This window comes from Strix uralensis, chromosome 9 (genome assembly GCF_047716275.1).
Source record: "Strix uralensis isolate ZFMK-TIS-50842 chromosome 9, bStrUra1, whole genome shotgun sequence".
In the NCBI taxonomy this organism is placed as follows: Eukaryota; Metazoa; Chordata; class Aves; order Strigiformes; family Strigidae; genus Strix; species Strix uralensis.
In genome coordinates this window covers 20739468-20794652 of record NC_133980.1, presented here as the reverse complement: position 1 = coordinate 20794652, position 55185 = coordinate 20739468, and the positions used below count along the sequence as shown (strand labels likewise).

Below are 55185 nucleotides of genomic sequence, written 5' to 3'. Positions count from 1 at the left end.
CTACTCTCTTCTTATTGCTGGCAAAAATTACTGCTTTGTATATGTGTATACACACAGTGGCTGAATATAAATACAAGCCCAACAAATAATGAGATCTGAGGCAAAATACACCACCTGGCAGTACATTAACTCAGATGAAATTTCGCTAAATTTACACTGGTGTAAATAAGAGGAATATTTGGCCCTAAATCTTTTAGGAGAGCTCTGGATTGAGGATTAAAAAGTTTGTACTCTGTTTCACCCGGCAAACACAGCAGATTGCTGGCTGCTTTTATTGGTGGCAGGAGTAGGGAAACCTTTCCAATCAACAATTCTTTTGTTTATATATCGGCTTTCACTGTGTTCATCTGAAGCGATTTAACTAGAAAGTATTGGTGACTTGGGTCATTGCAAGCCTGCAATGCAAACACCACAGCAGGTGTATCTTAGCACTGTGGGAGGAGCGACTCCGAAATGCTTTGCCTGTAATGAATAGACAACTGGAATCAACAGCATGTCCAGGTTTTATTTTATTTTTGGAATACCGCTAGATTCTTCTGTATTTTGTATAGTCAGTTGGGTATAAGACAATTCTTACTGAATGGTGGCTTCCTAAAGTATGTTGCAATCCACCAGTGGACCATGAAGAGCTCATACACCTTGGGTGACTAAACCTGCACTTTTGCTTTTGCCCACGGGTCCTGTACAATCAGGCTGGTGCGTGGCTCGCTGGGTGACCTGACTGGCCACTGCTGAGGCTGCCTGGGTACTTGGTGCTGTGCTCCAGCACACAGCCAGGAAGGGGGCAACACTCCATTCATCCCGTACCTCAGGAGTTAGGTGGTCTCTCAGAACATGGGGAGTGCAATTTTAAATCCACAAAAGGCAAGGAGAGTTGCTGGTGTTCCCAGGAAAGGTCTCTAGCCACCCTGTCTGAGGCTTTTCTGGAGCAAGGGAGAGCTCTTCAACTCTTGTGTTGGTGCCTTCCTACTTTGCATTAAAGAATTAAAAATGCATTTGATCAGGCAGAAGGAGGGAAGAGCATGGCACCATGGCTTCATATTTAAGTCATCCTTTGGGAGGGTGGAGACTGTAGTTCCACTCCCTGCTTGCAAGGAAGAATGCTTTTGTATTTTGCATTAATCAGCCAGTGGATAAAATACATGAACAACCCTTAGGCTGGGCAGAAAAATTAACAGCCTTGTCCTCAGCATCTCCTCTGCTCCTTTGCATTGCGGTACCTCAGTCGCTTCTTAGAACTGGGCTTTAACCTGTGCCCCATAGCTCTGCACAGGTAAAAGCAGAACCACTACACTAAACTGTCTGGCAGTTTTCAATATGCAGATTATAGAACCTTTAGATCATAAACTTTCTCTAACAAGGCACGTATACAGCTCACAGCTCCTTCAGCCCCCATCTCAGCTGAAGCTGTCTGACAATAATATTAAAGAGAAGGCAGTGAGCTGCTTTCAGATTACCTTGGATTTGTGTGGATTTGGGGCTAAGCCCCACCAGCGAAGATGCTGCTTAAGCTTTTGCACACTGTGTTTAAGTTGTAGGACCCGAGTGACCAGAGCTGGCAAAGTTGTATTGTTGGTTCAACTATTTCTGCTCACTTGGACAGCTGTAAAAAGAGCAGGCAGCAGAACAGCTCCAGACCTGAAAGAAGGCAGCAAAGGAGACTTGGCAGAGGGAAAAAAGCATGGGCATGTCGGCTGGCTTGTGAGAGGCAAGTCAGAGGAAAGAGCCCAAAGCACAAACAAAGCAAATGGCAGCCTTGAGGCTGGCCTGGGCCCTGGTGGGGCAGAGCCGAGCCACTGGCCAAGGCATGGCCTGGTTCTCAAGGCTGAGAGATATATGTTGGCAACGGGGTCAGCAGAGGGGAATGATGTGAATGAGTGCCACTCTTCTTTTTTGGCTAAAATTTGTCTGTTACTCCAGGCTGGGAACGCTACCATTTGCTGTTGTAAATACCCAATTCTAAAACATGGGCTCTCGTCACTCAGCTGAAGGATGAAAGCTCTCATCTGCAACTCCCCAGCTCTAGGAAAAGCCAGTACTTCCATGTCAAACCTAAATTACCTTCCCTCAGTGTGGGCAGGATGCAGCGCTTAAACTTCTTTGACATGCCTTTCCTAGAGATGAATGGCAATTCCCTCCGTGGCCCATCATTTACTATCTACATAAAAGCAGGAGATGATTAGAGTGGGGAACTGCCCTGCTCTTGCTATATATAGTGCCCTGTCTGCTCAGCCTATAACATTTTGCTATTCAGTTGTAAATAACACTCTAAGGAGAGGAATAAAATGAAAATCGAACTCAGAGAAGCTGGTGTAGAAAAGCAGACAGAAAAAACGACCACAGGTCCAGAAGACATAGGAATAAGCCTTCTACTTGGGCTTAAAAGCAGAAGGCGGTATTAGTGGAGTGCATCCCACCACCCGCCCCGCCATTTGGAGTAATGCGGGGCTGCAGCCTTTGGGGTCTGCCAGCAGAAAGCCGAATAAATCAGTCCTTCTGGCTGGCTCCTTCTGCCTGGCACCTGCCAATATGGTCTGACGTGAAGGCTTCCAGCGTTATACCTAAAGGAATTCTCACATTTATATTTCAAAGAGTGCTGGGAGGCCACACATATTTCTTTTACATGTACATATTTAAATCTATTCAAATTTGTTCCTCTTATGAATCATCGTATCATCATGAATCTTTGTCAGGCCTTATTAGCTTATACTCTACACAGTACACACTTGTAAAGAAAAATACAAAATATATATGCCTTGAATATTCCAGTGGTAGCTGAGCATCTTGGAGCAATAAACGGATTTTCTAGCAACAGCCTTGTGAGGAAAAGTGGAATTTATTCCCATTTTACAGAATAGTAGTAGAGGTAAAGTGGTCAGTCCATGGCTATTCAGGAAGTCTGTGGAAGCAACCCCAGATCTCTAGTATTTCAAGATAATTGCTAACCCATGGGACTTTTTCTAAAACCAGATGGAAAAGCAACGCATAAAGGAAAAAGAACAAAGAAAGGGGTTTGGTTTGTTGCCAATTAAGAGTAAAAGAAGCAAGCCATTAGCAAAACATTTTCCCGTGTGATTCAAATTAGGGCAGCCATAATGGCTGAAGACAATTGTGCTTTTATTCTTTTTCAGTGATATTTTCAAATTTGGGAAAGTTTTGTTGTTGTTTTGCCATTCAACATAAATAAGTTGAATTTGGTTCCACCACCAGAATGACTCACTGCCCTAAAGAAATTCAGAACAACCCCAGTAGAGGAAATACATTACTAAATTTTAACTCTTAGCCACATCAGTACAGATTTTTCTATGCTGGGAAACAATTTCTCTACAGTCTGGAGGAAGTGCTCTCTAACAAATCAAAAATGAATTCTGTATTGCAAACCCCATTACGTTCACTGTTTTTTTTTTTCATGAGTAAGGAATGAGTAAAAACAAACAAAAAAATCCTTTTGGATATGAACCAAAAAGAGGCATAAAACATTAGCTGGGCTTTTAGCCATAACCTACTGGGAGATCTATGGTCTCAGTGAGCTTTTGGTCATGCTCTTCAGGAAATACACAATACATAGTTTATTCAAGATAACCTAATGATAACAACTCAAGGCATTTTGGTTACAAGCTGTAGGTTTCTTTCTTACTGACACATTCTTCTGGAAACCTGGCATTGGCTCTGCATTCTGCCCAAGACAGGTTTTTTTAGATCTTAGTTTCTTTGGTTCTTTCAAACTGAAAAAGAAGAAAAGAGGTTATAGGGAATATTAAAACCAAAAATGAAATCAATCCACAGGAATTTCAAACTTGAAGTTTCTATTCAGTATTTTAGGGCTTTTATCTGAAAATTCACAAAATTCTATTTTTAAAATAAACATTTATAAAACAAGCGTTTGCAAAATGTGCTTTCCTGTCAGCTCCAATGAATGCTTTCTGATTTTTCCAAGACTACCTGGGTGTTTTCATACTCTCAGCTCATAATACAACACAGTGCACTGCCTTCTCCGAGAGCGGTCAGCTCACACTCTGAAGTAGTATCATATGAAGGCACCTTGCATTTGGTTGGACAGAGTTTGGATCTGTTCTGTTCCATATGCCGAATTCTGGGATATATTTGCATAATCTATTTGCAGGCGTAAACCAAAGAACCTAGGAAGGGACATTTCTTGTGATAAATAACAGGAAGTTGTAGAGGTAGGGCAGTTAGGACTATTTCCTGCGTTTTATTGATAGGGAAACAATAAAAAGCCAATATTCTCCCCAGAGATTTACAGATTAAGACTTTAGATCTTGGAGTTTTTTGTTGTTGTTGTTTTTTTCCACCCACTTAAGTGACTTAAGGCTAGCAAGTACTTCGTATCCTCTGAGGATAAGGTCTAAAGAGAAATTCTATATTCAGCCCAAGAATATTAAATCAGTTTAGATTACTATTCTCTTTCAGAGGCCTGTAGAGACGAACAAGGTTCAGGGTTTTGTTTTCAACCTGCATGGATGAAACAGGCTGCTGCTAAGCCTGTCCAAGAGAGCATGCTGTTGGCTTGCTCAGCCAGTAGGAAACATCTAAAGTACAAAGTTAAGAGTCCAGAAGAGAAATGCTATGGCTTTGATCCCCCAAAGGTTCAAACCACTGTCTGAAGTAATTAGCAGCTGCAGCCTGTAACCACTTGCCATTCGGGCAGGAAGGAAACCCAGCAGCAGGCAGACAAGATACAATGCAAATGTACTGTGCTGCTGCCTGCCTGAGCTAACCTGGCTTTTCCTTTGTGTGTCAGGGTAAGCACAACAGCTAGCCCCCAAAAGTGAGCCTTCCAGCTTTCTACTGGAACATACTTCCCTCATCACAAGTCAGCGAGACCCGACACCACAGCTACACCTCAGCATCTCAAGTTAGCTTGCCTTTTCCCAAAACAAAGGGTAACTTTGGAGTTCACAAGCTGGAGTAATACTCACAGGAAATCTTTCTTTGCTCATTTAGCTAAAATGATGTAGAACATGGCACATAGGCAGTCTTTGGCTAAAAGTAAAGGTTTCTTGATTTTCAACCAGTTAACACACTCCAGGTCTTGCTTTGAAAACCCTGTTATTTCTTAGCCAGATATTCATATTTTCCTTCTAGTCTCTTTATTTGTCTGCCTGCATTTAAGCTCTGATCATGCTAATGATCTTCAGCTTCTGTTGCTTCTGTCATGTTTTTCATGACCTCTCCGGGTCTCTAGGGCTTAGCAATTAAATACTCAGCTCTGGTTAAGGTGAAATTTTACACACATATATATATAATTTCTATATATATTATTTCTTTTTAGATATGTAAAGTGCCTATGACCATATTGATAAACATTCTTTTTCTATTTTCTCAATTTATTTCTCCACCCACCACTTCTCTTTAGCATGTCTGATGCCTCAGTGTCTTGGGTTTGCCCACCCACTTCTGCATTCCAGCACCAGGTTCTTTCAGGACTGATGTCCTCTCTGCTTGGTAGGAGAGATTTGGTTTAACTTCTCTTGCCTATAGTTTAGTCCAGACATCCCCTTGAGTCAGTTTGTGCTGCAACAACAATAAAGACAGTATTAACTGGTTCAAAGCTTTAAGAATTAAGGCATATCATGATAATTTGAGATGATGGGAAAGGTCCTTTCCCCTGTCCACTTCTCAGAGCTGGAGTTCAGACTAACAATTTCTTAAATCATAGTTTCTGAAGTTTTAGCTTCTGAAGGCAGAAGTAGGCTGAATGGTTCACAGTTCAAACCCATTCTTTCAGAAAAGGGTGGGTTTGTTTTTAATAACGCCAGGCTAATTTGTGAATTAATTTCTCAATTTTCTGAGGTACAAGAGCAGTCTACTTTGGAGGACTGGCTGACAGGATGCAACAAAAACAAACAAAAAAAGAGAATGAATCTAATTCTTTAGATTTAGTTGCTACTGTGCATTAGGACTAAAATGTCAGCTACCCACTATCAGTCTATAGGATATGTTTCATATATTTTTGATACATGGTGAAAAAATATAAAAGCATATATTACTTTGTTTTTAAATTAAAAGGCAAAAACCAGTAGCACTGTGGGAGACAGATACTCTGTTTAAAAAAAAAAAAAAAAGCAGAAACAATAAGGTTTAGGAAACAATTTTTACAACTACCAATAACAGAACAAGCACCTTTAATCATGAAAGCCATTGCCTTTTAGTACACACAGCTAGGTAAACTTTCTGAGCAGAAACTACTCTGTCCTTATTCATGTAGAGGTGTCCAAGAAAGCTCTAGAAGTCTCCTTGTACAACAAAACAGCTGCCAATGAACAAAAACACATTTGCCCTCAATTCATTCTTACGCAACTGCAGCCAGTGACCTAAGTGGGGGGTTTTTGGCTGAAACCTTGGGCTGCACATCCATTAACGGCGACACCAAGGGAAGGCACTGAAGCCTTGCCTCTGGCCAGTGTGGTGTGTACTTCCCCATGCAGTGCCTCTGCCTCAAGCCTACAGGGGTCTTTCGCATTGTACTGCTGCTAGTAAGTAAAAATGTAAGTTTGTAGACTAAGAGGAGGGTGAAAATAATGGTCAAAACCCTTTCTGAGACAAGTGGTTTAGATACTGCTGTAGCCAAACTTAAGTAAGCACTGACTGCAGCTTAAATATGCTACATCTGCTCAGGACAGTGCTCACAGGAAATGATACCACAAGGAAAAATACAGGGAAGCAAGGGACAGACAGGATGCCGAACCGCTTTCCAGGCGTCAGCGGGGCCATTCCCCTGGTACGTGGGCGTTGCGGACAGATGCAGACCATGCTCTTGCCCTGTGGTTAGCCTCCACCACAACTTCCCATCCGCTTCATTTATTTCTGGCCCCTTTTGGTGGCAGTGCCAGGTCAAGCCCTGGCCAGACAGCCAAGGCCAGCCCCTGCTGTGTGCAGGCCTGCCTCTGCCATGAATCCTAGCATCACTAGGAAAGCTAAGGAAGCTGTTCAGACTGTCCCAGGCTGGGAACCTTTCATCATGCCAGAAGTTAGGAGGCTGTATGGTTATACTGGCTGATGGCTCCCTCTAGAAGCAATTAAGCACACTGAAGTCATCTTGTGTGTCCAAGCAGCTCTGGTGGAGCACATTTCCCTCCTAGGTCTGGACTTCTGGCTGGCGCCTGAGCACCATGAGTGCCCCTTCCTCAACAGAGGATTTTGCCACAGCAATCTGTCTTGCTGTAGCTCTGCAGACATTTCCACAGCTATCATAACAGTGCTTGGGTATATGCTTCTATCTCCAAGCTGTGTCCACTGTCTGCATTTTGAAACCACATGTAAGCTGGTGGGCTCATGGGCTAGCCTAAGAAAACCTCAGCTCTGCACCAAAGTCTCTCTCTCAGGGTCTTCCTTGGGTCAGCACCTTTTCACCTCAAACACACATAGCCCAGCAGACCAGAGATCAAAGCTACTCCTTAACCAAGACAGGAAACAATGAACCCGAGGTTGTCTCACATCACCTCCTTCTAAAGCAAAGACAAATATGACTTTTTCTTTTTTTATGCTGGGCAGACAGCTCTGCCTTCCTCACCACATTCAGTGTCAGGGCCATAAATCAATGTCCAAGCCTGCTCTGTGCCCATCGCTGCATAGACTTCCCCTGGCCACACAGGAGTCATCTTTTATTTTTTTTAAAAAGTGGGCTGAGATGATCTATATTTTGTTTGCAGCTTTTGTTTTGTTCTAGTCCTGGCTTGCCTCCATCCACTTTTGTCAGCTAGGGTTTTGCTGCTTTGTTTTCCACTCGCACCATTGGGGCCCAGTGGATAAGCTTTTAAGTCAGAAAGCTAGCATGCAGGCAGCAGCCTCCCCAGCTCAGGCTTAGCACTGCCCCATTGGGCTTCAGAAGACTTCAGAAATGATTGATGCTGTAGCCCCAGTGCTTTCCCATGAGATCACAGTACTCAGGAAAGCTGTCAGTGCTCAAGGAGAAAGGATCACATCAGAAATGCTGACTTGTTTCAGCTTATCTCCAGAGTTAGTTACTCAAAGGTCATAAATACATGGATTAGGGTTTCTAACTTCACAGTTCCTGGACAGTTGACACCAAGAGCTGTATTTCTGTAGTGAAATGTGGATGTACCTCCCTCTAGTCACAATGCCTTGTAGCAGCCAATATCTATAATTCATCTGGTGTACTATGTGGTTCAAAAGTCGTGGTGGACCATGTAAAACATCCACCCAGCTTAAAATGACTGCAGTTAAGAACCCTCATGGAGGATTCTTCTAATTACGCTCTGGGAGGGAAGGGACAAAGTGTGTGTGAAGCAACAGGAGGCGTGCACATTAGCACTGGTGTTAAGTTAACAGTCCTTGGTTCTTGTGTCCTGTGGTATCAGAGGAAGCCATTTTTGGCAATTCACCTGTTATCAAGAAATTCCAAGAGGGTAATCCAAATGTCAATGAGCTGCATAAAGAAACTTCACCTTTTCTTAGGAACTTCCCACTTGGTTCATACACTAGTCCAAAGGTAACGATCTTGCCTGGTGCCTTTATGCCCTCTGTTACTGGTATTTGTTCAGGTTGAACAATCATTTATATTGAATAGATGGCATATATCAAACCATGATTTTTAGTAACTTGTAAGAGAAAGGCCAGAAATTAGGCTCAAAGTAGCTTCGAGACAGCTCAAAGAACCAGCCTCTCATATCCATCCATTTCTTCTAAGAGCACTTCAAATTCCCTTTGCTTCCAGAGAAACCATTTCTCACTGTCACTTCTGGCCAATTCAGTCCTCAGAGGTGCTCTGGGCTCTGCTTTCTTAGGGTGGTTATTTCTCTCACAGAAGAGTTCCTGATAGCTTGCCACAGTTTATCTCAATAAATCTTCACATACCCAATTTTTATAAGCTTTTTTTCATGTCAAGTGTTAAGCAATCTAATATTACATCATTTGTACTGAGTGTTCACTGTCATTAAGAGCAGAGAACTGCCTACTGGATATGATTTCCTTTCAGAGACAAAACAAAGACATTTTTACTAAGCCTGAGTGTTTCATTCAAATACAGTGAGTCTGACCCCAGCCTTTCACACACACGTAGAGCCAGTGCCAGGCAGCCACCAACCACCACAGAGCTAGCTCCCTTGCCTTTCAGAAGTGGCTTGTTCACAACTAGCAGAGCAACTGAATTCCAGTTCAGAAGCATCTAGAGTCCAGTTTGTGTAGGAATAAATACTTACCCAAGGATCAAAGGCAGAGTATCGGAGTTTAGTATCCACATACTGTATTCAAAATGAACAGAACATGTGAGGACAAACTATTGCAGGTGTCTTTTTGTAATCATTAGGACGGACTCGTTCTAAAATGCTATTATTCAAGGTGAATACTTTCAAGATTAGATTTTCAAGTTATCTGTTTGCATATGTGCCTGCACAAATTGTGCGTGCCACATCTTTTGGCACTAGCATAACAACTGTATGCACAAAAGTGGCATCTGTCCACACATGTGGCCAGCTAGCCACCAGGCTGGACTTGGACTGAACACCCAGGTTGCACATACAGATCTCTTAGCGCAGTTGGCTCCTACTTTTATTAAGTTACTGTCAAAACAGTGCAGATAATAGAGCAGCAGAAGCTAAAAGCCAATTCCAAGTAACGTAGACAAAACAAAGATCACATATCATTCAAGCAGTGCCAGCAGCTCCTTCCATTTTGCATCCATCTTTCCTAAACACACTGCATTCAGCAATTCACACCTCATACCTCAGGTGTGATCACACCTCCGGTTAAAACATTTCTTCTTTTGTACAACCCTCTTGACAATCATCTTTTTATATTTTATTACCGATGCTTATTATTTGGATTAAGTTACTTCCTTTGTATGACTGGCTACCTCCCAGCTGCCTCTGAAACCAGCAGTGATGAAGTGGGGGGGAACAAAAGCAGCAGATGCTCTTCCTTCAGTCCCCACCACCCACACTGCAGTGCAGCACTCAGCACTCCTTCCCCAGACCTCGGTCCTCTCTCCAGCCCTTGATTTCTGGAGCTAGCGAGGAGGAGAGCTGACACTGATGGGGAGTGGGATGGTGATAAAATGTCATTTTCTTCTTACCTCTTTATAATAATCTCTGTCAGAATGTTTAAAAAAAAAAAAAAAAAAAAAACCAACAAAAAAACCCAACCACAAATGCAACAACCCAAATTCCATTTCCCTCGACAAATTCCCCTGTACTCAGGCTCTGCACATTTTACCTTTTGGTACCTATTTAACAGACTCCCTCAACACTGGCAATTTTGCTGTGTCTAACTGGAAATCTCTAAGCAGTCATTCCAATATCAGGCACTGTAAGATACATCATGACAGCACCATCTCTATTCACACTTCTCCAATATGCCCTTGATAAATCATCTACTATATTTTCAACTCCTTTTCTGGATTGGCATTCAAACCTTCACTTGGTATTTCTGGAGTGTTAACAGCTGTCTCCCTATTCCTGGTGAATACTTAGCAAAGGTTCTTGAAAATAATCTCAAACACCTAGTGATCTGTTCCTAGGACTGCTCAAGTTTTCCATAGATGCACTAGTGGAGATCATTAGGAACACTACTGATGCAGTCACCCCTTGTGACATTGGTATCGCAGTTTGCTAAACACTGCTTGAGATTAGAGATACACTTATAAAAGACAATGCAGAGGTGGGACAAGGAGATAAGTTGCAATATAAAAAGAGCAGATGAGGAACCAAGGCACACTTGGCTTTCAACCAAATATGCAGTGCATGCTCCATATAAACACACGAGAGAACAAGGAGGTGGCACATGAAAGCCCTTAAATCTGTCAAAGGAGAAAAGAATAACAATTGTGGATTATTAACGATGACCTGTTTCACAATTCAGAAAAAAAATTCCAGTGGCTAAAGATTTAGTTAGTTCTTTGGAGACTTGGGCTCAGTCCCTGACCTACCAACAAACTCTCAGTGCAACCTTTAGAAAATTACTTTGTTTGTCTTGATCTACCTCCCTGTCTGTAAAATGGGAATAGAGGCATTCCCACACTGCAGTGCCAGAAAGCAGAAGTTTGGAGTACGGAGGTGCTCAGATGCCACAGAGTCTACTATTGCTCCTCAAAAATTGAATATTCCCCATCTTATGGAGTGATTTTTGATGTGCATGTAACAGAAGGTAGCTAGCAAAATGAAGCAATTAGTTCTGTGACATTTTCAGCTGCCTAACAAGTTTCTCTTCTGCTTGTCACACAAGAATTTCAGAATTGGAGCTCGTGTTACCAGTTCTCAATATTTTACGCTTTTTCAGGCTGCAATTCAACAGCTGTCTCAATATTGCAGTTGGAGCCAACATATTCCATATAGATTTCCTCAATATGTTGCCATTTTTTAAAAATCTTTGCTATTCATGGCTTGATCTGGCTACCTTTTCATTAGAAATCTGGCACTTGAGTCTTTCTCCTACAAATGTGTGAAATTAGGTTGTTTTAATGTCAGTGAGATTAATTTCTCTGAAAGCTCAGGTTTCTGTCCCAGCACTTTCCCCCCACTCTTCCAAGCTGCACATCATGTGCTTGTTAGTCAGTTCTCCACAAAAATGCCACAAATCTCATACAGAATACTACTCTTTCCAGCCTTTCTATTTTGCTTTCTAGGTTCAAGAAGGTATTATATTTATCACCCATGTTATTGCAGGGCTTTTTTGGTCCGGTCCCTGTTCCTTAGAGTTGGTCCACAAAAATTTGTCCTTATGACAGCTCTATATGCTATCATTGTTAGTATTATTCTCCACAAAATACTGTACTGTATTGAGTTTTACTCCTCCTGACCAAGTAAAAATCCTTCTGGTGGAGAACTACACTGTGAAACTCTGGCCCTTCTCTCCTTTCCTTGGGCATGGTTAGAACTGTACCAATCTCCCACTTAAGTTCTCTGTCTTAACTTCACCAGCCCCAATGCCAAAGGATGTAAGAGTCTTGCTTCATGCAATTAGGAATCATTACAAGTGCCTGTTTTGATTTTAAAATTAGATTGACAGTATCTTTGCCACCTATGTTAGATTGATATTCTTTGAAGCTCTGCATTCCTGCTGTTTTGCACATCCCACAGGAAGGAACCCCTTTCCATGTGGGAAGGACTCTCAGTGGCAAATCCATCACTGTCCAGGGGTGGAACATGCCTTCAGATTATTATCTCTGAAAAGTTTTCAGTCATATACTTTGGATTACTTGAACCACAGACTTTCTAAAAAATACATTATTTAGGAAAAAGGAAAATATACCTTTGTATTTGATATTACTTTAAAGTACTATTGTAGTATTCTATATATTTCTGGAATCAGACTTCCTATAGGAAAAAAAGTTTATTTTGTTTATTACTAGGACAAGAGGTATATTATCTTTTTATCCACTATTCTTTTGATGCAATCTGGAAGTATACAGAGAACATCCAAGACCTCGGGACACCTATATTCTTCCATTTCAGTCACACCATTATATTCTTTTGCCTTCTGAAAATAGCTTATGCAACTTGTCAAAATCTGCAAGTTCAGAACTATTTCTGAACTTCAGAACTATTTTTAGATCAATAATCAAGTATCATCTTTGTTTTTGTAGTTTAGGCAACCTTCTTCCTTAATTCACCATATGTTACCAAAATCCATGAGCAGTCTTTTCTCCCAAGTATCACACCCATCAATGCTGTAAGGATTTTGCATGTCCTATGAGGAGTAATCTCATCAGGCTGTTCTCTGAGTATTTCCCTAGTTCCTAGCGCCACTCAGCTAAAATCATTGTGTCCATTCCTCACCCTCTTTCAAGCTCAGTCTTCCCATGGTCCTTTTGGGTAAGCCTTACTCAGTCCATCCCTGCGGCATGGCTCCACTGCGGTGAAATCCTGAACTTATCTTTGGGATGGAGTGACTCACTGTCCCTCCATCTTGGTGTTCCCCGTGGGCAGTATCCCTGGGTACTAACTCTGCTTCAGCCCAGGCTTAGGGGAGCAGTGCAGGAGGACTCAAGCAGCGCTGCAGTGGTGATGGTGCTGCCAGGAGACCTCTGCCAGGTGGAGGAGAGAGTCAGGGCCACATCCCCTGTGTCCTGGGTAAATAGTCCAGCCTTTAAACTAAGGGGTGAAGGGAGCAACCTCAACAGCTACCGTGTGCTTTGAGTGCCTCCTCCCCACTCCTTCTAAATAACTAAGTGAAAGGTTTTGTTTCAACTAAACTGAAGGAGCTCCTGTGCGAACTCAAATGTAAAAAGGAAGCCTAAGAGGGTAGAAGCAAGGACAGATAGCCTGGGAGGAATACAGAGGAACTGTCTGAGTAGCCATGGATCAGGTTAGGAAGGCCAAAGCCCTGATAGAATTAAATTTGGCCAGGGACATCAAGGGCAACAAGAAATCTTCTATAGGTACATTGGTGATAAAAGGAAGACTAGGGAAAATGTGGGCCCTCTCAGGAAGGAAATGGGAGACTTGGTTACCTGGGATATGGAGAAGGCTGAGGCACTCAACTACTTTTTTGCCTCAGTCTTCAATGGCAAGTGCTTCAGCCACACCACCCAAGACGCAGAAGGCAAAGGCAGGGACTGGGAGAATGAAGAACTGCCCGCTGTAGGAGAAGATCAGCTTCAAGATCATCTAAAGAACCTGAAGTTGCACAAATCCATGGGACCTGATGAAATGCAGCCGCAGGTCTTGAGGGTACTGTCAAATGAAGTGGCTAAGCCACTATCTATCATATCTGAGAAGTCATGGCAGTCCGGTGAAGTTCTCACTGACTGGAAAAGGGGAAACATAACCCCTATTTTTAAAAAGGGAAAAAAAGGAAGACCCAGGGGAACTACAGGCCAGTCAGTCTCACCTCTGTGCCTGGCAAGATCATGGAGTGGATCATCCTAGAAAATATGCTGGGGCACATGGAAAATAAGGAGGTGATTAGCTGATGTGGCTTTACTGAGGGCAAATCATGCCTATCAAATTTGGTGGCCTATGATGGGGTTACAGTGTTAGTGAATGAGGGAGGAGCAACTGACATCATCTACCTGGACTTGTGTAAAGCATTTGACGTTCTCCCGCACGACATCCTTGTCTCTAAATTGGAGAGATGTGGATTTGACAGATGGATCACTCAGTGGGTAAGGAATTGGCTGGTTGGTCGCACTCCAAGAGTTGTGGTCAACGGCTCAATGTCCACGTGGAAAGCAGTGACAAGTGGCATTCCTCAGGGGTTGCTGTTGGGACCAGTGATATTTAACTTCTTTGCTGGCGACATGAACAGTAGGATTGAGTGCGCCCTCAACAAGTGACACCAAGCTGTGTGGTGCAGGCGACACGCTGGAGGGAAGGGATGTGCCATCCAGAGGGACCTGGACAGGCTGGAGAGGTGGGCCCGTGCAAACCTCATGAAGTTCAACAAGGGCAAGGTCCTGCACATGGGTTGAAGCAATCCCAAGCACAAATCCAGCCTGGGCAATGAGTGGATTGAGAGCAGCCCTGAGGAGAACCACTTGGGGGTGTTGGTGGGTGGAAAGCTGACTATGAGCCAGCAATGTGCACTCACAGCCCAGAAAGCCAACTGTGTCCTGGGCTGCATCCAGAGAAGTGTGGCCAGCAGGTTGAGGGAGGGGATTCTCCCCCTCTACTCTGCTCTCATGAGACCCCACCTGCAGTTCTGTGTCCAGCTCTGGGGCCCCCAACATCAGAAGGACATGGATGTGCTCGAGTGGGTCCAGAGGAGGCCATGAAGATGATCAGGGGCTGGAGCACCTCCCCTGTGAGGACAGGCTGAGAGAGTTGGGGTTGTTCAGCCTGGAGAAGAGAAGGCTCTGGGGAGACCTTATAGCGGCCTTCCAGTACTTAAAGGGGGCTACAGGAAAGATGGGGAGGGACTCTTTATCAGGGGGTGTAGGGATAGGACAAGGGGTAACAGTTTTAAACTGAAAGAGGGTAGATTCAGATTAGATATAAGGAAGAAATTCTTCCCTGTGAGGGTGATGAGACACTGGCACAGGTTGCCCAGAGAAGCTGTGGCTGCCCCCTCCCTGGCAGTGTTCAAGGCCAGGTTGGACGGGGCTTTGAGCAACCTGGTCTAGTGGAAGGTGTCCCTGCCCATGGCAGGGGGTTGGAACGAGAGGATCTTTAAGGTCCCTTCCAACGCAAACCATTCTATGATTCTAATTTCTTTCCATTTTTGCTCTTGTGAGGAAAATGGAGAAAAGTACATCTTGCTTGAGCCAAGAATGCAGATCACTGCACATCCCCTACCCACAAGAATGGAACCATGCTTGGTGGTGTCAGAGAAAACAATTCTGGGTAAGCTATGGAAGGATAAATTGTCTCCTGCCACGTCAGTTCTCCTGAACAGCCCAAATCAGTGCAATACCTCTGAATGTCTAAACTTGGTGATCCCTTGCCAGCCCAGCTGACCCTGAAACATTCCTGTGCTGCATACAGCCCCTGGTCAGCTTGGTGATGGCACTGGCCATCCTTGGCAGGGTGATGTCCTGGCCGGAGCTCCTGGACACCTAACTGCACGCAGCTTAAGCTGCCTTTGGAGGTGTCACCACTCTTCACTAGCCAGGTTTTAAAACAGTTGTCATTTGGCAAGCCGGATCCCATCTGGGCCCCAACAGGCCCTATGCAGGCATGCCCGAGCGAGTTACAGCCATGCTGTGAGCCAGCCAGAAGCCATGTGCCTGTGTGAGCACCAGTGCAAGCCCTTGCAGGGCTCATGAGCTCAGGCTGGGGAGCTGGGGCAGCACAAGCAGCCAGCAGTGAGCTGGGACTGTGGACCATGCACACTGCAGCTGCCTACAGAGGACTGTGGAGCACTGCCTGAGAACATTGAGCAGTGAAACCAACGGCTGGGAAGAGCTTTGCAATACACACATTATTGTAAAGAAATCTGCCTGGATGGGGACATGAGACACAGACACTAAAAGGTCACCCACATCTAATGTACAGAGACAGCACTGGTTATTCATAGTCAACAGGACATGCTCTCACATAACTATTTTTCCTGCCTGCTGTCACTGCTATAAAATATTCCTCATCAGTCCAGTCTCCATCTTTTTCCCCTTCCACTTTTGGTTTTGTTCCAGTTCTGCCTATTCTTCTTATGCATGCCATAATAATAATACTGGTATAATCTCCCATACCCTCTGCTAATGGAAATCACTGTATGAAGTTTACCAGGGGTCAACACCTTTATTTCTGTTTCACAATAGCTAAACTGAGCCATGTGGAGCTGAAGTAATTTGCTGGAGGCCATCAAGCAGACCCTTGACAACTGTGGGACAAGAAGCCAGGTCCAATGAGACCTTGATTGTTGCCCTACCCACTTAGAAACTGTTCTTGCTTCCCAATGCACATGCATACAAACAATGCACCTATTTGGAATAGGAAATTAACCTTGTTCTTTCGGGATGAAGAAAGCTTTCACAGCTGTTGTCAAAACCTGGCAATTCTGTTGCCATGCCTGGGCTGGAGCAATAGCTGAGTATATTAACACCAAACACAAACGCCTGCTCGCAGAATGTCATGTACACAGCAGGGAGTCTCCACCCCGGCTTTCATCAGACATGGGCAGATCACAGACAGGGCCAGCAAGGTGCACATGGGCTTGGGGTTAACAGAGACCCCACACTTCCCTCCCAGCCGCAGTCTGCATCACCTGGACCTTAATGCTCCCCACCACTGGATGTCTCCTTTTTCCCCTCAGTTCCTCTTGCCTGCCCATCAGGAGAGGGCACCCACCTCTCCCACAACCCCTGCCTGGCGAGCCTTCTCCTGCTGTGCTGGGGCTCTGGGGAGCCACAGGGTCAGTCCACCAGTGGGGTGCTGCCGACAAAGTAAACTCACGGTGACTCACACAGCCTACAGCTTCCCAGGGCTCAGCCAGGTAGAGCAAAGGGTTAAAAAATCGTGAGGGATTTCTCTTCCAGCCATGGAAAGGACTAAGAAAACGGAAACTAGCCTGAATTTAAACTGAAGGACCCCATTCTTCTGCCAAGCCACTCGGTTCCTTAATCAACTGGGGCCTTGTTTCACAGTCAGTCATCAGAGGCTTTAGAAAGTTGTTCAGACAAATCTGTAACAGGAGAACCACAAAGGATGTCTTTGCTGTGGCACTCTCTACCTAGAATATGCAATGCTTGGGCACGGGTCTGCCCTCAGTGGTGCTTCTGTACCGCTAGAGCACAATGCACAATGATGCTATAGGATACTTTCACTACTGAGCTCCTGCTTATTTAAATATGCATTTAATTAAGGCAAGTCCTGTAGGAAATTGAGCGACGAGCCTTCCCAACGGTACTTCTCCTCCTTCCCAAAATAAAATCTTTGTTGAGCTTGGGAGTAGGTTTTGGAAGCACTGCAGTCTGCTCCAAGTCAGACTTCTCTTTCTCTCATTAGCCCTGCAGTCCTGTCGCTTCCTAGATTTCTAGCTTCTAAGGAAAGACTTAATTCTTTTTTTTTTTTAGCTCAATCTAGTAATGCTTTCAATGATTTCTGATAACTACACTTTTATTAATCGTTATTATAGAGTCAAGAGAAAAAAAAAAACACATAATAGCAGAAATCTGATTATTCTGGGAAACTTTGAAGTTCCCTTCTCCAGTGGTATTCTTTGATGTTCCTATTAAATAAATAATGATTTTTACATCTAAGGTTTATCTTACAGTGCAAAATACACCATTATCCTCAGTGTAAAAAATCTTTTCATTGTTAGCCACCATAAACATCAGCTGAAGCTGTGATTCAGGAGTGCTTGAAGCTGACCTGCCCAGATATGGGGCACTGTGTTTTTTTCACATTAACTACTTGTGAAGAAGAAACCGGCACTGCAGACAGAGGTACTGCAACATGGGGAGGAAAGGAAAAGGTTAGAACAAAATAGAAAAGGCATGCAGGCAAAAAGAAGCCAGCAGACGCTCTAAAGACAGAAATGCATCAGATTAGAAACATAATATGAGTCTTTTCATAAGATTTTTCAATCATGGCCTCAGGCACTTTGTAAGACAGTGGGAAATAGGGTGACATTTCTGGAATTTTCTGAATTAAAAATAATAATAAAAAAGGTCAGAATTTACTGTAGAAGGAACTCATTAAAAACTTCAGTGACAGTACATACAGTACGTTACTGTGTAAACCAGGCCACCTAAATTAATTTATTTTTATGTATTTACTTGCTGTGATAACGGTTTTGACTGTCAAGTTTGCACGGTCTGGAGTCCAGAACTGCTCAGTACCTGTGCAGCCCTCTTTTCAGGTCTGCCAGGGCTTGTGCTCTGTGCTGTTCGCTTGTTCCCCTCATTGTCCCTCTGCAAGGCTGGACACTGGAAATGAGGCTGGAAACTGCCTCATTTGCAGGTCCGGGATGGAGCTGTGCCACTGCGGGCAGGGATAGAGGCAGGGGCAGCCCCACCAGGCTGCGCATCCCTGAGCTGCGACAGAGAAGCTGCTGTAGAGCGCACAGGCTTAAATGGGAAGGTGTGTTGTCTGGGCAGCGGATGAGCCCCCAAATCCCTCTTCACCACCTGACTTTCACACACAATGCCCTGGCATGGGGAAACCCTGTTTCTGCTGCACACAAGCCTTGCAAATTCCCCCATGTACGTTGGTTTGGGTGCCTGGTGCTGGGCTGGTAGGCATGACACCACTTCTGGAAACGCAAGGGGCTTCCGGTCCACCTGCCTGAGGTGGGCACCCACCCAGGCAAAGCCTTTAGTTGTGTGTGTCAGAAAACACCCCCGCCAGCACCCACTCTGTGAGCCACGCGGGGAGGAGGACGGGTGGGATTCACAGCAATACTGCAGGCAAGAACGCAGAGCAGGAACACACCAATACTGAGCACAGAGAGACCAGAAGGAGCAGGACAGAGAAGCAGAAGCTGGAAGGAGGGCTCTCATATTTTTTCCTGCCTTTATCCCCACTTTTATGTCCTGATTGCTCTGAGATATTTTTTTTTTTTTTTTTGCATTACAGACAAAACCTAGAAATCTTCTTCATCCTTTCCACAGCTGCCAAATATTATTCACACTCCAGGAATGGTATCCCCTCCACTTCCCTCTTTATCCTTCACTTTCAGCTCCCACCTGCACCTCCCAAAACCTCCCTGAGCCCCTGCTCCTCTCAGCAGTCTTATTACACCCCTTCTTGTTAGCACTCTGCAACTACACTCACCTGACAAGACTGGAAGAAGTAATCACCACACGCTTCTCAACGCAGAGCTGCAATCTCCTGCTCAGGAGGCAAGCCCCCATGAGACAGACTGCTGGAAACTGGGAATTTAACCCGGCACTACACCACTCTTCCACTTGTTTCCTGAAACAAACGTCCATTTGCAGAAACCGGAGGTGATAATACTGGGAAGTGTTTACATCTGGAATGGAAAAACTGTGTTTAAAATCAAAGCGTAAGAAGTGCAGTGATGAAAGGGTGTTTATTTTGGATGCCAGTGGAGTGGGAGCAGGATGCCGTGGTTGTGTTCCCTTGCAGCACCATGTGAGCGCCGTGCAACCACCAGCCCTGTTCAAACCCTGCCACATCCCTGTCCCAAAACAGGAGCAAACAGTAGTAAAGTGAATGGGAGAGAGCTGTGACCAGTAGTAAAGTGAATGGGAGAGAGGGCATTTATCTAGAAACCAGAGCTCCTTCCTGGCCTCCAAACTGTTGACCTGTATAAATGTATCAGCAAGCCCCATAAAATCACCTTTGGCTGGCTGATTTCTTCCAAGTGATGTTTCCAAGAGAAACTGTCTGCAGTCCTGCTCATGGGAGCTTGGTGCAAGGCTCCAGGTTTTGTGTGGTAGCTAAGTAGCTAAGAAGTTTCCAGTGGTTTTCTGTTTTCTGTTTTTTAGTCTCCTGAGTTGCTGAAACAAGTTCAGCCCCAAGTATTATTCACATTGGTTTCCCTGTAGTCCAGTTTTCTTTTACTCAATCCAGTCTAAATGAAAGCTACCAAACAGAGTGGTATTTCTTTCCCTATCCTACCAGATGGGGCCTTCTAGGTCAGATTGTCGTATGCATAGTTATGGCCTGACACAAACCAAATCTACAATGCACAGAATGTCAGCTGCTTTGTGCTGGAGGAACATGATCCAAGTCAGCCTCCGGCTTGAGGATACCCAGAGGCAACAGAAGGGAGAGGACAGGAACACGCATGTGGGTTGTGGAGAGGCCACCTCTGTTGGAAGCAGCTTGCATGTAAATTGGATTAAGCATTTCATGAACCTACACCCTTAGTTACACTGGATTTAGCTTCCAGGCCACTCTTAGTCATCACAGTTTGCAGCATCCCTCACAGAGAGGCCACTCCACAAACTATGTGCCACAGCATACAATCATCTCCAGCACTTCTACTCAATTTGTGTGGCCCATAAGCTGGATGGAGGGGTTTCTGCACGTCAGCCCCACTAGCTCCTGACCAGCTGGGGCAGCCCAGAGCTGTACCTGCTGTGAAAGATCCTTTCAACGCTCCTTTCATGTACTCAGGGATGCAGTAGTCAAGGGAAGCCTTAGGCTTGAGGTCTGTCCATGTTACAGCATAGCATCTTGTGCCTGGTCGTGGGGAGGAGTAGCCAGACTGGGTGACACACTCCTGCTGCCCATCAGTCAGCAGTCAGCACAGTTTCAGACAAACATGTTTAGCATCTCATGAGCAAGCTGTGATTAAATCCTGAGCAGCACAAAAAACCACAGGCAGGTAAATTAACAGAGAACAAAAATTAGCTCCAGTCTATATGGCTTGCCAAACTGCAGTTGGTTTCATGTCCTCAGTTGAGTTCAAACACACTAGCAGTTCCTAATACAAAAAAGCCCTAAAAGCAACACTGTGAGGATGGCAACTTTTGCTGCTGAAGAGGATGAGCTAATCAAATTACACAAGAGGAAGGGGGTGGCAGTGTTCAACTTTCACCTTTTCTGAAATTCTGCAATTTTTCCAGGGAGGGTGTTGGTCCCTTCAAGAAACGTCACCTCCTGTAGATTCACATAGTGAAAGTGCTTACAGGCGCTTTCAGGAAGTAACCGTGGACCACATACGTGGTTCTCAGCCCAAAGTCAGCTAAACAGCCTTGCATCTCCTTTTTCTTTACATCTGAGGCAAGACCATCGAACAGGGCATGGTAACATTGTCCCAGTTCAGTAAAACTTGTGAGCATGCCTGTAGCTTTATCCAGCTGCTTAGGCTGCAGTTCCATCACTGGTTAAGTGAACCTAAAGTTGATGTTTCTCTGGTCCTCTCCTTTCCCTTGCACTGGCTGCATGTTCACATCTCCCTTCCTTGCATCAATGGTGGCATTTGTCTGACCCCTGGAGCTGAGTGGAGCTCCAGACTCCTATCTGGCAGAAAACTAACTCCACAAGAAAAATGAATATTTTTTTGCTAGTTTAAACCACCATGAAACCACACTCATAAAACCTTAACTGATCTGAACCCTCCATAAGACAATTTCAAAAGGCAAGTTACTGTAAATTTAGGCTCCTCTTGCATTTATCATTCTGCAAGATGTCAGATATATTTCAGAACCATAGACAATTAAATTTTGGAAAACACAAGTAACTAAAGACCTTCTTCCCCAGAAAGTCTTTCTTTCCTGACTCTTGGGGAAAAAAATGCAACTCTTGTTTCTAGCAATTTCTTCTTTAAAGCATTGCCAGAAAACAAAAAGCTTGCAAGATTATGGGGGGGGGAAGAAAAAAGGTAATTTTAGTTGAAGAAACAAAAATCTTGAGTAATTTCTCATAGTCTTTTACTGGAATCCAATAAACACATTACCAAATTACACTGTATATTTTACTAGGCTAAGTTATCTTTGTGTGTATTAGAGGCACAGCATGAAGAAAAACAATAAAAAATATTAACCTCCTTCGTATAACTCAGTAGAGTTATAAAATATCTAATTGAATAAACTACATTTGACATGAACAAATGGCGACATTTCCATGTAATGTTGTCTTTTTGGCTTCCTGACAAAGAAAAGCTTAAGAAACCATGATTTTTGTTTCCTAAGGGCAAGTTCTTCTATTTTTATAAACTCAGCAATCAATACTAAAGTATGAGCATAAGCACTTTTAATTTATGAACTGTATACTTTGAGCAAGTTTAATAGTTTAATCTTACCCATGTTGTTATAAGAGTGTTTATTTTGCTGTACTGCATAGGACTGCTTAATGGAAAATATTGCATTAAAGCATAAAAGCAGCCATATATGTAAAAAACCAGAAAAGGAATAATTAAGACACAGCAAAATTAATACTGTGTTGATTTCTTGTAAGCAAAAAAGCACCATTAACTCAAGGGAAAGCACAACCCCAAACAGGGAGCCTGCACTGATGTCACCCCTAGGCAGAAGACCATCTGCTGGTTTTGGCTGGGATAGAGTTAATTTTTTTCACGGTAGCTATTATGGGGCTATGGTTTGGATTTGTGCTGGAAATAGTGTTTGTAACACAGGAATGTTTTAGCTATTGCTGAGCAGGGCTTACACCGAGTCAAGGCCTTTTCTGCCTCTCACCCTGCCCCGCCAGCGAGGAGGCTGCGGGTGCACAAGAAGCTGAGAGGGGGCACAGCCAGGACAGCCGAGCCCAGGGGTATCCCAGACCATGTGGCGTCATGCTCAGCATGTAAAGCTGAGGGGAGGAGGAGAAAGGCGAGGATGTTTGGAGGAGGAAGGGGAGGATGTTTGGAGTGGTGGCATTTGTCTTCCCAAGTCACTGTTAGGTGTGATGGAGCCCTGCTGTCCTGGAGGTGGCTGAGCACCCGCCTGCCGATGGGGGGTGGGGAATGAATTCCTTGGTTTGCTTTGCTTGTGCACGCGGCTTTCGCTTTACCTGTTAAACTGTCTTTATCTCAACCCACCAGTTTTCTCACTTACATTCTTCCAGTTCTCTCCCCCATCCCACCGGGGGGGAGTGAACAGGGGCTGTGTGATGCTTAGTTGCCAGCTGGGGTTAAACCACGACACCATCAGAAGACGTGAAGATTCTCTCTGTGACTAGCACTCAGATGAACAGGCTTCTTCCTCCCTGGCAAGTACTTGACACTACTCTTTTTTCCTTAAAGAGCAGAGCTCAGCACTTCTGAGTTTCGATATGTGGCTTAGGTGCAGTTTGTACCCAATTCCCAACTCTGACAATGTGGCTTGTCCAGCATGTCCCCGCCAAAGCACCGCTCCAGCGCCTGTGTGTGAACTGACTAGTGGATCTGCCAGCTTGCATGAAGCTGGGAGTCGGCCAGGAGGGGTTACATATGTTGGTTTAAACTGACCTAGAAAGGACTTACCAACAACAACACTTGTCTATAAAAATAACACTCCTATTCATCTCAGAGAATAAGGAGTGGACTTTTATGAGACTAGCTGCAGAGTGAATCACTGCTGTCCATTATTCACGACTGAAATATGATGTGACCTGCTGTTAGTGTTAGGGAGAGGATGGTTCTTCCCACCGAGCCCACATTCAGATCTGATAAGGATTTTCACAGTGCGTATTTATCATGTAAAAGGCAGGCTCTTTCAGTTTGTAATATTGATGTTAGTCTCAGATGGGCTGCTGGTTGCCATGCAGATGATAATGGTCCAGGGAGTTTCAGTTAATATTAAATGGAAAGTAGCTCGATTTGCATGTCTCTCTAGAAATGGCACAAGAACCATCTTGAGAACCAATATTGATAATACTCTGAATGTGAAGCAAAAAATAAACACACACAGCAACAAGGAGCACATGTCACGTGGTGACTCCAACATCTGTTAGAAGACTGCAATATCATGCAACAGGAAAAGCAGGAAATTTAAAAGAAAGCAAAAATCAAATTTGGCCTCTGCAACTTTTCCAAAAATAACATCAGAGCCAATTCTTCATAACTGTTTTCTAATTAAGACCATGCATTAATTAGCAGATTGCAGAACGTCTACATACAGTCACAAACTTTACTTGCCAAAGCCATGTACCAGTGTAGGTGAGCACAACATACAAGAAAAGCACACATGAAGAGCAGACAGACCCAGGCTAGCTGAGCTGTAGCTCATGTCCTTGGAGTGTTCAGGGGCTGGGAAGAGACCTCTCACCACCCTTTGGCAAGGGAACACAGGGCTGAGGCGAGCCCACACTTGCATTATTGGATGTGGGGCTTTTTGTTCTTTTTGGCCTATGGTAATGTAATGAGACAAAGCAGCAGGTGAGGAGGTTTGTTTCATAATTCTAACTCTCAACCCACATCACACACAATGAAGAAAAGTGATATTCACTCACCCAGCTGCTTCAAGCTAGGATGAAGTGCCCATGGCCACATGTGGGATCAGATGGCTCACATGGCTCTTACCTTTCTTGAAGTCTAACTTCTCAACATGGTTATGCAGTCAGTAATTCATACAAAATCATAATCACCTGAAGAACAATTTCCACACCAGCCAAACCGACCTCTCTGAGAGCCTGCTGTGTTGTCTCAGTGCCAGCTTGCTTTCTTCTGTTTATGGAGGAAAGATAAGATTTTCAGGGAAGCACATTACAGTATTTTTCTTAGCTCATTTTATATTACCAGTAGCCTGAATTCTGCTACGTATTCAGCTAAATTAAATTAAAATAGATTTAATCAACTCATCAAAATAGAGGATCATTCAAATCAAGGCATGGCATCGAAGACCAGACAAGTGTGGAGTCCTGCACACCCTCTGTAGGTGAGTCTCATCATACAAGCAGGATTCTCATTTATTTAATTAAACATGAGTGTGTGTGCATGCATAAGAAAATAAAAAACTTTTACTACGTTCTAAAGAAATTTAAAGCAAGCAAAACCCACAGCAGACAGAACCAGGAAAGACACCCTGTGGCTGGTTTGGGATTTGAACCAAGGGAAAGGCCTTTTTTCCTTAGTTCCTCAATGACTGCATGCAGTGTTCAACCCAGCAGAGCCCACTTTATGTCCTAAACTTGCCCGTGAAGGATAACACTGAGATTTTGGACACAGGTGAAAGACAGAATGTTCAAAAACACTGAATAACTGGTGATGCTGGGGCAAATACTAATTCAGGGCTAGTGGTAAGCCACAGTGATTCCACGGACCTAGATGCGGCTTCTCTCCTTCGGCTCAGACTGGAGTCAGGCAGCCTACTCATTTCCTGATGAGCAGGGCAGCATCTTCCCATTACCCACATGTAAACAGAAGACAGGGATGTCAGAAACTAACCTGGAATGTAGAAACAATTTATGCATCACTTAGTAGAATGAAGGAGAACAGTACATGAGTAATTGGAGTCCTCAAGGAAGGGAAAACAGAGAACAACATTGGCAAAGCCTAAGTAAAATACAAATGAGAGTGCTTGCGTGTTCACTCATCCACAGTCTCAGCTCTATAGCCTGCTTACGCAGGCTTGCCCCTTAGTACGGCAGGCAACATTTCTGCAGTGAGAGGAGAAAAATCATATGCTCAGCTCAATATCTCATCATTTAATACCTGAGAAATTAACTTATTTTTTTTAATAGTTTGCTATTTCAGCTGGACCCAGCTCATTTTTTCAAAATGATCGTCACAGGTTTACCTTTTCTAATAACAGTGAAGTGATTATGGATGCAAATTATCACATTATAGTTGTTGCTACAGAAATAAACTGAAATATTATAAGCATAAAAATAAAGAGCCTGCTGCAAAGGAAGATGCAGCAGCCAGAGCTTTTAAGGAAGTGCTTTTTCGGTTATAAATGATGAACCAATTCCTCCAAACCTCCTGAACTACAGGAGGTAATACAGCAGCCCAGTTTTGCATTTTTATAGAACTGTGCATAATGTCTCAAATCACTTTAGAAACAGAGAGTGCCTCGCACTTGATGGCTTGAGGTTAAATGGTAGTTTTGTCATACTGGGAACTCAGGTGGGACCTTCTGAAGAGTCTTTGTATTACAGACTGCTTCTCTGATGCTGAAATACAATCCCAAGAGCACATAGTTGCCAAAAAAAATATAATCTCTTTTGTAGCAGTAATACTCATGCATGAGCATGACTAAGAAACTTATAGCAGACCCATCCTTTCAGAAACTTCCCTTAGGCAGGAGGATTTCTCCACTGGCCATAGCCTTTGAGCCTGTGATGCCACAGAAAGCTATAAGGGGGCCAAAGTCTGATGTGATCTAGGGACCCATTTTAAAGGGAGAAAAAGAAAAAAACAATTAGTATGGCTTTGTTATTCTTGCATAGTCAATGCAAAAAACACACTGTCAAAGAAACCTCACTTGCAATCAATTCAATACAGATTTTGAGAAAAGCCATCTCCTAGTCTTGCTCAGAGGATCCAATAGACCATTAGTAACAGCCCAACCCAAGTAGCTTGTACGAGCCCCAGCCTCACACATGCCGGGCTGCCCTACTGGAGGGGCTGCCCCACTGGAGACACTGCCTGTGGAGGTAGCAGCCATCGGGGAGCGACCCCTTTGGTATTCAGGTTAAAAACATGGGTCCTGTGTAAGTAAGGAAAACAATATTCACTGCAGAGAAGCCCTAACACCCATACCTGCTGGTTTGCATCTTGTGAAGTCCGACCCCAGGGCACGGGGGAGTAAGGAGCTGTGGGTGCAGCTACTGTTGTGTGCTATGTGCTTACAGTGAGAAATAGGTGCCTGGCCTTTCCAAAGACCATGTCTTTGCCAGGGAGGGGACATGAGGACAGTGGAGCAAAAGAGGACACAAGCCCACCACTCTCACCACAAACATGTTCCTTCAGTTAGCAGAGAAGAGACACAGACGAGGTTACAATAAAGCTCCTCAATTTTTTATTTTCTAATCTGCTTTTCCAGCCCTGCCAGGAGAATCAGAGGATCAGGCTTGCAGCAGCTCCTGTGCACGTCCCTGCCTCACTTGATCTTACTTGGGATTCTTCTGCCTCAGTTGGGCAAGGCTGCAAGACATCAGCCCTGGCAGCTGCCCCTGCCCTACCTGTGCGGGCTCCGGGCTGCCAGCCAGCCCCGCCGACCAGCCGCCTCCTGGGGAAAACAGCCTCCCTGGAAGGCGCACGGGCAGGCATGGTGGGGCAGAGCCAGCGGCCGGCCTGAACCCACCCTCTGTGCACGGCGGTGGTCACCGCTCCGCAGGAAAGGACCATCTCAAGGATGCAGTGGCAGGCTGTGGGCAGTGCCAGAGCCCACTCTCTGTCTGCTCGGCGGGTACATGCAAACTAACTTTGCTTTCGTAGTCTCAGGCCGACTCATGTCACAAACACTCAATTAGTTTTTTAAAAGTTAAATAAACAGAGCAGGAGATTATAACTGATTAACTGAAGGGCAGGAAACATGAGAAGCTGGTTTGCTAGAAAGAAAAGCTCTTGTGCTGAGATCTCCAGTAATTAGCAGCAACAAGACCTACAGAAATTTATGAGGGAAAAAAAAAAAATCAAACCCTTCCTGTTTAAATGTTCTCTTTTCACATGTTTTGCTTGGAAGACTAGCTTAAAATACAAACACAGACTGGGTCTCAAATACAGAATAGATTCATGTTCTGCCAAAATCATATACTCAGATTGCAAATCAAATGAACATGGATCAGTGTAAGCCTTTTTTTTCTCTCCCCCAAAATTGTGTATTTTGTCAACTACCCTCAGATTGACAGCTCGATACTTTCCCCCAAGCACCTGGAAGGTGAGTTGGTTACTGCTGGCAAATGCTGCAGGTCCTCCTTGTAACACAATTGTAGACGGAAGCTGCTAGACAATAAAATGAAGACTTCCTTCCCCGTTACTGGACTGTGTGATTCAGTAATAATTTAGCAATTTCAGCCCAGCAATGGCTTACGTGAGCTGTTTACTAGTCTGTAGTGGAGCTGCTGTTGATTGTGCAGAAGCCTACCTGGTTTCATTATACCAGTTCAGAAGTATTCTCCACCTGGCTCCTGGAGCAGCACAGATTCTCCCCGATTCACATAATGAGATCCCCAGGCAGAGCTGAAACCCTGACCTAGATTTCAATGGCTCTCCAAGCTGTGTTTATGCATCTTCATCATGGCTGTGTTTACTCTTTTAAATTGCAGATAAATTGCAAATTAAAGAGAACTCTGGGTCTTTTTTTTTTTTTTCTTTCTTCAGTTTAAGTGCATTCATCTCTGCTTCACTGTCCTGGCTTTGTCTTTCTTTGGCTTTGTTGGATATTTCAGAAGAAAACTTGAATTGAAATTAAGACTTGCTCAAATTGACAGCAAGTCCTAGTGTACAGTTCTGAAAACAGCCTAGCAGAGCAGCAGTAATTTCATTTGGAAGGAGGATGGCAGGTCTGGTCCTGACTGAACACATAGAGCTTGTTAGTGTTGTGTTATTGTTCTGCATTACGGCCTGGGAAGGTCCCAGGTGCAATTACAGCTCCAGGATGCAGGTCTCTGCGCATGGTTGGGGATGGTGCTTAAACTCCAATACAGAGGTGAAGGAGAGGAATATTATTCCATATTATTTCATGATAGCGAATTGCAAAAAAAAAGGAGGTAAATTTGCATATCGATACAAAGTAACGTAGAGAACCAGAGGTGGCTCTCAGGAGCTATTTGGCCTGGCCAAGTTAGGTCCAAATGCCCAGATGATACCCCCTGCATGGGAGAGGGGCTGCACACTTCAGCAGTGCTGCTGGTGGAACTTCCAGAAATCCTCAACAGTGGCTGGACTCTGCGCCAGCTGAGATCAGTGGCAGCAGGATTAGGCCACTGCAGAGGACTTCTGAAAAACCCTCACACACAGAGCAGCCCTCCTTCCCCTTCCAAAACCAATCAGGGAATAAAAAACCCAAAGCTTGACCTCCTTCCATTACAGCACGATTGCTGTTTCTCACCACAGAAGCTGATGAGGTTATTAGCACCCCTTAACATCTCATGGGAAATAAGCAGAGCAGGGGGTTCCCATTTGGATTCTTTTGCTAGCTTACCACTGTTGGAAAGCGTGGAGCCCTTTTTCCAGGCTACAGTCGTAGACACAGGAGGTGGCATTTGGGTCCTCGAGCAGTGATCTTGCCTTTGTTTAAAAACCTGCCTGTGGACATGCTGGAGGTCCCTGGCTGGGGCCACTCCAGAGCAGGGTGGGTGCAGGTAGCAGGCACGTGAGCCTTGGAGCCTGCTGAAGCCTTGTTCAAATTAAAAAGCAAATGAGTGGGTGACAATTAAAGTATTGCATGTATTTGCCTAAAAATAGCTCTCCCACAATCTCACCCCATTTATTTCAGCACAGCACTGAACTGCTGTTAGTTTACACTTACCGGAAAGGAGAAAGAATTATAACTTTTTACTTCTTTACATAAATATTTTCTATTTTCGTGCCTAACATTGTGGACTTCCTTTGCAGCCCAGCCCAGAGGCCCCAGTGAAGGTTGACGGTACTTGCAATGGTAAAAATATATTTTCAAACCCATTTTTAGAAATCCCTGTCAGCGTTTGGATATCTACAGAGCTGTGAAAGTCCAGTTGCCCCCGGAAGCCCAGCGGGCGCTTCCCAGCAGCCAGCCCTGCAACTACACAGGTTGGAGGCACAGGTCTCCACTGCGGCATAGGTGGGAGCCAGGGAGGAGCTCTGTCCTTCTCAGTCCATCGGTTTGCACTCTGATTAATCCTGATGAGAAAAAAACCCAAACAGGACTGAGAGGTGGAAAAGAGTGGCAGAATCAGGGCTTTCTGCACTTGGAGTTGGGCAGGGCTTGAAGAGCTTTTAAGACTGAGAACGGAACACAGGTCAGCATTGAATGCATGGAAAGCTGGAGATGAAGTCTGAACAGACTTCTTTAAATCAAGAACTTCCTTTTCACCTCTGCTTTTGCTTTGTATCAGGTACCACAGCCCTTCCCCCTTGCCTGCTCTTTGTGCACTGCAACGGAGACCTCACGGAGCTGAATTCTGCCCTGCCCTGCTCCCAGTGCCATAAGGAGCCATGCCTGTGCCTGCGTGGGGACTAATCCTGGAATAAAGCCCTGCTCTGCATGGTGTGAAGTGAGAGAATCAACGTTCAGGTGAGCAGGAGGTCCCACTGCCATCCTCGGTGTGGTCTGAGCCCTCCCAAGCAGTTGGGGATCTGGCAACCACACAGCCGCTCGGCATGTCAGACCCCTCTCTCATCTGGCTGAAAGCTACTCCACCACAAAACGCTTCGAGTGACACTGGCAGGGATAGGAGGCAAGGGGAGCCAGCCCACCCCCTCCCGTCACAATGCGCAGCTCTGCCAGACTAAGCAAATCCCCAAAGCACTCCCCACTGTGTGAAATGCTGTAAGCCTGTTGTGAAGCCACCTCCTCATGGGCATGGTACCCTACACCCAAGACAATGTCCACCACTCAAGCCAATAGCTGGCCAAAAGAATAGTAGCAAAGCTTTGTCCAGGAGGGTACATTAGCTTTTCTTTCAACTGTTCACTGAGAAAAGTTTGGAAACTGGTCCCCACAGTGAGGTGGGTATTACATTTCTGTTGTTCTGCAGAGGCTTGTGAAAGCCAGGCATGGCCTGGCACAGCACTGCCTGCAGCAGCAGATCCAGCAGGCAACTGAGGTCGTTTCTACTCCGACCATTTTCCCCACAGATACATTAATGAAACTACCTCTACTCAAAGCCCAATCCTGGCCCTGCTCATGCAGCCTGAACAGTGCCCTGCTGTTTTCAGTCGGGGCTTTCGATAACCCTTTTGCAGGATGAAGTCCTTGTCTCTCAATCACTTGCATCAGTAGCCTCTTCTGTTCATTGTTAATTTCCAAAACATGACTGTAAAAGGATACGGTCAGTTAAATGCAAAAATCTATTTTTTTCCAGCCTCCCTGGTGGCACTATCATGCTCTGTTGTGATGGCCATGACCATGTACATTACAGTGCCCATTAAATCTCCCCGTTTGGGATTATCTCCACTGAGCAACATGCCGGTGAGGCCGTTTGGTGCGTCACCCACCCTGTCTCACTCTCTCAGCTCCAGTCTGTTCCTTTGCTCCTCCATATGGCACAAATCAGGGCTGTGATGCTAATTAGAAGACCTTTAAAATTTATCTTGTTCGATTTACATCTTCAAAGGTCTCTGAAAAATGTATATCTATTTTTGAAAAATAAAAAGTACATTTTTGAAACAGCTTCTGTTTAAGCACATGCAACAAAAGTCAAGGAAACGGAAGGCCAGACTGACCAGCGAGGTGTGGGAACCCATTTTCCCTCCTTTGATGAGTGGCTGGTGGCTGGGGTAGTCACTGGTGGTGCAGCAGGCAGCACGCCAGGCTTGGCCCTACCTGGTGAGTACAGGCATGGTCCAAGTGAAGCACCAGGCTGTGAGAGGGGGACTGGGCAGCTCTGGCAGGAGTGGTGTCTCCTCAGGTGGTTCAAGAGAGGAACGAAAGGATGATAAGACGAAGTGCTGGGGTATGCCTAGGCAGCAGGATGAGCGCAGAGGCTGGGCAGCTGCAGCGAGGGGAGAGGCTGGAGCAGTCCCCTACCTGTTTGAGGCTGCTGTGGCTCCCTGGGGAATGCAAGTGCAATGTGGGCTTACTTAGTGCCTCCATTTTGTTATGTGCTCCTGGGAAGATAAGTGACCTGTACAAATATAGTCAAAAAGATTTGGATGTTTAAACTGGTAGCTTTTAGAACAAATAGCTGCTGCAGGACCACACTGCTTCAAAAAGAGGGAGGGCAGGGATGTGGGAAAGGAAAGGCCATTCCCTGCCCATGTGTTCCCATCAAACACACACAGTGCCTTTTATTTATTTATTTTGGAACAGCACTGGAGAACCACGAGACCAATAACAGACCATAATGAGCTAAAACTGCTGACCAGGACTTAGCTGTATTTAATTAAAACTCCAGTACACGCACAGCATTAGCAAGGCGTGCCCAGGGAGCAGCGCGCAGCATTCCGACAGCCTCCCCACGAAGGGCCTTCGCGCCCTCCACCACCTCTTCAGGAGGAGACCTCTGCGCAGGGAGCCTTCCCTCGGCCGGCAGCACCGGCCGGCGGCTGGTCCCCCGTCCCGGTGGGGCTGCACGCCCTCACCGGTCCTGGCAAGTCCACCAGAGGGGAACTCAGCCTTCAAATTAGAGGTGCCTGGGAAAAGTAATGGGAATAAACAACAAACTACCAACCGGCAGCATTTGCGTGTGCCCTAAAGGTGATACGGGATCTTTTATGTTCTTCTAAATTAGATTCACAGAAATTCATTTGGTGGTGCCAATACTGCAGGCCCAAGAGCACTAAATCATCCTTTATGGGCACATAAATACATGTTTCATTCTCTGTCACATTTAGTATCGGCAATGATTTCACACACAGCTGTAGATCAGCTCCCTTTTGATCACAATCTGCCATTCAAATTTATAGCAACATTAATAGTTCAAAAATAATAGTGTTTACCGTGTACTAGATTTTAATAAATTAGGAGGAAGCAACAGTTCCTAACAAAGACTCCAGAAAGCAAAGCTGGACTGAATGTAAGCTTTTTCACTCCGATTAGCACATCCTTGTCTATTGGCAGAAAGTTTCCATTGCAGCTGTGAGAAAATAATTCCATGGATTATGTCACATTGATTCAAAGTGAAATTCAAAGCCAAAGAGAAAGCAGAAAAGCATTCCCTATGTTCTTACAGAAAATATCACTGCTTCAATTAGGTGCTACAGATGCTTGGAGTAAACATATTTTCCACTGGTTTTCTTAGAACCATACCCACTTAAATCTTCAATATTCTTCTGGATGTTCATTTTTCATCCCAGTTTAATACCACGCCTCTGGGTGTTAGTGGTTAAGGGGATACTGCCAAGCAATGGAAGCCAAGAAAAGCTGGGATAAGAAGGGAAAATATGGCCTTTATATAGTAAATAAACTTTTCAGCCTTAATGTTATGGCTGCTGTCAGCATAACTCAGAGAGGAAAAAAAATAACCCAGTGCTAGTTGTACCTTTCATTTCTTGGACCATGTGAATGTCCAGTTCTCCAGTGTTCAATCTGCTCCCAATCCAATGGAAATAATGCACACAGCTGAGCATTCAAGCCTCTAATAAATCTCATCTTTGTGTGGAATCACTGGGATTCAGAGTGAAAACAAAACTAGATAAGACTTTTCAATATTTCAGTAAATACTGACTTTTTTCCCAATAAAAACTTGAGTTCTAGGGAATCTAAATACACAGTTGACATAACAAGTACATAGCAGTAAGGTCGGAATTGAGACCTCGAGCATCTGAACTGTACTTAAATACATGTAACACCTGTATGGATCTCTTCAAAACAATAATAAAGGTTGGCAGCCTTATTGCCAGAATGAACTGGGAGCATCCCAAATACGAACAGTCTAGAAGATAAAAACCTCCTCACATGCAGAAGTCCCTCCCAGGAGCGCTGATGGTTGGTGTAGCTCAGAGGCAGGAATGCCGATGGAGATGCACCTTCCTCCCTGGCTGCAGCTTCACCTTCCCGTGGCACCTGTGACGGGAAGCTGGAACCGTGGCTCTCCTGCTCACTGCTAGAGAGGATTCAACTTCTTAGTCCTCACAGCGTCATCTTGGTCCTGCTTATGAAGCCAAGCCCCCCAGAACGTGCTGCACTGCTCTCCACGTACACCCACAGAAAAATTTCACCATGAGTTATTATTGTGCCCATCCTTCCCTTGGAAAACCATGGGCAGGGGAGAAAGAGGGGAAGAAATCAGCAGGTTTGTAGGTGTTATAAACGCAGCTTACTTTAGAGCTAAAAAATCCTGGCAGATGGTACCCAACATCTGGGAGAATGTTAATGCCCAGATATAAAATTTGTTTTCTTTTTTTCTCTTTATTGGAACCCTATTTGGTTACAGTGTGTTATAATAAGATCTATTTCCTAGGCTTGTCTCTTAAATTTAAATCTCAAAGCAACATTTATAAACATTACAACCTATCAGTTATTACTGTAGTGTAGGGCTGAATTCAGATCAGCAATGGTACGCATAAATATGTCACATAGAAGTATATCTGCAACACATTACCAAACAAACCTCTAAGAATTTTTTTGAAAAAGAGATGGCTGAGAAGGAATAAAAAATAGATTACATTAGCATACCCCATGAAAACAAATGGTTTGACCTTGTAGCATAACGTAGGAACAGCTCCATTAATCATGTAAAAAACCCCCAAATTATAAAGGTTCCCTGTTTGGGGGGCAGGAACCATCTCTCTTTATTCCTCTTTGACAGCAGCAGGCACAGCGGGGAGCACGAGCCATGGCAAGCACTCCTAAGCCCTGCAATAACTCTGCATTACAGCCGTTCCCAAGACACAGGCTCTGCCCGTGGTCCCCGGGGAGCAGCATCAGTGGGCCTCAGCCTCTCCCAGCTGCTCACCAGGGACCTGCAAGCGAGCAGACCTGAGGGTGACACTGGGCCCCTGCCTGGAAAGCCTTGCCCACCCCAGCGCGTTGGGGCTTGCTGGGGCGCAGCAGCACTGCACGCTTCCCACCTGTACCTTGCCCTTTCCTGTAATTAGCTTTGTTTTCACAGTAAACGGGGAAATCTGCGTTTCCCTCTTCTGACTGCCGCCGAGGCTCCTCCCTAGCCCCCAGAGATGCCATGCAGATTTTGCTTTTCACCAACTGTGCAGGAAAGCCACAGGTCCTCTCTATTTAGGATAGCAGGTCAAGTCTGTTCCCAGCTGAAATACTGCAGGAGAAAACAACAATCAAAAGAAGGATAGCTTCTTGCCAGCCCCAGCGCTGCATCGAGAGCCCTGTGTGCCAGCTTTCCAGGGGCTGAGGGAAGTAAGCAGCTCTATTTAGCTCGCTGAATTAACATGTAGGGTAGCAAGGGCTATCTACAACAGCTGTACACCTGAGAAACCTAGAAAATATTCCTGTCAGAGGCATGGGAGTAAGAGACCTGGAGACACATGTCTTTTAAAGGCTGGATCTCTCCTTAACATCTCTCTCTCCTTCTGCCATAAACACAGGCGAGAGTAGTCAGGTGAGGGGAGGATGCTGGTAAACACAATCTGCCACAGAGCCTGCGAATGGCCCAGCCGTTACCAGAAACATAGATGGAATGGGAATATTTTCTTCAAACCAAGTAAATACTAATCATAACAGTTTGTTTTCACAGCTCAAGCCCCTTTGCAGCACATTAGCAGTTTTTGCTCCAACCTCTCCTCTCCTTTATCACTACATCCATCTCCCAAGGTCACTGCAGAGAGATGGATGGCATCACTCCTGTGCACAGGCTGCACAAGAAGGGGCTCGTCATGGAGAGGCTTCAGGTTTCTTCCCTTCTAGCACGGATCATGGTGTACCCTGCAGGCTCTTCCTCCCCTTCCCCAGCCTGGCTGCTGGGCTGGCTCAGCCACCTCTGCCTGCCTCATCCCACCACTCTGGCTAGTCTCCACATACAGCTTTTGGGGCTAGTCACACACAGAAAGGCTAATGAAAAATGGGGCTGACATTTATTCCAAAACAGTTAGAAATGAAGTTGCTGCACTGTATATGTCATTTTGGACACCTCTGTTTGAAAGGTTTAATTTACCAAGTTATTTCTTTATTCTACTGCTAATTCACCAATATTAAATAGTGTATTAACGCTTAAACTATACAAAAAATTCCCCCAAATCAAAGATACTGATTCACCTTGCATAAAATGCTAGCAGGTGAGCTGGGGTACAGACTCTGCCAGTAGAGCCCTGGTTCTGTTATCAGCATCTTGGTGAAGGACAAGCGTGGAACTCCTCAAAGCCGGGCACTGACAGCAGCACAGCATCCAACAGCCTTCACCCACTTATAAGACACCTTGTTGGTGTCTTACAAGAACAGGATTACAGAGAGGACATGTTTTCATTAACCAATGGCACCTTGGCTCAGGGGCATCTTTCCCTGTTACAAATTCCTCATGTTAAGGAAAACCAAACTCTGTGGAAGAGCATATCTTTTACAAGCACTCTATGAAGTAATACTGGAAAAAAAAGGATAGACTCATTCTTGGCCCCACCCTTACTTCCGTTCATCATGAAAAAGTACATTTCTGCCCTTGTGTTCTTGGCAGTAACTTGAGATTTCCTTCCTGTCACCTTGTAACAGAGCGGTTCTCTCCCCACAGTGGCATCTGTCTTGCTTATTGTCAACTCAGAAACTTTGATGGGGATTCCCAGCATCAGGACCTGATGACCCCACCAGCCAGGTCTGGAGGATGACCCAAGCTGCAATAACAAGATTTTTTACCTTCTGTACCCAGAATGGGACATTTATCTCCAGCAAAGCCAGGTGTTCCCAGAAACTTTCTGTTACCTTTGGCCAACTAAATAGTTGCATGTGAGGAGAACAGAAAAAAAAATAATCACTTTTGCAAACATTAGCATGGTCTGCAAGAAATGCATAGGCTGATGAGATAAAATGAGAGTGCTTTTAATAGCAAAAACATGTTTTCTTTGGCCTACATGCAACCTAGAGCTTTCCAGGTGCTCAAGCTTAAACTAGTCATATAGATCTGGAGAGGCATTAATTATTTAACAGGCACAAAGGAGGCCTGAGGAAATGATTCCTCCTTCCTCCTACTCAGTGTGCGGGTACAGCTAACCCTGGCTCTTGGATCACAGGGGAATTTCTCATCTGCCCTGAAAGCATGAGTTTTATTTTTCCCTTCATTTCCTTCCTGCTAAAGACCTCCTTGGTGCACAAAGCCTTGAAGTTTATCCATGCTCTCTTAGCAAGAGCGCAGCTTTGGGTGAGCCCAGTTTGAAGTCAGCTGCTCAGGCCCCGAAGACGGACACTCGCCCTCAGAGGTGCAGCTGGAGCTCACCAAAAACTAATGCCAGCAGCTTCAGGTTTCAGTTCTTTAGCTGGTTGTCAGAAGGGGTGCATGGGGTAGAACTGCTCATTTCTCAACACCAGGTAAATGCAGCCTGCCAAGAAGATGAGAAGGTGCCACAGGGACTAATGTACTAATGGTCTTGCCAAACTGCAGCATGTGTCTGTAAACAGCAAGATGATCTCCTTCCCAGACCCCAGGAGCCATGGGCTGGTCGTCCAAGTCATCCCTCTGGCCTTGCTGATTAGAAATACAAGCAATTAATCTCCTGCCTAAATTTACAGTGAATGCTTCCTGTCAGGGCAAACAAACTGCTCCGAGGGATTGTCCCGGGAAATTAACAGCTATAACGATTTCCAGAAGCTGGTGACAGCGCACATTGTTCCCGGGGCAGATGACTCAGTGGATTCATCTTCTCATGGTGTTTTGTTCTCAGCCTTGGACACCAGAGCCCCCAAAAGTACCTTTTGCCTTAGCTTTCTGTGCACAGTATCCTGGCTTTACAGCTGGCATGAGACAGACGCTGCTGGGAGGGAACAGGGCAGCTAATTCTTACTGCCTAGTGAAGTGAGAAGCACTCCCTCTACAAATACCAATAGTAAGTTGCTGTTGGCTTCTTCCAGGCTTTTACCATCACCACCATCAGCCTTGTAGCGGGTGTTTCCTGACTATCACATTTAATGCTGTCTGCCTTTTTTTCACAAGAGTTTGTACAAGTTGGAACTACTTTAACTCAGTTAATTAAAAAAGAAAAAAGAAAGAAAAAAAACAATCGATCAAAATGATCCAGATGAGTCTTTTCTTATGCTAATTTTTTTTAGGCTGTGTTGAGCAATATTTTCTTCACACTTAATTAGGGTAGAAACAATGTAGATTTGAGAAGGAGCCCTTACATCAAACCAAGACACACTGCAAAAGACAGGCTTTGCAAAAGAAAGGAGCTAAAGTAGGGCAGAAAAAAACAGGCAAAACAGACACATGTTCCTCATCTATCACATAATTTTATAAGATGCTGTAAGTGAAGTTAGTTTTAAGAGCTGGCTGCAACAGGTCTTCCTAAGGAATTTTCAAGAGAAAGTAGTAGGCCTTCATCTTTATGTTAACTCTCCATGCAGAAACTTAGTTTATTTGCCATGCAAAAGGGTATTTGTACTCAGCATTTCATTTCTATTCAAACCTCCAAGTGGGGTGCGAGCGGGGTGATGCTGGGAGCCTTCTGGTTGCCCAATGGATCACATCTGGTCTGTCTGTTATGTCCCCAGTATATGGTTCCTACTAAGGCAAAATAATCCAACTATATGCTGTTACACAGCTCCTCTGAGCTGTAGGGAACACCTTCCACAGTCGTTTCAGAATACCTCAGTGCTGCAAAGCCCCCAGTGAATCCTTGTAACACCCACAGCCAACAGAAAAACACCCAAGAAAAACTACAGAAAACCAATGAAGAGTCATTTCATACTTTTAGCACTGGTCAGAAAAGCTCAGTCTTTACTTACTGCCCAGCAGCAGCCCTGTAACATGGAGAAGAAGGTGGGATGCCAGTACTTGATCCCACACCTTTCCAGGCAAGCCAGTGATGTTCTGGTTCCTACACTATTCCAACCCAAAGTTTAGCACTTCCTTCTCACTTCCCGCACGCCCCTATGGCCTAACCACGCAGCCCGACAAGGCAGGGGAGATGTTTTCTACCTTGACTGGGGACTGCGGCCAGCTGAGAGTCCCAGGGAAGACCATTTTCATGGGGGCATGCACATGGATGGTGATTAAATACAGTTTATTGCTGTTACGCTCTGCAAGGTGGAAGCACTCTGCTCGAGGTGAAGTCAGAGCTATTGCTGTTATCCCTAGCCAACGTATTGAACTGCTATATCTTTCAAATGCATTTGTTCACTCTTCATTAAAATAACAGTGCCCTAAGGCAGTGCTGATGACAAAAGAAGAACAATCTGCCCTGTCCATTTCTACTGCAGTCCTTGCAAAATATTTTGGCTTAGCCTTCGGCTGTCTCTAGGGCCACTGTGTATCTGTACTACCAAGCCTGACTTCTTGGCTCAAATATTACTTGTGGGGAATCAGCCACACGAACCTGCTCAGATGAGCAGCTGTGAAACTGGATTCAGAGGCTCCACGCTCCTTACTGCATGTGTGTGACGAACTCCTGGCAGAGCACCTAACCCACAGTGAGTTACAGTCACAGGGCAGCGTTAAGCTACTGTGTTTTAGCCAGAATGCTGGCAAAGAGCCACCGTTGTAAAAGCAGACAAGTATCAATGTTTCGTCAACATTTCCCAGAGAAAATGTCTACTGATTTCCTTGATGGAGAACTGAATTCCCCTGCTCCCCCAAATCAAGTGCTGGATTTTTCTTTTTTTAAAAAAACCCAACACTACCTTTTACTGAAACTGTATATTTCTCTCAGGAAATAGTGAGAGTAGCCTCCCAACCAGCTCAACTTAGGCAATCTTCTGTACAGCATCTGCCACCAAGAGACATGGGCTTTCCATTCAAGAATTGTCTTCCCAGCCTGGTACACCACACCATGTTGCCTTATTATCATTAGAGCTTCAACTGAGAAAAAGCACAGGAAACCTTTTGTACAAGCACATGGGTATTTTGCTATAGCCAAGGAAGTTTCCTGACCACATTCAGAACATAAAGGGTACAGAAATTTATCATAATTTGTGCTAAAACTTGTTAACAAAAAAACCCCCAAACCCTGAGTTTTGCTGCTTATTCAGTTTGGTCACAAAAGACAAGACATTTTCAGGCTGCTAGATAGAAAGTTCAATGGCAAGTTCAGTTCAGTGTCAGCTATGAGTCTGAAATAGCACCGTAAGGACACAAGTGCTACGTACAAGAAGATCGCATTTTTCTAGATTAGGTGATGACTCGAACACAAATACCTGCCACAATTACGAGCAGATCTTTTGGAAGGATGGAAAGCAAAGGGAAGGAAATATGGTGCTTATTTAGATAGTACAGATGGCCCTTTTAATAAATTAACAGACTTGTAAGAAAGATCTAATTAAAAAGCTTTTTATACAACAGCAGTTGTAAGCTGGAAAAAACTTGAACGTTTGTATGATAATGTCTTCCAGAGACCAGTGATGGATGCTGAATCATGGGCATTTTGGCCAAAAAAGGGGTTCTTACTGCTAACTCCCCTGGGAAGCCAAGGCCTATATACATCTATAAATCTGTTCAATCTGCTACAGATCTTGTCCTGCCAAGCGCATGGGCAGGTAATTGCCAAACCTGTAACCACCCAGAACACAACATGTATTTTCAAAGAAAGATGATTTTAGAAGTAACAAGGGAGAACACAGTAAGTATCTCCTTTGGAGCAGCCTGCAGCAATGCTATAAAGCCTGGAAATTGAGCTTTGCATTAAGAGTGAGATCTTTGATACATAAAAGCATAACACAGCAGAAAGCAAAACCCTCACAGATATATACTCCCAGTAGTCATGTGTGGTGAAACCTGTGCGAGCTCAAGTGTAGCACACGGAGCCTGCTCAGCCCAACTCTCTAGGACATTTCCTCGACCTACCCCTAAAAACTGAATGTGCAGAACATTGGTTTTGCAATATGTTGTACTTATTAAAAAACTTTCCATAACACATACAGAAACCATCTTCTGTCATGGTCTAAAAACACTTTAAACAACAGTTTCCTCAAAAATCAAACAAAAATTTATATCGAGCTGAAAGATGATGACAGACTTCAGCGGGATTAAGCAATTTCTCTCAGCATTTTTGTGGGTTTAACTAAACCCAGAGATTACAGGCAGAAAGGAAAGAACCACCCCCAGATTTTCCATTAAAAAAAAAAAAAAAAAGGAGTGAAGAAACATTTTGAAAGAACTATAGAAGGTAAACAGGCTAGTTAGACATGATGTACCACAGCCTTGACCTCCCATCAACACTCTGTTATTCCCTTTCAAACCAATTGCTGATATGGTTTTCTTCTCACCCAGCAGCTCCAGCTGTTTCCGAATGTTTCTGCTTTCCAAGCTTGCAAAAGGAGAGCACACACAGGGAGGAAAGTAAAACACCGTAAAAAACCCAGTAAAACCTTGGGCTTTATGAGCACCAAGAGACTGACCGAAACCTCAGGACTTCTTCATCAAGTTGCTTCCAACAGCTTTTCAGTGCCGAGGCTGGCATAGGTCAATCCCATGGGGAGGGCACAGCTGCTCCACACCTTCGCCTGCCCTCTAAACCGGTCTTAGGTGAAGCTGTGCAGGTACTGGTCCATCAGTCACCCTGCAAGAGAAACAGAAGTGGTGTGAGTATCACAGATAAGCAGGCTGCTTCTCCACAGCAATTCAGGGAAGTTGCAATCAGTGAGTCATTCCTAGTCACAGAGAGGGAAAAAAAACCCGAATAGGTTTTAAGAAGTCAGATGGACTGATTGCATCAGCTTCGTAATGGGAATCTCAGATTAAAGCATCTCACCTGCTGCTTCAGGAACGCTGTACAGCCCTCCAGACAACAGAGGGGTTATTTCGAATGCACAACATGTACGATTGCTAAGAGAATAAACCTGAATCGTGCTGGATGCTTTTGTTAAAACAGTTAGGAAAAAAGTCATCATCTGACACAAAAAAACACATTGCAAAATTAGAGATGAAGCCTGCCAGGATGGATTTAGTTACATTTATGAAGTACCTGTCAGTGATGTGAGTACTGTCCAAAAAAATTAAACAATATACTTGATTGCTAGAGGAAGGACCAAAGATCAGCTGAAGTTCACAGAGGAGCTTGTGCATTTTCACACAGAAGACTAGGGCTAAGGTGTTAATGGTATACACACTCTGTATGGACGTTGGAATTTATAATGTGTTTTTATCCTATACATTATTATATATGTGTTTGTGCATAAAAATTATGTACCAAAATTCATATTGCTATTTGGGCCTTGAAATTCTCACAAGTGTTTTAGCTCTGACATAACCTCCATGCTCCAGGACCCCACTACCATTGCCCAGTGCTGCATGTGGTGGGCACGCTGCCGCAAGCCTGGGCAGCCCACTCGCCCCAGCCACACCGTGAATGCCCCAGCCATCTCCTCACTTGTTGTCAGACGTTAGCAGTAGAGATGTTAGGGCCACTTCTCAGTTTTTCTGTCACTCTTCCTTGCTGACACAAGTCTGTGGACCACTTTAATGTTGCAAACAGGAGATACTGCCACCTGAGATAAATCTCACCGCAAATGATGCTCATATACAACACGTGATTCAGCAAGTTAATACGGAAAGTCTCACTGAAAGTATGTCTGTGAAACAGTGTCTTGATAGATTAATCCTTGCTAGGACCTGAAAATTGGTAACTTTCTAATGACTCAACTAGTAAATCAATAGATTCTAGGATATTAAATCTGAAATAGAGTAAAAAGAGTGAAGTAAACAACAACGTCTCTTATGTAGACAAGAAAAGAAGGCTACAAAGATTTTCCAAACAAGGCTGGGAAGTGAGATTTAACTTCTCTCTTAAGTAAACAGTAAAAGAGGAAACAAATGTACTTTTAACCAAGTTATTACAGTTATCAGCTGCTTGTTACATGATCACCAAAGAGTTAAGTACCAAAGGCTGGCAGTTTTTCCAGGGTGTTTTGCATTTTTCAATACTTAGACTGAGAGCCACTGAGTACATTACCACATGCAAACACCTCGCACAAGCACCCTTCCTCCTTGCTGTAAATGGCTGGCTTCTGCTCCAGCTGAAAGCCGACCAGATGCCAGAGCTTGGGAGGCCTGGGGATTGCTGAGCCCTGCTCCCTCGAGCTGGGGCAGCAGCCAAGCCACACAGAAAAGGACAAGTCAGGTAACTTGTTACAGCAGCTATTTTTCTGCTTATGTGTTTTCTGACTCCAAATAAGCATATAAACCCAAACGGAACAGTGAAGCACATCTGAGTGTATGCGAGGTCAGGCACAGAGAGGGAGGGAGGCAGGAGCTGCTGCCCTGCAGAAGGGCCGAGTCACTGCCGTGGTGGGATGAGGGTCAGCAGTGATGCGGTGCGGGATGGGGATGCGGGCGAGGACAACATGCAGGGAGGGGAAGGAGACACCAAGAAGTGCCAGGGGAGAAAAGTGCCCCAGGCAACTCATGGTCCCACTCCATCAGTCACAGGTCTGGCCCCACAGCAGTAGGGATGTGTTTGGAGTTTCCCAGGATATGATGAACATCTGGTTCATTATTTTCAATTAAAAATAAGTGAGCCGTGCTAGCTTCTTCAAGGACACTGCTGTTCAGACTGCTTTTCTGCACAGCATACTGAACTGATTTAGAGGGCAAGAGAAACGAGAAACTGGGTTTGGCAACACGGATGTTTTGGGGTTTTGGCAATGTGACAAAACTTCCTGATGAAATGGACGCATGTAATGCCCTTTCCCTTGCTGTTCTCCACATCTGTAAGCACTTCCCTTTGGATCATCTGGAAGTGACATTTGGAATGAATTAGATTTTAAGTAGAGAACAACCTTTGCTGATAATAGGCACAAGATGGTTGGTTACCTGGATCGGAAGGGCCAGTTCTCTTTTAGTCCCCTGTGGAGGAATATTCAACAGATAAATTTTAATAGGTAACAAAAACATGTGGGATTCACCAGCTTGGACAGTAATTTACCCATCATTAACAATCATTACTTCATCCTCTGCTAATACAATTATACCAAGTAACTGAAGAGGGTAAATTGCTCTGTTGAAATACCTTGTACAAAACAGCTAACTAAAAGAACACAAAGACAAATATTCCATGTATCTTGCTTGTGGTAATATATTGATCATCCTGATTTTGCTTGGCTCTGATTTCTGATTATGCATAATAATAAATCAATTTGCACACAGAAAAAAAGAAAGGCACTCCCATGGGTTTCATGCCTGCCTCTGTTCTTTCTTTGAAATGGTGAACAGGCTCTGAGTGGTGACTGTTCAGAAAAAACAGGCAAACAGAGAGCAGTCCTCATCCAAACTGTGATCAGCACTCCACCACCATGCCTTGATCCCTCTTTAGAAGGAAACTAATAAATCTTTCCAAGGAGGCTAATCTGGCCAGCCCATGTTGCACGGAGCTGAGCCAGGCAGCGAGGCAGAGGACAGGTCTGCTTTCTAGGGCTGCCGTCCTCGCTGAGCACCACTGTGCTCCTGGTGCCTCCGTGACACTTGCCCTCACCTTTCTCAGCAAAACAACGTGCAAACGCTTCGAATCAGCAGAGGTCCGTGCTAGTCAGTGGAGCTGGGCTACACTACAGCTGACGAGGAGATGGAGAGTCACAGTTTTAAAGCTTAAAACAGAATTAAACCATAGTCCTGCACTCGACACATTACTGGTACACAGACCTGACCCTGTTGATTGCAGCAGAATTGCTTCTCTTTCCAGATAGGTATTCTCTGTATTCAAGCCATTTTCTCAATCTTCCCCAGGACAATCCTGTTCCATTATACAGGCAGAACCCACTGTGCCAGGATGCAAGAGTATGGAAAGCATCAGTTTAAAGTCACGTCATAGCAGTGATTTTGAAAGATGCCTTGAATGCACAGGCACAGCCATCTGCCGCCTGTATGTATAGGGATTGAAGACTCTCTGTGCACTGCCAGAGAGCTCCAGACCTGAGAGGGATTCCTGTGGCAGAGCCTTTGCAAGTCAGAGAATATTCCCATTCATTTACTTCTCCCCGTAAATTGCCCAAAGCCATCTCCTGCAGCTCAGGCCTCAGCAAAGCTCCTGGGCAGAGGTTTTATTTCTTCCTAGGATCCTACACACTGATAATGCTCAGTACTCTTTCTGTTAACAAGGTTGAAAAACCCAGTGCAAGCAAGGATGAAAATCTACTTGTAGCATGCACGTGATTTGGTATGCAGCCTTAGTCTCATGCCCATCACCATGTGCCTCTGTTCCAGTCCCAGGAGAAATTTGTTGTGTTTGCTCAGAAATGAATCCTTTATCAGACCTTGGCTTCTACTTGCATTGTTGAGGGTGCAGAAGTACTTCTGCATCATGACACAGTCTTACCTCTTCCTTCTTTGTCTGAGTAGCATATACAATCATGCCCCAAAATACATGCTTAGGCATGAAAACAAGAACAGATATAGAAATATCTGCATACTATTTAATAACAGATTTTAAAGTGGGAGACAATGTACTTAAAATGCAATGAAACTGCTAGCTGTCTACAACTGTAGTTCCCTCCCTGCATTTAGACAGCATTTAACCTAGAGTAGAATTACTATAGCTTTCTTTTTAATGGTTTTGTGGAGAATTAAAAATATAGGCCTGACAGTCAGTACAATGCAACTGTGCAGAATGCCTCCTCTTCCTTGCAAAACCAGGGTTTTTTCCCTAAAGCTAAAATAAAATACAAACCCTAGGATGAGGCACAAGAAGGTATTTTGGAAGTTCAGACCAAGGCGCTAAGACAGGGAAAGTAGAAGCCACTGTCGAAAAATGCAGCTGGCGTAAGAACACAGGTGACAGCTGGGTGTTGGCAAACAGTTGAACTTTATTACAAGGCCTCCGGTGCTCATGTGGGTCACGGTTACAAAGGACAGCAATCCCTTGAGCTGACAGGACATTAATCTCTGCAACTGTAATTGAGTTTCCTCACTCGAGTGCTATCATACCTTGGCACTCAGGACTCCAGAGCTTTAGAGCACACAAACCATTACTCTGGAAAAGCAAGCAGCTCCTGCTCTTCAGGCTTATAGGGATGCTATGTCCAGGAGCCTAGCTGCGTTTGTAAACACCTTTGCAGTTTGCGTATTTGCTTCTCTTTTAGGATATTATGAGCAAAACTCAGCCAAATACTTCCCCCCTCGATCAGAAAGAATTTAGTGGTGGCATCATGCTGCAGTTCTAACCTGTGTTAGAAATTGATGCAGCGAGAAGGAGGATGACAAACTCATTGCAGAACAGCTGGAGAAAGGGAGGAGGAGATGAAGACAGTCAAGGAAGAAACCGCTTAACATTTCAAAGCATGGTTCTGCTTTACAAGAGGATTTAATGCAGCAGTGTGGGGTTTTCACATTGCCTTCCATGGTACCAGGGTGAATTTTCTCACCATGTAAGCATAAAGAAATTCTAGCAGCAATGAAGAGTTAAACAGAAGTTTTCAGGCTTACATACCATTACTACTGGTGAAAGTAATGTAACATGAACTTAGGTAGCAATTAAAAAAATCTTCCTTCCCAACTGCCCTTGGCCATACTCAGGACTCCCCAGTGACAGTGCTTAGAGGTGTATCTGCAATACTGACAAGCACTGACACACTGTGCTTTAAACTTGCTTATCTAACCAATTTCAGCAGCACATCCGAAGGACCTTTCCTGCCTGGGTATGTGAGAGTGCATACGGTCAGTAAAAGAAGCACACACAAAGGTGTTTAAAGGGAAGCATTTTTTAAACCTATTTTCTTGACTACTAGTCTTCCGCTACTTTTTAAAGAAAATCAAGTACTTTTCTTACCCTTCAGATTAATCTTACCCTTCAGATAAGCATGGGTGCCAGGGCATAACAAACATTTATTCTTAAATACATTGCAAATTTTGTATGTGTTTGGAGGAGGAAGCATGCCTGGCAGACAGCAGAACAAGAACCACACTGGGGAAAAGAGAACAACATGCATATTAGGTGGGAGGAGAGGGAGAGGAGGAAAAAAATCTTGATTTTCTGCAGTTCGAAGGTGCTTGGCCCAGAAACTACAAGCCTAAGAACAAGAAAACAGAAAACACTACTCTTTTTTTTAAATACTTATTTCAAAGTATTTGTCATCACAATTCACCCAACATATTTACAATGAACTGCTTTGCTTTTTCTTGGAGACTTGGTATTTAAAATGTTTGTTAGAGACTAAAGAACATCCTTTGGAAAACAGATTTTCTAGTGTTTCTGGCTGGGTATACTCAGACTATAGTTTTGAAACGCTGGGTTTTCAGGATGTTATGATTTTTTATTTATAAAGAAAATAAAAAAATACTTACATCTTTATTCCTAAACTGTATTGCCCCTGAGCCCCTTCCCACCCCCTTATTATTAAGAAAAAGAGTTGCAAGTTTGAGAGTTTGGCTTTTCAGTGACAAAGGGTGGAAGGATTTAGAAGGCTTCCAACTTCAAAACCTTGGTGACGCCCAAATACCATATCAACATCAGTTGCAGGTTTTGATTCTCAGAAGAGCGCCTAGCACTCATTGTCCCTGAACGGAGCTTTGCCAGTGGTAGCAACATTAATCCTTTTTATAAAGAGTGCACCAAGAAACAAATTTATATGGAATAATATAACTTTAAAAGAAAATAAGACCGAAGATCTGACACATGAAGCCGTGTCGTGAGCTGCCCCACAGGCTGTTCCTGCAGCTCTCCAAGCCAGGTGAAAGAGCAAAATCAGGGCAGGCAAAGACCCCAGAGACAGAGGCTCTTCGCTCAGAGACTTCGCTGACCACAGCCTGGAAAACTTTCCTATCTGAAACTTTAATTTCTAATTTGCTAGGACCTCATTTAATGACAGTTAGATTTATGCACACCTCAGCTCCTAATGCGTTTTTGCAAGTGTAATTTACTCATTTTTCAGTTGACCTACTTCCAGTCAGGCTTGGTATTAAAGAAATCTTTCAAAAGGCACTAAAAGCTCTACACGTTATATGCTAAATGCTTATCTGTGTGTGCCCCCCAAAAAAACAAGAATTAGAAAGGGAAACTTCATAACATTTTACTTTAATCTAATTCCTGATGAAATTGGAGCTGCGCTCCGCTGCCAGCCTCGGCCCTGGGTGCCATGCTCCGGCCAGCAGCCCTGTGCCCCAGCTGGCTGCTTCCTCACCGCTCTGAGGCATCCCAGGCGCTGCAGGTAGCTGCAGCCACCAACTTCCCAGTGCTTTCTGCCACCAAACCTTACCTTTTCAGGTGCTTGTAAAGCTATGCAACTGAAATCAATCACATTGGGATTTTTTTCCAAGCCACATGTTTCCCTGAAGCTGAGTTTTTCAAGAAGGTTTTAGTGGAAATGCTTGTGTCAGGAATGGGAAGATAAAAGAAAATTCTTCATTTTGACTCAGTTAAAACCTTACAGCAATTTATCCAGATGCAGAGCAGCACTTTGACATCATGGAGGGGTGGTCTCAACAGCCTTCAGTGTTTCTACGAGTACCTGCTTCAAATCGGAGCATGTCCAACACCTCTGCAGCAAGATGCCTGGTGACACCACCGCAGTTGGCCCCGACTGTGGGATGGGGAATGAAATGGGGAGAGACGGGGAGTTAGGAGGAGAAGCTCGGATACAGAGATAAGAAGGAAAGCAGCACAGCACAGGGATATCAGCTGGGATGAGTGGGGTTGAAAGGAGCCATCATCACTGCAAATCTCCCCAAAGACAGAGCCAGTTTCTGAAACTGGCTGTCTGGCAGCTGCCTGTGACATCCAAGGGAGAAGCATGCATCCCATCCCTCCTGGCCGCTGTCTACAGGAGAAACACTGGGAGCCTTCTGCTGCTGCTTACTCCAGGACCTTGCTGAAGAACGGTGGGAAGAAGCAAAATATATGTAGCATATAAACTACATTTCAGACTGTGGGGTTGAGATAGTGCATGAGCAACACCGCAGGAAGGGAACTGGGAGGCGGGGAGCCTCTGTGGTGCCAGGAGCTGGAGGAGAGCCTGCTGGACCCCTCCCGTGGAAACTCGGCTCAGCCTCCCGAGGCGCGGGCTCGCCCTGGCTTCTGCCCGGCGCTGGCAGCTGAACTACATCAGCTTGGAGCTGGAAAGCGAGGCACAGAGCACGTGCTCACTCCCCCATCGAACTGTCCATCTGCATTGCCGTGAGACTGGTACTCAGCATTGCCAGCTCCTGTTAGGAGCAGCACGGCAGAGACAAATTGGGAGCTTTTGAGCAGGGAGGGCAGCTTTCTTCAACTTTTACTTTAAGAATGCTCAACATCTGCAGACAAGCAGCCCAGCAGCAAGCAAAGGGAGGAACCCGGACCTTCATAAGGGCTGTACTATCCTGCAAGCACAGCAAGGCCCTGTTGCCTGTGTAAGGCTTTACTACATAGGTAATGACAGCTCATTTTGACATCCTCCTGCACTTTTTCCATGTCCCTCAACTCTTCTGATGTTTACTTGAAGCACAAGAAATGAGCTAAAAACACCAGTGGCATCTGAGGTCACAGCCTGTGCGAGATCCTAGCGCTACCTCTAATGTCCAAGTGTGCTTACATCACTTCAGTACTTTTATGCTGAGTACGGAAATAATTTGAATAACAGACTTAAGGACAGAGCCTTCTGCCTGCCTGCAAAAGCAGCTCCACGCACATGATTTAATTCTGGGGATACCCCAGTGTAAATCTGGGAATCGTTGGCCCTGAAGCGTCAGGGCAGGTTCACATCAGCGTTGCTGCCCCATTGGATAGCTGCTTTCCAGCATCCCGCTTTGCAGCCCTTCACTGACTGCTGTGCTCAGGACTCATGAAGACTAGAGATCCCTTGTGCATCCAAACACTGGCAACAGTCAAATCATTCCTTTTGAGCATTGGCATTATAGGATCAGCCCTGTGAGTCAGCAGAGCTGCTGCCGTCCTCACAGCTGGAAGGGGGCTGCAGTGCCGGACCGTGTCCCACAGGGTGGAGTGAGGGGACAGCATGGCACAGCAAGCCCGCGTGAGCAACCTCTGCAGCAAGGACATGAACGCACTCTTCCAGATAACCCCGGGGACCCCGAGACACACCAGCGGAGCAGTAGAGCAATACGGCAAAGGGCTGGAGGTCACCTGGCAGGACACAGAGACTTCCCCTCCCTACTGAGCTCTCACTGATCCCCAGCCTAAGCCACCAGCTGCTATCTTGCCACAGGAAACACTACACTTGCCAGTCATTTCCACTGCACACTATCAACTGCTGTGGATGTGCGGGAACACCTCTGCTGAGACCTGCTCCTCCTCTCACAGGGCATGGCTCCCGCCATGTACCCAGAGCAGCAACCACCAGCAGAGCCAGCGCACCCCTCCCCAGCCACCATGGCCACCCCTGCTGCCACCAGCCTCACCTCCTCCCAGGGAGGCTGTTTTCTGCTCAGACCCAGCTCCAATCATGGCGAGTCAAAAATCATAGAAAATAAAACTCATCTGCAGTAAGCGAGGCTATTGTGCAACAGTCTGTGTATAGTTCTGAACAGAAAATATGTTGTCTTTTTTAATTTATGGGGTATTAACATGGGAAAGCAGCTTAACGCTGACATAACTACCCCAAAAACATTTTGTTTAGTTCTCCCATCAAACTTAATAACATTTGTATCAAAGTTAATTTATTACAAGGTCCATGGCACAATGATAATTCTCAAAGGACGTAACCTGCCAAGCTCTTTCCAAAGAAGTTTCTATGTTTGCAACAAACTACATCCCTAGCACAAGCCAGCAAGCTGTGAATGACAAGCTGTAAGGGTACTCACCCCTCAGCTGCCTGTAAAATGCCAGCTGGTCCCATGGTCAATTAACAGTGCATGGGACAGATATCTGATGGAGTTTCAGGCACAACATGCACAATGGCAAAGGATCCCATAATTTCCCAGCACAAAGTAGTGAAGCTCTGCTTCAGTAACTTGGGGCATGCAAGGCATCTGTATATTAGTGGGGAAATGCCAGAGAAGTGTTTACCTACAGGGTCTTCTCAGGCAGGGAAGAAGCTCTGAAGATGGCATCTGAATAGAGCTGGGAGAAAAACAGCTTATCTCTAAAACCAGAGAGACTGAAGAAGGCAGAGCAGATGATTCTTGTTTAAGCAGATCAACAGGCTCTGCAGCATAGTGTCCTAGGCTTTGGGCTGCAGCACAGTATTGGTAAACCGCATCCCCAAAGGGGCAAAAGATTATAACAGAGAGAGCAGTGGAGCGGTGGGACACTGGTGAGCAGAAGGCTGCAGGGGAACACCCCCCCCCCCCACCTCCTGCCCAGCTGAGAGCTGACTATAAAAAGTTCTTAAAAAAAAAAAATCACAATATTCAGACTCACCTTTACCAAAAAGAGGTCGAAAGAGTTTTTTACAACCCACCAGAAGAAGGGAAATGGATGCACTGTAAATTCACAGGCATGTATCAGCACTGTATTTCCAACAAATATTGTCCCAAGTTCTTCTCAAAGCAATGGGAGGTTTACAGTAACACTGTGACCCTGCTTATTCGGGGAGAGTTCCTCCTAGCTTTCCCTCAGAGAGATGAGAGAGAAATTATCCTCACTGAAAGATCATTACTGTGAGTTCACATAATCCTACTTGTAATCAAATGATAATTTAAGTGTAAATTCCACTTCATGCTTTTAGGAAAACATAGGTATAATATACACTGTTATTAAAACCTCATCCTCAAAAAAGATCATTACTACAGTTGCCATTTAACAAAGCAGGAAAAAGAACAGCACAATTCAGAATTTAGGCAGACATTTCATCTACATCTCTTTCTTCAAAAAGATGAATTCTATATAATATTAGAATGTCATATAGTAGTTACAGAGCCCCAAAAGGGAAACTATGGTAGATAAAGCGCACAAATATTTAAGCCTCAATTTTTTCCTTCTGAAGGATAAAACTATACCATGAATATTCTGTTAATAGTCTTCCTTGAGTAATGTGTTTACAAGCAATTGCTTTGAAACCATCAGTCCTGTGAAGTTTTAGGAACATAATTGATTTGCTCCTCACTGGCAAAGATGTGAAAGTTGGAATATTGACAGGAACATCAAGAGAGTTGAAATGCATTAGCATAAAGTTCACATCAAATGCAAGGAGAAAAGCAAAACAAAGCCACTCAGAAGTTTCAGTGCTCTCAGTAAAAGCCAAAACGTTCAAACCACTGCTCGCACCAGGATGCGCTATTAGCTGCAGAGATGATAGGCCACTTCATCAGCTGGTGTATCATAGTAGACATGATGATCTGGCTCGTTATTCTTGCTAAATTATGCATGAATGATGAGGGGGATCAGGAGTGAAATCAGAAATCATTCCAGTTCATCACGTGCCATGTGATTCCAGATCACTGGAAAATCTTCAATAGATACCACAGGCAGGCAGTGCCCAGTCTGTACAGTCAGGCATTATCTATACAGAGATATTTCCATTTCACTTGTGATTACCCTGCTGGTTAATAGTAGGAAAGGATTAGAATGATGCATCAGTGTCTTCTATAGTGAGCTGGAGAATTAAAAAGACATCAGTATTTATTCCACATTATCCCAATGATTCAGAATTAACTAGCTTAGAGTAATCAGAAATAAGAAAATGCTTTGGAGCCCAGCAAAGCGTGATTCCTCCCTCTGAGCAGCAGGATTGCCACCTGCACCCACCCGGGCACAAGTGGGAGGAAGACTGAATTCTCCTCTCATGTAGCATCTTCATGTCAATGTGTGTGAAATAAAGGCACACAGTAACGCTGGGCTGGCTCCTCCTCTGCACAGCCCCAATGGAGTGCGGGGGAAGCTTCAAAGATGGGTGCTGGAGGGAAAAAATCCAAACAGCCCATATATTTTTTATATATATACATATATATATACACACATGGTTTTACTCTGGCATACAAAAATGCACAAGCATTGAAAATCTTGAAACAGCCTCACAGACAAACTCTCGCTTCCCAGCCATCCCTTGCTTCACACTGAGGGATACAGGGATTTTCATACGCAACTGGATATTCTGGTTCCTCTGAAGATAAGCCCAAAATAGATTTCAGGACGTTTGCTTATCTTAATTCATATGCAAACCCATCCCACAGTGGGATTTCCTCCTTTTGGAGATGGCTTATCTGGTGGCTGGATATTTAGTGTTACAAGGACTGAGCCCCAGAGGAGCTCTGGGATGCGGTGGCTCCCAGCAGACCCCCCAGCAGAGGCAGGCACCCCTGCTCAGAGCAGGCTGGGTGAGAGGCCGGCCCCCAGAGCATGGGGAGTGACAATGCCGTCTCCTCTGCCTCCTCTGCATGCCAAGTAGCCACAGGCCACTCAGCAGCCCACATAGCTCACGACCTTGTGGGAGAAGAGCCATGCTACCACCCAGCCCCCCACACGTGCATCCCTGGCTGTCCCGCAGCTGTGCTAAAGAGAACGAAGGCCAGCAAGAGAGAGTGATTATTTGGGATTTTTCCCTCCATTTTCCAGCATAGAGAAACAAGACTACACAGGTAGACTGTCCTAACACTTAAGGCACAAAATACAGTTGATAGACCCTAGTGAAGACCGACCGGCAGCCAGTGGAAAGTCATTTTGTTACTCCCCAGTATTTTTCCCAGCCCAACACATTGCTGGCAAAGTTGGTTTGCAAGCAGCCTTGTGTGGCAGAAGTGCCGCAACTAACTAGCTGACCGTAGCCTCATCTGGTGGCACTGCTGATCTCACACGATGCTTGGAGGCCAGAGCACAGGCTCAACCGCCCCCGAGAAACCCACCAGTAGCCCCGGGAGCTTTGCTCACCCCCCGGGGATCCAGGACAGCAGCTAAGTGCTCTTTATCAGCACTGGGAAGATACGACAGGACGAGAGTAGAATAACAAAAGTTCTGAGACGTGATTTATGGAGGAAAAAAAATAAACTTAGTATTAGTTTCCAATGGCATTTAAGTTTCAGAGGCCAGCCAAGTCTTCTTTTTAAAAAAAATCCACTTCACTGAAATACTCTTTTCTACAGGGACTTTTCTGTGTTGTGCTTCGATGGTGTTATAACAATAAACAGGCATCTTTGCCTTAAGGGACAGCAGATACTGCCAAAGCAGGCAACATTTTAAACCTACAATAACCTTTAACTAATTGCAGAAGTCAAGCCAGACAGCCCAAACAGGGACTGGGGCAGGCTGGGAGTGCACTTCAAGGAAGAGTGACACAGCACGGGCTTCTACCCAGGCGCTGCTGCCAACTGGCTTACGGAGAAGCTTTACATCACTGTAAAGCCCAGAAACTGCCTTCGAAAAACTAACCGGCTCTTGAACGCCCATACAGTTAACGGTTTGTGAATTGAAGCCGGTGTGTGATTTCCCAGCCTTCCTGGCAAATGGCAGGGACTGAGAGGAACGTGGCGATGCAGCCCCCAACACGGAGTCACACACTTCTGCTCTGAGCCACAGGGCATGCTTGGGGGGAACCTGCTTCAGATGAAGTGAAGGCTGACTGCAGCACAGCACACTTGCTGAAAAGTGTTAAAAGCTATGCCAGAAAGCAAGGCAAATGGCTCTTTCTAATCAATTCTCCCCTTTCTCAGACAACCAAGGCCAGCAGAGAGGTGAAACGTGTTTGGGAAGCTGCTGAGCTTTGCTCATTAGTTGCTCATTGCTTTTCACTGATGAAGATCAATGATAGCTTATTGAGTGTCAGCCCCGTTGTGGGGTTACTGGGCTAACAGCCCCAGTACAGCCACTGGAATATTCTAAGCGGGTCTGAAAGCACGTTCCTACTCCAGGGATCAAAAGCCTGTAAGTAGGATAATCCAAACGGGCATTAACGCAGATGCTTTTGGCAGAGCCCGGGAGCTGGCAGTGGTCATCATCCAAGGCCACGTGGCTGGGAGGAGACCTGGGCTCCCTTCAGGGGCCACGCAGCAGCACTCGGGTGAGACCGCAGCACAAAGTCTGACCCACTCCAAGTCTTCCCAAAGCCTTTGGGGGGCTGTGAACAGAGGCGCTTTCACCTGGCTCACATCCTAGAGTGGCTCAGGCAGTTTAAAATAAACAGAGTCAATTTTTAGAGTTACTGTTCATGAGCCAAGAGGATTTAATTTGAAATCCTACATTGTTTTTAAAAAAATAATTAAATTAAGAGCACCCTCCCCCCAGCCTGGTCCATAAAGCTTTCCCTGGAGATGCTCAATTGAAAGGATCTGGAACTCATCACGGTACCATCTGCCTCTCTCTGAGAGGTGATCAATCATCCTGAAAGTTTAAACACCCACAGTGCCTTAATCTGTTATAGTGTTCAAATCAACCTATTTTAAACAGTGAAAGGGAGGACATGCTGTCCCCTCATGGCACAGCGGTCAAGCCCCAGCTTCTATGCCTGCCAAGCTATAAAACACCAAAATTTCCTAATTTTTACAGTCAGTGATAAGTCAGAGATCCTCCTTCTTAGGGAGGACACACGGACAGAAATGGAGAGCTACGTATAACACCAGCTTGTACATCACCCTATAACAGGGGTGAGGGAGCAGTGTGCATCCCAACGCGCAGGCTTGAGGAGGGATAAGCACTCCTCAAACTGCTTTCCTTCTGCCCACACATAGAAACTTTGCCTGGAAGTAGAGAGGAGCAAAACTAATGCCTCATCCTACCATGGTTAGCATCAGGGGTGCACAAAGGTCTCCTTCTCCATAGGATACAGGTAAATTCAGAAGTCAGTGGAAACCAAACAGACACTGATGGCTCCATTCGCCTCTGCTAGGGGCAGGCGAGAGGCCAGGCCAGACCTACAAGCAGCTTATCTGTCCCAGAGGAACACTGATCAATCAACAGATCAAGTATGTGGAGATTACTTTTCCCTTGTGCTGTCTGCAAGCTTTGGTATTG

General features: G+C 44.9%; 1 long non-coding RNA gene across 1 annotated transcript; it reads right to left on the bottom strand.

Moving 5' to 3' along the window:
• Positions 1-2929: 2929 nt before the first annotated feature.
• On the bottom strand, positions 2930-40851 carry LOC141947286 (uncharacterized). The gene is made up of 5 exons (XR_012630069.1): positions 40778-40851; positions 25011-25134; positions 24336-24414; positions 19131-19329; positions 2930-3725 (listed from the first exon to the last, which is right to left on the bottom strand). It is a non-coding gene; the product is annotated as an uncharacterized LOC141947286 (long non-coding RNA).
• Positions 40852-55185: the final 14334 nt, after the last annotated feature.